The sequence below is a fragment of the Haliotis rubra genome, unplaced genomic scaffold (assembly GCF_003918875.1).
Source record: "Haliotis rubra isolate DU_JTF1 unplaced genomic scaffold, ASM391887v1 Scf648, whole genome shotgun sequence".
Taxonomy (NCBI): domain Eukaryota; kingdom Metazoa; phylum Mollusca; class Gastropoda; order Lepetellida; family Haliotidae; genus Haliotis; species Haliotis rubra.
The window spans coordinates 1-50644 of record NW_025767355.1 but is presented as its reverse complement, the minus strand read 5'-3'; the positions used below and the strand labels follow the sequence as shown (position 1 = coordinate 50644).

At 40.6% G+C, this 50644-nt stretch overlaps 2 protein-coding genes and 1 long non-coding RNA gene across 3 annotated transcripts; 1 reads left to right on the top strand and 2 right to left on the bottom strand.

Moving 5' to 3' along the window:
• Nucleotides 1-3612: 3612 nt before the first annotated feature.
• On the bottom strand, nt 3613-11411 carry LOC124257013 (tartrate-resistant acid phosphatase type 5-like). Its single transcript, XM_046690975.1, has 6 exons — nt 11214-11411; nt 9607-9812; nt 8453-8577; nt 8007-8207; nt 6045-6192; nt 3613-5251 (listed from the first exon to the last, which is right to left on the bottom strand). The coding sequence occupies exons 1-6, from the start codon at nt 11260-11262 to the stop codon at nt 5003-5005; spliced, it is 978 nt and encodes a 325-aa protein (XP_046546931.1). The 5' UTR covers nt 11263-11411; the 3' UTR covers nt 3613-5002.
• A 3918-nt stretch (nt 11412-15329) lies between these two features.
• On the top strand, nt 15330-17411 carry LOC124257008. Its single transcript, XR_006893161.1, has 2 exons — nt 15330-17046; nt 17081-17411. It is a non-coding gene; the product is annotated as an uncharacterized LOC124257008 (long non-coding RNA).
• A 1427-nt stretch (nt 17412-18838) lies between these two features.
• Nucleotides 18839-43962, bottom strand: LOC124257007. Its single transcript, XM_046690969.1, has 19 exons — nt 43941-43962; nt 35507-35557; nt 32684-32859; nt 32288-32470; nt 31100-31737; nt 30759-30909; nt 28706-29518; nt 28350-28528; nt 27487-27655; nt 26428-26528; nt 24858-24891; nt 24521-24624; nt 23607-23762; nt 22634-22846; nt 21911-22005; nt 21206-21371; nt 20547-20692; nt 19385-19938; nt 18839-19306 (listed from the first exon to the last, which is right to left on the bottom strand). The coding sequence occupies exons 2-19, from the start codon at nt 35512-35514 to the stop codon at nt 19194-19196; spliced, it is 3999 nt and encodes a 1332-aa protein (XP_046546925.1). The 5' UTR covers nt 35515-35557; nt 43941-43962; the 3' UTR covers nt 18839-19193.
• Between the last annotated feature and the right edge of the window lie 6682 nt (nt 43963-50644).

Genomic DNA, 50644 nt, shown 5'->3' with positions numbered 1-50644 from the left:
AGCGGACATTTTGGGGGTCAGTCAAATCACCTTTCTTTAGACCTACTGTTCGACCTTTGCAGAACCAAGGAGCACCATCCTCTGTATCCCAGAAAGAACTGAAACTTTAATGGTGTTTGGATACAAAGGAACATTACCTGTTTCGGATACCATTAGGCCCTAGCACCGTATTGGAATTGAACCTCTTCACTGCCTTTTTACGATGAAACACACAAATGGAGACTTTATTTTGTCATGTACATTATTATTATGCTCCTCTACCCATGGTTCCTCGAAGTTACAGTTGCCAGGTATAGACCCAAAACCTTTCAGAGGAATTCATGGCGGGTCTTTTCTCATCAGTGCCATTGTTTGCCTTCATTGTAGTTTATTTGTCATCTTCAAATTATTTTTCTAGTCCCACTTTCATTTTCTTTCACTCCAAATCTTTAACTTTGCCTTCAGGGAATCAAAAATCTTATTTACAGTTTTCTCTTTTGTTGTCACGTTTTGTCTTTTCCAAAATGACTTTTGACGATTAGTCATTGAGATCCTCGAGGAGAGTAACCTTAAACAACGTTCTCTCCAGGAGATATCTCTTCTTGTTTACGTTACCTTTGTTTGGCACTGTCTTCTTTTAATGCTTTTATTTGTTACCAGTTCTGCTTGAGTTTTATTTTGTCTTTTCGTTTGGAAACAGCATAGACTTCCTCCAGTGTGCAAGGGGCAACATTCGTGCAACAGTTTATAGGCATGTATTTGTCCCAATGTCGCCTTAACAATTCGTTGTTCTTTTCATTCAGTAACACAGTGATAACCATTTCAGGGCGATGTTCGTCCTTCGCCTTAACAATTCGACATTCAGGGAATTAATCCTCCCTATTTAGGCCTCGAGTCGTACATCATCTGGCCCTGTCTTTGTTATTATTTCATTTGAAAAAATAGTGTCGTACACTCCGCTGATCCTACTCTGTTGATGTACCAAACTACAGTTGCGTTGTGTGACTGAATCATGGTGCAAGTTGTTCGAAGAGACAATGGCGGACGGACGGAGGAGCCTCTGAAGAGGTCATTGATGCAGTTGTACCTGGGCCTAGATTTTCAAAGCTCTGTTTAGCGCTAAGATAGTCGTAATTAATGTTAAATGTACGGACGGAGGAGCTTGAAGGCATATCTTGTAGCTGCTAAAAGCTTACTCTTAGCGCTTGTTAAAAGCACTTACGACTCTTCGAAAATCTAGCCCTGGATGTAAGAGCCTGGGCCTAGATTTTCTAAGCTCTCTTAGCGCTAAGATAGTCGTAAGTTAATGTTAATGTTGACAGCTGTTGCCGCTGTCGTACTGACCTCGACTGTCTGACTGCCAATGGAACTTGCAGCTGTATCTTCGAATGCAATCGTTGTTGTAGGTTTCCTCTTTTTCGTGAATTTTTAAATGATAAAAGATATATAATAACCCTCAAAGAGTTTTATAATGATGGTAGAAAATCTTCTCTATCGAACAACAGGTTGTCTACATCCGTAGGCGACAAGAACGAGAACGACTTCAGCTTGGTGTCACCTTTACTACTGGGGAAGATGTCTGCTTGTTTGGGTGAGTGGTTACAAGAGGCAGGAAACTTTGTTTAGGTCATTTCCACTCCATTTTCAAAAGGAATAAGAGAAAGAGCACAATGTTAGATAGGATAAGTTTAAATGCATACTATACTAAGCAGCAAAAGAAACGTCAGTTTGGAATTTTCCTTCGCAGAAACGGATAACTGTAAACTCTTTTAATGTTTTGATTATATATTTTTGACAACATCTCCAAATTTACCTGAGCAAAGACATTCCTTCCCAAACTCAGAATGGAACCCAGGAAATGGTCTCAAAACGCAACCCGATCTCGGAGATGGTACAGTGTTCTCCGTGTTTTTTCATGCAACTCATGCTGCACGTGCTGTTCACATGAACCAGCCCTATAAAATGCACCCCCAAACCTGGTTGAAACATTCACAGTACGTCAGCAGGATGCCGCGACTCACGACAGCTCAGAGGAACCAGGCGCTAGGAAGACTTGAAGCTGGCCACACTGCACAAGTCGTTGCCAATCACTTCCAGGTCAACGTTCGGACCATCCACAGGCTGCAGCAACGTTTCCGGGCCACCAACACCAGAACAGATTGCCCCCGTACTGACAGACCAAGGGTCACCACAAGACGACAAGACCGCCATGTTGTGCGACAGCATGTACAGAATCCCTTCATGCAGGCATCCGAACCAGCACGTCAGACAGTTGGAACACTCGGAAGACCAATCAGTACTGACACAGTACGCCGACGTCTTAACAGCGGGAACATCCATTGCCGTAGACCTTACCGTGGACCTATCCTCACCCCTCGTCATCGGCGTGAACGTCTACAGTTTGCCCTACAACACCAAAACTGGCGATACAGGCAATGGAGAGCTGTTCTGTTCACAAATGAGAGTCGGTACTGCGTATCAGCTGCAGATGGCAGAACAAGAATATGGCGACGACGTGGCCAGCGTTACTCAGACCAATGTGTTATGGAAAGAGAGCCATGGGGAGGTACAATCGTCATGGTATGGGGTGGAATAGGCCTGAACCAGAGAGTGGGTCCTGTGGTGTTCCAGAACCATGGTCCAGGGAGAGGAGGTGGCATCACAGCGGTGCGCTACATCGACCAAGCTCTCAGACCCCACGTCATACCACATTGTGCCTATCTAATTTTGAATTCGTACTGACGGGTTTTTTTGCTGCTGAGTATATAATGAGATGCTCAGAGGTTTTTGATGAAAGCATATAGGGCTGCGCAATATAACCGGTTTACCGATATTTACCGGTTCAGACATGAAAACGATACGTATTGCGATACGCTGATCGAAAACCGGTATTTTGAGATGCATTCGGAAACTTCGTAACAGTCGGAAATCTTCGGATATTTCCGTTTTTTTTAATTGTTCTTTTCCCTGTTTCATTAGTGCCAAATGTTACTTACATTTTTATTTTGTCATGATAAAAACTTTTTATAAAAGGTTAATCAATCAGTGTGAATTTGTTGTGTTTTTGCTTTATAATCAAGCATTAACTCGATTATAAGTAGTTTTTGTTAAAGAAATAATCCTTGCAATATATTGCAATACATATCGCAATATATGCTTCCGCATCGCAATATATCACAATATGAAAATTCTCTACAATACCCACCCCTAAAAGCATACAGACAGCGATCGTCGGTGTAGCTACCATTATGAATGATAATGGTCTTACACATGATTGATGTTAAAAAGGTTGGGTAGGCCCTCAACACTATCTAAATAATAAACCTACCGGGCTTCCATGAAGAAACTGGCTTGCTACGCGCCTGGCGATATACTGTCATAAAAACGATAACATAAAGCTTACATTGAGGACTGGAGAATGACCCAAAACTGGCATATGGAAAGGTGACAGTTGTCTAATATATACTACACAGAAGTAAATCCATTCACTTCTGCCTTGTAATCTTCATCATCATCATCCCTTCCTACGATTACCTACCATTTCAGTAAACGTGGTCCTAGTCTGCCGACCCTTTCATATGTCTGGTTCATCTCTACACACACACACCATCTCAAACAACAAACTACACTTCATGTAATCTCATTTCTTTATTTCATTTTTATTAAAAAATATTGAAATAGTAAATCTGCTGAAACAGCACAATTCTTCCTTCAATCAACATGAGCAATTACTTCCTGAGCAGTGAACAAGATAACAAACATATAATCTTTACAAGACAAACATCCAGCCTATCATAACTAAGTCTGATCAAGTGACCACAACTGCACTGCAGACGCTTGTATTTGAGGCCTCACTTGTGAGGTGTTGGTCCATATAATCATTTCTTAACCAAAGTGTTTACCATGATTGTGAAATATTGCTTTTTAAAGGGATTACAGAATTCTATTGTGTTCTAAAATTGTTTGATATTGTTTGTCAGTAGTCTAAATACATTTTGACAAAATAACTAAAAACAATTAATTGAATTTCCTGAATTGTCGTGGAGCACATGAGAGTAGCCATTGTCCTGGGTTAATATTTGGACTGCACAACCAGAAGTGTCATATCAAAGGGCAATAACTCTTAGCCATCTTAATATTGTGACCACCATCCATCCATCCAGTGCACAAGTGATGCTTAACAAACCACGGCTGGGACAGTACACAACAAGGCAGACTCACCATTTCCTGGACAATGTAATTAACAGTTGGAGTCAAACATGAACTAAAGACTAAATACTATATTCAGATACTTTCATTAACTGTTAAATTCATATGTGGCAATATTCTTGCATTTGGACATCAGTGGAATGTATTTTTAAAAGCCCAAATCCAAAATAGAGAAGTTTTTAAGAGCAAGCTCTATCAAATAAATAACAGCATGATAAACATGGTAAACTGAGCACATCCTTGACAACACAGTGTCTCTTATCTCCATTCTGTTACTCTACATATAGCCACGACCCATTCATGGTCACAGCTTAGTTTTGAGCTGTGTCTGAACATACCGAAATACAAATCAAATAGTGTCATACAATGACAACATACTCATGAAATATTCCTGCTGACCCCAAACCAATAAAAGCCAAAACATGATAACACAAGGGAAAGTCACCCTTTCACTGACTAACCAAATGAAACATCGGTCATGAAAATGATTAAAAGGCCATTACGATGATTTGTAGAAATAAAGCTTGCATGATATGTTTTTCAGCGATGGCCAGAAAATTTGTTGGATTAAAAAAGATTAAAAAAGAATTCCCATTCAATCAATCACTGGTTTTATATTTTTAAATAATTTGCCATGTTTAAATAAGATCAATTTGAAAAAGAAGAAACTGAAAATTGTGACCTAAATCCTCTGCAACATTTGCACTGGAGATGGTGACATCAATATTAGGACAAGGTTTTGGTGACAAATAGGTCCTGGGTGTTTATCATAACAGACAGGAGATAAGCTAGACAGGATACTGCAGATGTACTGCTACTGTTTCCTTGGAAGTACCACTGTCTGGTAGAGGACATCACCATTGGCCTGCATGTAGGTGACGGTCATGTTCTGAGGGGTGGCCTCAGCGTACACGAAGCCCCCCTTAGAGAAGGCATCAGCCCAGTGGAACTTGGAGGTCCCGTCAGGTACAGTGTCCTTGTGGGCGGTACTGGGGTCCACAAAGTTGGCTGACCCAGACAGGATGAAGTCCAGGGTCAGACCGTTCTTCGTCTCTTGTAGATGCTGGAGGGAAAATATGGGTAACATCAACCTCCACACAACATGTTTCATTTAACGGCTTTTCAACAGATTTTCAGCAGTTCATGTGCATGTAAAGTCTGTTAATTGATAAATGTCGGTCTCAACATGCAGTATCTCATGGGGCCGAACTCGCTGTCCTATTACACTGGAAAATGTCGATATAACACACACTGTTCTAATCGCTTACAAACTTATATTTCAGAGGTCCTGACTTACAAACTTAATTATCAATGAACCTCTTATTCATCCCTCCTCAATGGGCTGTTAGCCCTGTACATATGTGGGTTACCTGTAGGTTGTGGTCATGTCCACACATGTGTCCTTTAGCCCTGTACATATGTGGGTTACCTGTAGGTTGTGGTCGTGTCCAAACATGTGTCCGTTAGCCCTGTACATATGTAGGTTATCTGTAGGTTGTGGTCAAGTCCACACATGTGTCCGTTAGCCCTGTACATATGTGGGTTACCTGTAGGTTGTGGTCATGTCCACACATGTGTCCGTTAGTCCTGTACATATGTAGGTTACCTGTAGGTTATGGTCAAGTCCACACATGTGTCCGTTAGTCCTGTACATATGTAGGTTACCTGTAGGTTATTACCTGTAGGTTATGGTCAATTCCACACATATGTCCGTTAGCCCTGTACATATGTGGGTTACCTCTAGGTTGTGGTCATGTCCACACATGTGTCCGTTAGCCCTGTACATATGTAGGTTACCTGTAGGTTGTGGTCGTGTCCACACATGTGTCCGTTAGCCCTGTACATATGTAGGTTACCTGTAGGTTGTGGTCGTGTCCACACATGTGTCCATTAGCCCTGTACTTCTGAAGCATGGGCAGGAGCCCATCAACCAGGCAGTCGGTGGGGCCGTGCTCCTCGATGGAGTACACTGGGAAGTGGCCAGTAGTGAACAGATACGTGGCCCTGGAACAGCAGCACAACACATTATGTTTAAGTTACCCAGACCAACATATAAATTGTAAGTTATGTATCTACCAACGCTGTATTTCAATTGTATGTTGTTTATCACCCAGCATTGTATACTAATAGTGTGTCCCCATATACTCCTGTATTTCAATTGTATGTTGTATCTCACCCTTACCTGTATATTAAATGTATGTTGTATATCACCCAGCCCTGTATATTAATTGTATGTTGTATATCACCCAGCCCTGTATATGAATTGCATGTTGTATATCACGCAGCCCTGTATATGAATTGTATGTTGTATATCACCCAGGCCTGTATATTGATTGTATGTTGTATATCACCCAGGCCTGTATATTAATTGCATGTTGTATATCACCCAGCATTGTATATTAATTGCATGTTGTGTATCACCCAGCATTGTATATTAATTGTTGCATATTACACAATCATTGCACATTGCTTTAAATACAATCACATTATATATATATATATATATATACTAAGCAGCAAAAGAAACATCAGTTTGGAATTTTCCTTCGCAGAAACGGATACTAGTAACTGTAAACTCATTTAATGTTTAGATTGTATATTTTTGACAACATCTCCATCTTTACCTGAGCAAAGACATTCCTTCCCAAACTCAGAATGGTACCCTGTAAATGGTCTCTCTAAAACGCAACCTGATCTCGGAGATGGTACGGTGTTCTCCATGTTTTTCATGCAACTCATGGACCAGCGCTATAAAATGCACCCCCAAACCTGGTTCAAACATTCACATTACAACGTCAGCAGGATGCCGCGACTCACGACAGCTCAGAGGAGCCAGGCGCTAGGAATACTTGAAGCTGGCCACACTGCACAAGTCATTGCCAATCACTTCCAGGTCAACTTTCGGACCATCTACAGGCTGCAGCAACGTTTCCAGGCCACCAACACAACAAATGATCGCCCCCGTACTGGCAGACCAAGGGTGACCACAAGACGACTAGACTGCCATGTAATGAGACAGCATGTACAGAATCCCGAAACAGCATGCCAGACAGTGGGAACACATGGAAGACCAATCAGTACCGATACAGTACGCCGACATCAAAAAATGTTTTTGATCCGCTTATTATGTCCATTTCTGTAATGATTTGACTACAGTGCCTATCTAATTTTGAATTTGTACTGATGTTTTTTTGCTGCTGAGTATATTATGTTGTATTGGCAGTTTTCTCACAAATACAATACCCCCCGGGTATATACAATTATAGCTTTATATTGTGATTGCAAGAAAACTGTAAAGAAAATTAATACCAGTTCTCAGGACATTAAAACAAACTGGCAAAGGTTACCATAGAAACACAACTGCATCTACTTTTTAAATACATACAGCTGGTTAACTGGCATGAATAAATAGATAAGATATACCGTAGATATCCACTGGATAACATGAAGCTGAGTTTCATGATTTACAACTGTACTAAGTTTCGTCACCCTGTCTGGAAAGTTACCATGGTGACGACCACAAGTTGCTTCTGATTGGATGAAGGGATAAAGTTACCAGCATTGTACTTATCAAGCAATAATTCATTAAGGGAGGCTGCCTGCCCGCAACATTTTTTCAAAAGCCATTATCTGCAAACCAATTTTTTTTATTTTGTAAGCCTTACACATCACCCATGCTTCTGTATTCTATGTTGTATGTTACTGAATTGTTGATCTATGGAGCCATACATTAGGTATCGCCCATGCTTATGTGTTCTATGTTGCATGTCCCTGTTTTGTTGATCTATGGTGCCATGCTTATATGTTGTATCACCTACTTGCTGGCTGCTAGTGTCCTGTCAATCCACTGCCACTGAGTTGCTGCAAATTCAGCATCTGCTGGCCCATGAGGCTGCAGGCCATGGAAGTCATCGGCAACGTTGCCACACAGCGTCACTGTGTCGGTCATCACGAAGTCTATGGTGGCATCACTGTTGGGGATGTCGAAAGTCAGTGGGTAGAAAAAGTCGGGATAGTTCCTGAAAAGAAAACATCATTTCTAGAATACCCATGAAAATTAAATTGCTACACAAATTATTCATTACTAATGTGTAACTTTCATCAAGGGAATGTGTAACTTTCATCAAGGGAATGTGTAACTTTCATCAAGGGGATGTGTAGAAAGGAAATAACTCCAACTACTATGAAGAACATTAACAGAGTTACAAAACCATGCCATGTCGTACATGCCATGCTGAAGAAATCATGGCAATAATTCACACACCATCGCCTGGAGACTTGAGAGTAGGCAATCTGTGCTGACACGTTGCCATTGTGGTCATGGTTTCCTGCCACTAAGTACCATGGGACTTGCAGAGACGGCGCTGTGTACACTTGCTCAAACGTGAACTATTTCAAACAATAATGTCATGTTAGAATTATTGTTCGGTCTGTCACATATGATTATATCTTCACTGTTCAGCTGGTAAAGAGACTCAAGTGTAGTAATAAATTTGAAAATTACACCCATTCCACTTAACTGGTCCATTCAAGATCATCATATACAACACATATTAAATTATAAATAAACTGATTTGAGCAAAGTCCCTAGGGCACAGACCAGGGAAACATGCACAATATGAAACAAAGTTCCCTTGGCAGGTTATTTGACACAAAATACAAGTCATCTCTACAAAGACATAACTTTACTGTTGAAAGGGTAATTGTAATTGTAACAAATATTTTTCATGTTGAACATGAATTAGGAATTCCAAAATAGGCTGCAGACTTTGAATCAATTGTCAGCATCTCAAAAGGCTTAAATGAATACTCGATGACAATACATTTTACATGTTTGAACTGGAATAGCTGCCTCAGAGCTCCAGATAAGATTTAGTTCATGTGGGTACTGTACCCACTGTATTTTTTGGGAGTGGTTATTATGAATGTTGAGTGGGTATTTCATTTTCCGTTACCCACTGCTTTCAAATATGTGCGTATTTCAGTCACTTTACTCACCTAAGTATTACGTCATTGAGTAAGTTTACTAAGCAGGTATGTTCTGCCTTATGTCATACCTAATCAAAACCAACTTAAATATTATGGAAATTATTTCATAAAAAATCACTCATCCTATACTGACATTACAACAATTTGTACTATACTAACAGTACAACTTGATAGCAATCGATGTCTTTTTCATTACGCAAGCGATTTCTATAAATATATTCCGTACGCATTTGTTTTAAACTTTTTGCGTATCTAACATTTTAAATGCGTAATTGGTACGCAACAATTATTTTTCAATGCGTAATTCTATGCGTATTTTACCCGGATACGCAGCTTATCTGGGCCTCTGTGCCTTGTACAAAAGTTGTATTTGTTCAACTTGCAAGTGGCAAGGTAGCACCATCTGCACTAACAATTATATCGCCTGACCTTGAAGCGAGGGTCATCAACATCCTTCACACCATCATAGTAGAAATTATCGCCGAGCTCCATGATGAATGAGACTCCGTACTTGTCAGCAATAGCGGCCATCTCCTGTGATGTTCCAAGTTCCACAGGAGTTATATATGGGTAGGTAGGCAGTCCTCCCATGTCCCCAATCACCAGGAAGCGCAGGCTCTCAACAGCCAAGCTCCCTGTACATAACATTCATACGAATAATAGCACATTAAGACAAACTTGTCATAGCATGAAGTACTTCACAATACATGAACAGATTAAGCTCTATTTGTTTGACTATAACCTAACACAAGTCTAACCGTGTCACCATACTGTACCTCCTTAGCCTTAAACTGTCCCATAGTCACAATTCAACAACTATGTTGAAACAGATGTTTTTACCAAATGAACATAAAGAAACATTTCTTGTCCCTCAATTACAATTTGTACATTCATGTCTGCTGTAATAATGATATTCAAATCTAAACATTTTCAAGATTAAAACAAACTAGTTACAACAAGAATTATAAACAATATACATATCAATCTAGCATCCTGTTTTCACCCATGCTCCCCAGAGTGGTGATCTACCTTCAGTTGTTGGCGATCCTCAGCCCTTTTTATATTGTATTGTCCTAATCTGAAATCCTATTTTAGAGATACAATGTATATGCTAGTTTTATTTCTTGATATTGTGATATTCTAGTCGGTTTTACTGTCCTTCGATGACAGGTTTTTATAATTTACCATAAATTACTATGTATAACAATTAAATGTTCTTGTCACGATATGGTTGAAATATTGCCGATGTGACGATAAATTATAACTCACTCACTCCTGTTTTCACCCGGGGGGAGATTCATTCATCTTTAATTGTGATTATCATAGGATTATATTGGCTTGAAACCTGTGAGCAATCCATGAACAAGCATCACTTTGACCAGATAATTGACACTAAGGTAAAGGCTTCACAAGGGCTTCAGGGCTACAGGATGTGCAGATGTAAGTACTGTGCAACACTGCTAGAAACTTCTGTTCAAGCAATCAGTATAGTTCATATAAAGAGAACATATTTAATGCATAGACAAGGTAGAGGCTGGTTTTTCATGTTTTCAGGATGTGTCTGTCAAATATAGGATGTGATCACAATTATAATTCCATAATCTGTTAAAACAAAAGTACATGTGTTGTATGTGTTTGGTGTTGGAATGTGAGAATCTGTGTTCTTAATGGTTGCAATTCCAAGATACACACAGAGATGACATGACTGACTTATGACCTGAGCTGCACATGCGGTGTTAACGTGGTTAACCACCCATCATAAAAATATGTTAAATAGTGCATGACAAACGGAAGTTGATGAAAACTGTTGTGACAACAGTGCTACAAGTTTAGTGTTAAAACACACGCAATAATGCGAACTATTTATTATCTATCTTTTTGTTTGTTTTGTTTTTGTCCATGACACGGCACGCACCCCTGGGCACTCGCTCCCTCGGCTCGTTACACCGACCCGCCTACTGACAACTACATGACGTGTGTCGAGGCCAGTTTAAATGACTATTCTGGTGTACATGTCAATATCAACAAAAGTTTACCTGTAACACAGAGACAAAGAACAGACACGATGCTAGTTATTCTTGCCATGGCGTCTCTTCAAGTGCTTGTGTAAATGTGGCAAAACTCACACACTAGATGATAATAGGCTGTCAATCATACACTTGACAAAGTTCAAAATCCAAACTTGTTTACGGACAGTCACGTTACGTGCGCCATTTTGGACATCACATGGTGCGGTCACGTGGTACAACATTTGTCCTGTATTCATGTCCTTCCGGAAGGTTACGGAAAGATGCGAGCGATGACGTGGCACAAAGCGCGCCCTTTTCAAACAACTGTCATGAACAGTAGCTGATACAGAGATTTTGTGGCAGCGCTCTCTAGATAAATGCTGTCTGTATCGACGTTCTATAAGCCGAGATGAGTTATAACTAACAGAAACAGTGCAGCAGTAAAGCAAGTCTGTTGTTGTATCCAATAGGCTATCGGGCGGATGGATCAAATACAAGAAACAAGGGTCAAATGTTACAAGCTGTTTAATATTGAAAATGCACTAAAATAGACCAGAAGTGCATGTATGAAACTGGCTCACTTTGTTTTAACTGGAAACGGATTATATTCATCATTCATCGTCATCTGACGGACAGTTCTGACAAGTGGAGAATACTTGTCAGACGTTCCCCCAAAGTGAGATTTATCAGTCACCATGCAATTGCAAATCACCATCTGGTTCTGACAGAAAAACGTTTCGCCAGAGACAGGAAAAGATGATTTGTTTCCAGTGTTCGTGAATCTAGTCTAGTTTGCAATGCAATTTTACTGCCACTCTGATGGCCTAAACTATGTTGAGGACGAGCTCTATGTCTTACTTATCTGTGGTAAATATTCTGAAATAAGAAAGAAGTGTTTCACAACCCACCCATTCTCTTCCCACAGAGGTTACTTGTCATATCGTCCTACGAACCTCTGTTCTAATACGGCCATATTTCCCGGTTCTCGTAAAATCCCCTAGCGGCAAAATATCGCAACACGAATTTTCTCCCTTCTTTTTATCCAATCAGAAAACGTGATACATCGACTTAGATCCAACTTGACTAATTCAAGTAAAAATGGGACCACAAATATCCAACTTCTCTGCCGGGGATTTGTGTTGATGTGACACACAAGACATTTAATGGCAAGCTTGTCCGTTGTCCTCGAGATCCGGCATTACATGACTGAGTTCTGTCTAGAAGAAACGTTTGCGCATCGCGCAGGGGAAGAGGTTCTAGTTTTCCCGAAGCATACGGATATTACCGAGGCCTTGCGAAGGATCACTTTTGAAACAACGTCGCTGATTGCACAACCAAATCTGATTGCAACCAATCACGAATCCTGAACACTCGCACCATGAAAGGGCCGTATTAGAACAGAGGTTCGTAGGAAGATATGACAAGTAACCTATGTGAGAAAAGAATGACCACCAATACAGATGATTAATCTTGCATTTCAATCTTTACCCTATATCCAGCATGTATGCACAGGGGCGGATACAGCTTTTTGAGAAAGGAGGGGTGCACACTATTGAAAAAAAGGAGGGGTGCACACTTCATTTTCACCCGAGTTTCAATGCTCATTTAACAAACTTCCAACACAAAAGGGGGGTTGTTTGTAAACAAAGCGTGAGATCAACGAGCTTTGTTGGGGATCTGTGGGAATGTCACCACAAGTGCTTTCCTAAATCTCTAATCTTAAACCCGATTTCCTGCATGTGATATTGATAAAAAATGGATAAAATTGTAGTAGGCAAAAACATTGTCTATTTTGTGTTGATTTTGGTAATAGTTTACTTTAAAGTATATGTTTCATGTATTACCTCCTGAATATTCTAATGCATGTAACAGGTTTTTTTTATACCGATGTAAACTGAAAGGGAATAATATTAGATTACAAGCAACAAACAGAATGACTTGAAAATCTGGATCTTGATCCACGAAGCGTTCGTAACTGCATAGTTGCCAGAGGCTTATGATAGTTGCCAGAGCTACGAACGCTTTGAGGATCGGGCCCTGATTACTACATCGCACTATAATATGCAAGAAGTTGTCTTCTATAATTTATAGGCGTACACTTTAATGTTAACAGCAACATCATCATCATCTAAAGTGATAACGTATTTTTAAAATATATTTACATACATAGGAATTACCAGAGGATTACTACCAGTCACACTTGCAAAGAGAAAAATTAAACTTCTTTCAAAAGAATCCTTCACAAATGTAATCAAAACACTCCAGATACCACTTTATAACCATGGCACAGATTAAATCTCGTTCATATGGATCCCATCGAAAAGATGAGATATGATGACAGAACACATGGGTCCAAATGCAGAACTAATCACATGGACCAAATCACATGGGCACGAACATATAGAACCAATCATACAGAACCCGATCTCATCAATACATCCTATGGATCCTACCAATCAGATTACGATTTTGGGCCTGGTAATGTTGACACACTTTTCCTGCAATGCTTGTGCCAACTGTTGGACGTTCTGCCGCTGAGGAAGACGTCACTACAGACGTTGATCAAGATTATCCTATAAATGTTCCATGCATTTTAGTTCTGGAGACCTCGAGGACCATAACTTGGATAATGTGGTTCCCCAGAAGGCCGTTGTCGGTCTTCCGTGTGAGGCAGGGCGTTATTGTGTTGAATTATAACGTAATGAAAAGGTGTTGCAGTCGACTAATTTCACTCGTGTAACGTGGTGACGTTAAATAGTTTTGGGCGTGTACCAAGACTGTACTTCCGGTATAGAAGATGGCAGCTCACACATTACACCTTCGCCACCAACCCGTCCACTGCCTGATTGCAGTTTGGACCATGTTGTTCCCTACGAGCAGAAAGGTCTTCAGTCTTCAGTTGGTCTCCGTCGCTGTTGTAGGAATTAGTTTAGAACAATTCCCAGTTTAAAGGCAACCCACAGTTTAAAAGCAACCCACAGTTTAAAGGCTGCCACTTCAACAGTTTATATATTCATTGTAGGATAGCCAAGGGTTTTCGTTCTTGTTTAAGTTGCGGTTAGTGATGAACCGGAAACTATTCATATTTTGGACCGTCTGTCTGTCGTGGAGGGAGTTTTAATGAAAAAGAGCTACAGTAAACACCAATACCAACAAGAAGCTGCCCGATATATAGGAAATAACGTTTACACCGAATTCATTTACTCAGTCACATGGGTAATGAAGAAATCGTTGTCGACAATGGTTGTCATGGAGACCAGCAAAAATACCCATGTCGTTTTGCTGATGTTCCACCCCAGATAATGGCGGAGCTGGAACATGGCAAACAATAAATTCAGGAATGGTAGTTCACTTTGTTTTAATCACATGAAAAGCATAACGGTGTTAGGGAACACACAAAGAAACAGATTAACAGATAATTAACAGATTAACTCTTACTTGTTGTTTAACGCCGCACTCGGCCACTCAGCAAACATACAAACACAACTTATACAGTATACCTGTATACTCAATACTTGAAACGTCTTCGGAAACAAAGCTAAATATTCCATCTTTGTCAACGACCTCTGACTTGGCATCATTAGATATTTCTTTAACGCCCTCTGTACAAACTTTCAATTCAGAAAATATCCATTTCTACACTTGTGATAAGTTAATAATGAAAATAAGCACCGCCAGTTATGGCCACCTTAAACTAGTCTGGGAAACACTGACAACCTTCAGGTACCAAAGACATCCCGAATGTTTGGTCGATGAAAGTGAGGCGCAGAAGTGACATATCGCTGCTCCTGTTTCGGTACCATTTTCACGAGTATGCAACGGACCGTTGCCAAAATATCACAGGTGATGAAAAGATATGCCACGTTTACCTGCACAACAGGGAGGGGATGTCGTACGTATGCGGCCATTGGTTCCAGAGACACGCACGCAGTTCATCTGTACACTGTTAGACTGTTCGATACTCTCTAAGTGTCTCTTTATCATTATACCTGCATTTTATTGCCCTAATGGTCCCTGGTATAGTTTGAGCAATTGTAATACTGTGTTTGTTCATACATAAATGGAGGTTACACCATTCCTCCTCACCCGTCAGTAGTACCGTCAGTGGTTCGCATTTTCCAAAATACCATTTTAAGTGTATATTTTAGTTGTTAGCCCCCAAAGCGAAACTATTATTTCTTAGTCCCTTTTCGTATGAATACAAATTACGAAAAGCTACGTTACATGGATTAGATAAAAGTTGTACCACACTCAATGAGTGACTGAACAGGGTATATAAAGTGTTATAAAGATGAACTCTTGCCGGGAGTAATAAAGTTATTGTACCGAACTACATTGATTTAGTCCGGTGATGTTCGTGTTCTTTGGCATCAATGAACTTTAAATAAGTGCTTATCATTTTAATATTTTGTATTTTAGATCACGTTAAATATTTTAAAGAGAAATCAGCACAAAAGTTCCATATCACAGAGGATTTCAGAGAAAAATACATTTAAAGGATTCTAGTTTAGGAAAATCACCAAAGTCACAAAGATTGGTACTGGAATTCGTTAGAAACCTATACATGTATAGCTTATTTTAAAGCAAGTTTTGTACCTTGAGACATTGTTTGGTATGTAGATTTACATCAATCAAAAATATCTGAGACACTGTCTTGTTCTAAATGTGTCTTTACACATATTAGTCTCCATATTCCTTTTAATATTCTCCTGTCAATGTTTTACCTGTTTCTTGTGTCTGTTTTACAATAAATATAGAGTCATGGATTGTTGACTGTGTGGACAATTTGAGCTGAGCTCAGACTGAAAGTGATATCGTAATAATAAGCTGAACTTCTCCATTTACATACACATGTATGGACAGCTCAACACAAACCAAATTCAACACTTTCAAGTGGTTACAATAAAGGTTTTACTGTCTGTGTAATCCACTCCGTTTTGGTGAATCTGTTTGGTTTACTAGAGCAAATCACTTTGCGACATACGGAACAAGCCGACAGTTCAGCACAAACCAATTTCAACAATTGCAATTTGCACTGTTTGGATCGTGTTGCAAAAAATGCCCGACGCATCACTCTACCTGTCAATATCATTGCGAAGAAAGTATGCCATCCCGTTGGTGTATTTATTAAAGCTCAAAACACATTTCAGTAATGTGACACAGCACTGTAGCATTTTGGCCATATTTAACATAAAAATTACCTCCCTTGGAATAACAACTATGTACATCTCATTTATACAACATTCTTTAAGTCTTGTATATTTCATTTATGCAAAATTGATTAGGTCTTGTATATTTCATTTATACGAAATTGATAAGGTCTTGTATATCTCATTTATAAAAGATTGATTAGGTCCTTTATATCTCATTTATACAAAATTGTTTAGGTCCTTTATATCTCATTTATACAAAATTGATTAGGTCTTGTATATCTCATTTATACAAAAATGATTAGGTCTTGTATATTTCATTTATACGAAATTGATTAGGTTTTGTATATCTATTTATACAAAATAGATTAGGTCTTGTATATTTCATTATACGAAATTGATTAGGTATTGTATATCTATTTATACAAAATTGATTAGGTCTTGTATATTTCATTTATGCAAAATTGATTAGGTGTTGTACATCTCATTTATACAAAATTGATTAGGTCTTGTATATCTCATTTATACAAAATTGTTTAGGTCCTTTATATCTCATTTATACAAAATTGATTAGGTCTTGTATATCTCATTTATGCAAAATTGATTAGGTCTTGTATATCTCATTTATACAATATTGATTAGGTCTTGTATATTTCATTGATGCAAAATTGACTAGCTGTTGTACATCTCATTTATACAAAAATGATTAGGTCCTTTATATCTCATTTATATAACATTGTTTAGGTCTTGTATATCTCATTTATACAATATTGATTAGGTCTTGTATATCTCATTTATACAATATTGATTAGTTCTTGTATATTTCATTGATGCAAAATTGATTAGCTGTTGTACATCTCATTTATACAAAAATGATTATGTCTTGTATATCTCATTTATACAACATTGTTTAGGTCTTGTATATCTCATTCATACAAAATTGATTAGGTCTTGTATATCTCATTTATACAATATTGTTTAGGTCTTGTATATCTCATTTATACAATATTGATTAGGTCTTGTATATCTCATTATACAAAATTGATTAGGTCTTGTATATCTCATTATACAAAATTGATTAGGTCTTGTATATCTCATTATACAATTTTTTTTATTTTTTTTATTTTTATTGTTCCCAATGTGATAAGTACAAAAACATGATGAGTTCAAGCATATAGAGGAATATGTGCACATACAAGCTAGTGGACTCAATAGCGATATAGTACACTAAGTGCATTGAATATCAATGTTAGTGATATGTTCTTTGTTTAATAGTCATTCAGGGTTAAATTCAGGGATGAGAGGAAACCATTTGACTAAAAAGCTTTCAACATTATTATTTCTTCTGGCGATGAATGATTCAGTGGTAAATATGTCTTTCAATATCCTTAAGTAATTATCAACTTTTGGAATTGTTTTTGTTAAAGAGCAAGTGTAAATATATCTCTTAGCAGATAAGATTATGTGGTACAATAATGGGTTCTTACCTAAAAAGCCAAACCAAATCAAAGATTTTGTCAAATTAAGTGTTTGGATACGTTTCGTAATCCACTGTTCAAGTTTCTTCCAGAAAGTTCTGGTTTCATCACATTCCCAATATACATGGCATAAAGTTTCAACAGAATCATTACTCAAAGAACATATTGTATTGTCCATCAGATTCATTCTAAAAAGTTCTTTTTTGGTATAAACAATTCCGTGCAGAAATTTATATTGAAAATCTAACAGTTTCACATCTCTTAAATTTTTTCTACAAGTATGAAAAATCAAATGCCAATCAAAATCAATACAGTCAAATAATGTTTCCCATTTTTGGCACATGTGAGGTTTAACATTTTCAGATAACAATTTATCATAAAATATTCTTGAACCTTTTCTTGGGGATATGAAATCCTTTTGGAGTGAATTTATTGTGAGGTCATTAATGTTTATATATCTATATTCCTTTAAAGTCTTTTTTCCAAGGTTCAGGTAAAATATATATAACATATCCAAGATCTAAGTGAGTACCTTTTATATCAAATTTAAGCTTCAATTGATCAAAGGATATAAACCCATGTTCATCACAAAGATCTTTGATCGTTAAGATTCCACTTTTAGCCCAGTGACTAATGATGTGATTTGAGTTTTTAAAATTGTTATTCAACCATAAAGGTTGGGCTAAAATTTCGTTAATGTTCTCTGCATCTATGGTATTTTTTATACAATATAATTTCCATGCTTTTAATACGTCTTTCCAAAAAGGATTATCAACTGCAACTATATTCTGAAAATTTGCTCCATATTTAAGCATGTCCTTAAAAGGAAAATTGCATGGGTTATCCGGATTTGTTTTTTTTAAGTATAGTTTGAGTGTAGATAATTTCATGGCGTTAACAAAGGTTTTAATATCAATCATCCGTAGCAACCCCCCTTTGTAATCTTTTTTTAAAGTGCTCCGTTTGATTTTGTCATTTTGTCAAAATGAATTTAAAAAATACTCTCTAAAATGCGGTGAGAAAATCATCTGGAGGGTTAGGTAAAGTGTTAAAAATATGAACTAATTTTGAAAGAGCCAATGTCTTAATAACAGTAATTTTCCCTATCAGCGTCAAATGTCTTTTTCTCCAAGTTGCTAGTAATCTATTAATTTACAAATAATTTATTCATTATACAAAATTGTTTAGGTGTTGTACATCTCATTTATACAAAAATGTTTAGGTCTTGTATATCTATTTATACAAAATTGATTGGGTCTTGTATATCTTATCTTTAAAAGACATATACAAGTGGATATATCTAGTTTGCAGTTGTCATAACATCTCCGATAACTTCTACAAGATCAGTCATTGGTGAGGGCATCTTCGTTAAGCGTGGCTTAATCATCTTCATGTTGGACATCAGCTATAGCCCTCAGATAAACCCCTTCATCGTCTCTCTCATTTCTGTGTCCCTCACCGTCTGTGTCATCTGTACAATTGTATGCCGGGTTAATTGCCCCCTCTGGTTCAGCTGGAAATAATCTCTTCACATGTGTAGTTGTGTCATCTGTACAATTGTATGCCGGGATATCTGTCCCCTCGCGTTCAGTTCTCTTCACATGTGTAGATGAACTGCGTCTTGTGGGCCTCCGTCTGAAAGATGGCGATGTTCTCGAGACCGCAGAGGATGAAGAACGTGGGAAATGCCTACATGTCATCCACTCCTGAATTCGACTTCTTGCGCTTTTACGCCCTCGACGAGGCCTTAGCTGTACTCTGTCATCACGCGACTGATCACCTGGGTCTGTCCTTGAGAAGAGATATTCCAGCCTGACATCCTCTGCTCTAGCGCCCTGCATGTTGCGTTCAGATGTGATTGTTTGCCGTATCTTTAGTGACTCATACAGGTTCGCCTGGCTGTATGGGGCGTGTTCATAGTCATGATAAACATGGTCTTCCGGGGGTTCATTTTGATTTCTTTTGAAGATGACTTTTAGAGTTTTTCTAATTTTTTCAAGCCTCTTCCTGGGTCTGGGTCGAGACCTTTGACACGGGACAGGTGGACCTTCTGAAGGTGGGTATTGGTACACCACTTGACTCAGCTCAATCCTTCTCTGGTGGGAAGCAATGGCATCACGGAGGCTAAAAAGGATGTAAATATGGAACTTGAAAACACAGTGGCAATAGAAATAACTAAGCATGATCTAATCAACCCTTCAATATATCAAGGCGAAGTAAAGACATTCGGGGGACTTCTCCTTTTATGTCTATATCTTTGAGGTACAGCAACCATGATCTTCCCAAGAAGTTTTTAAAGAGTTTCATACGGCTATTGTATCAACGCTGTATGGTCATGGTTACAACTTCCAAGGACAACAAACTATACAAACACAACAGATTCATGGCTGACATCACATGAACGTATCAAGGCTTAATCCTCCAAGGCTGGGGTATATGTGCTGTACGCTGTCAGAGTGCACGTGAACAAATTAAGACATTGAATGTTCTTTCTTGGGACTGAAAAAATGTTAACGGGCACATTAAGAAAAATGACTTTGTTGATTCAAAAGTGAACCGTGACAAGAAAAAGTTAGAATGAAGCTTTCTTTCCTATTGTTAAGGTAAGGGCTTTAAATTGCTTGTTACAGAATATTGTTTCAGTCAGCGTTTCAAGCCAAACAAAGCTGTTTATCTTTGTTTTGTCTCTTCCTTGTCGATGTTCCTAATACAACCCAACAACACAGACTTACTTGTTCCGCAGGACCTGAACAACCATGTCGATAGTGGGCCTCTGAGATCTGTCTGGATGCCAGCACCTCTGCAATAAGGTATACAACCATTCGGGACATTGGTCTGGCCTGGTGGGAAAGTCTCCGTTCTGTTTAGCCATGATAAGCTGTGGAGGTCAAAACATCATCATATCATTATCATAATGGCATCAACAAACGTGGTAGAAAGGCCGGATGTTGTCTCCTAGCAGGAACAATTTTCTGTAGATTTGTGCAGAGATGAGGTGCTACCTGCTCCAAAACCTTTGCATCTGTTTCCCGATATGGAAGTTCTTATAAACGAAGACTCGTGCATTGCATTGCCAAACTGTTTCCAAAATTTCCTGAAGCTACACTTAATGTGAAGTATTCTTTTCTGTTTCTTGATCGTGAATATCATATGTTATCAGGGAAGGTATTCGTTGGACATGGTTTGTACGATACGAAAACATACTGCCTATAATCTCTAGCATAATTATTACTACAGATGTCAAAGGCAGGGTCACCATCCACATGATTTAGACAGACACTAAAGCATAAGTGATGGAGGTGTTATAAAGTGAGGCCTATACTTCCTCCTTTAGATATGGCATTGATTCACGCTATCGATACAATTGATGTACAACTGAATTCATGCAGACCTCCTTATTCTTCAACATGCAGTAAGGGACACGGAGGATCTTCGACCTGGATGGATTTATGCTGTGCAGGTCATACGACTGAAGCACCTCAAACGTCATCATGGCCCACATGTACACGTCTCCAGGAGCCGAGAAGGTGTTTTCAATCAGCGTCTCTGGGGCATGCCTATTGCACAATGCGATATTGTTGACTTTATTAATGAAAGAAGGCAACTTTGTACTTGTACACTTGTACTTGCAGTTAACCAGTTATTTCTACTACTACTTTAATAATGAATGCAGGTTTGTGTTTCAGTATATTGACTGTTATTATGGGCCCAGAAATATAGACTGTTATTCACTGTAGTAAACACAGGATCAAAAGAACCTGTCCGTTTAATTTCAGTGCATAGCTGAAAAGTTCCCCGACCAAAGTATTATAGAATTCTTCTACATGCTTAGTTTATAATTAATTTAATGGAATTAAAAAACTTTTTAAAAATATAAAATCGCAACATAATACACAACTGGTCATTCGCACCCTACACATCCTATTTTTGAAAATAGACGAAAATGGCGTATTGTTGGGCACCAAATTACTACATGTTAGATATAGTAGTGTATTACGTTTGCAAATCCACTTGTTACCCCAGTTTACATTAATCTGTTGTAGGAATGAGGGATAATTTTTATCTCCCCAACAAACTAACTTAATGAATGACTTACCATCGTTTATTCTCTCTTGGCGGCTCTTCCCTGCTGACGACAATGTCCGATCTGTGTGAGAGTTGCTTCATTCGGCAAATACGACTGACGTAAACCTGGAATATATTTCATTTGGAATCAAACTCAAGCGAGAAACAAATCAGACACGACCATGCTAAAAAGCAATATTATTATTATATAGTTAACTGTGCGAACATGGATTTAAAATTTAAAACTTAATGGATAGATAAATCAAAGAAGCATTAAAGTTTACAAGGAAATGGCCGTAAGGCCACATATAACATATTCCTGTTTCTCATCACTTTTCCCAAAAAATATTGGTCGGGCGGGTGGATTTTATTTTTACATTATATTTTCTTGATTTCTGCGGAAATTTACACCTTTCCTTCGATAGAAAATCAAAACTTAGAAGTGTGAAAAGCTTCAATTTCTCGAGTGTAAAAAAATTAATAATCTTAGGGTCGGGTCGAATTTTTGGGTCGGGCGGTAATGAGAAACAAGATATTTTTATATAAGGCCTTACATACGCATATTCTGATTTCGGTTTAATTCATAAATTGCTGAGTGGTATCATATACACGCTCTCTTGAACAGGTGGTTACATGACTGTACACGCACGCCTATCACAGAGCCATTATTGATCTCTCTGAGACTGACATGCCACCAATAGCCAATATGTTGTTACCTGAAAAGCATAAATGATTTTACAAAATAGATTCTCACTTCACCAGTTGACCGGTTGACCAAGAAGTTTTTAGCTCTAAGATCATTGTGGAGCCAGTTCTTCTCATGGAAGTCCCGAAGTGCCTCAGCTACTTGGTAACATAGGTGGATGTATCGCTCTATGAGTCCATTGCACCCGAATAGAAAATTGGTGTCAAGGGCATGGGTCCCAGCAACATCATCAAGGGTGTCACAGCCTGGGTACAGTCGGTGCTGATGGCGACGACAGAAAACAGAACATTCCTGTTATTACACTGCATAAAATACTTCTCTTATATAAACCTAAACTGCCTACAGTCCGTTTGGCTCAAAAGCGGACCGATGAATTGCAATCTAACTCGAAAACTAATAAACATAACATACTCAATGAAACGCTGATCATAATCAAAACATCATACCCACTCTGTGAGGTTTTTGCAGAATATTTGTCCTAAAAATAAAAAAGTTGTTTAACAAACTATCATTAGGCTGTCCCTTTCTCTGCACTCCTCCCTCGTAACAAATAGTTAACTGTGTCAATATTTTAATGATAGATTGTTAAACAACTTTTTTATTTTTAGGACAAATATTCTGCAAAAACCTCACAGAGTGGGTGTGATGTTTTAATTATGATCAGCGTTTCATTGAGTATGTTATGTTTATTAGTTTTCGAGTTAGATTGCAATTCATCGGTCCGCTTTTGAGCCAAACGGACTATACTCGCTACAGTGGATAGACTGGCCTACCAAAGGTTGAAAGGTTACCCCCTGATGGCCGTATCCTATCAGAAACCATTGGAAGACAGTTCATGTAGTTACATAGCCTGCCATCTGGCATTAACAGAAATGTGGATTTTAATGTGTCTGTTTTTCCGATGTTACTGACTATTTGATTACCATGAACAGTTGGTGATAAGAAGTATCATGTATTTATATTTCAACCGAACAAAGTAGCCAGAGGCCCTTTGATCTTTCGTCGCCGCACACCGCCACACCTGTAAATAGAATCCAGGTCCATAAGGCTCTGTCTTCGTGTCATTGCAGTCTCCGATCTGGGGAAAACCACCAGCAGTCAACTTGGGAAGGCTATCCTTCACAAACTGCTCTGTCATAACCTCCTTGACTGTGATTCCTCCAGTAGGGTTTTGTTCCTGCAAACAAGTCAAAACATTGATTACACAACAGTCTCGTTTCCTGTTGACTGGGTTCCGTCCTATTGCGCAACCTAGTACAATAACCAGTCCAGCATTTTGAGACCAATTCATTTTAGTGGATACCTAAATATTAATCAATATTATTTGATACATCTAAGCAAATGTTTATTGCAACACTACGCTCCTTATAACCCTTGCAAACATGTCGTGCAGCGAGCACTGACAAACAGAAACCTGGAAATCGTGGAAATCTCAAAACGAGGCTCTGCCGCTAGAAAGGTTTGGCGGTGTGGTACGAACCTGACATTATATCAACCACATCGTGCGTTACAGAACTACACCGAATAAGCGCAAGAAACATATAGCAGGTGTAACCAGTGAGCCAGATGCATTGTGAATCATTTTACGACCTCATCAAACTGGGGCAGTCTGTGAGGTCTTAGTTAAGGCCATGCTACACCTCGCCATAAAATATAGAAATACAATGTTATTAAAGTTTAAAATTAAAATACATTTGTAAATACCATTTTCTTATGAAACAAGGAATTGGAATTCAGCGTAACCATAGTAGTTCGTAATGTCACTTTCACACGAGAAAATTCGTATCGACTGAAAAGTAGGCCATTGTCTAAATAGGTTAATGAGACTCATGTTTCGGTTTGCAAGCAAGGAGAAATTATACCATATATAGTTTCCAAAAGGCATACTCGTAACATAAAACAAGGGAAATGTGTAAATATTTGAGATAGACCTACCAGTATGATGTCATCCGACGCCTTCAGTTCAGCCTGCGTCACGACAGGTATCGTTGAGGCTCTCCACTCATTCCTCCTCATGTTCACATATCCCCGTTCCTTCACTACAATGTATTGTGGCCAGTATTTATGTGCTTTCATGCAAATAATTACAAAACAGACGATCGTTGCGGAAACAACATGTAATTGTGATTTCAGATAATGCTTAAGCAGAAAATATCAATATTACACGTGAACCAATCGTAGCATGAAATAACTGAGACTTGAAGCAAGGCGTGAGGAAAACTGAAGTGTACACAGTTAGACAAAAATACGTATAACGGAGAATAGTTTTTACCTTTTCTAAATTCATGAATGTATCTTGGAACTCCCTAAAAAACAGAACAAATAATTATCCCTGTACAATGTCAGCATGTGTTATGAATATATGCATAATGAATGCAATACTCTCCAAAATACATAGGGTGATGATGTCGAGCAATATTCTAGTCATCACCTTCAGCTGTATGTCGAGTAAGATTCCAGTCATCACCTTCAGCTGTATGTCGAGTAAGATTCCAGTCATTACCTTCAGCTGTATATCAAAGAATATTCTAGTCGTTACCATTAGCTTATGTCGAGCAATATTCCAATTATCACCTTTAGCTGTGTCGAGCAATATTCCAATCATCATCTTTAGCTGTGTCGAGCAATATTCCAATCATCACCTTTAGCTGTGTCGAGCAATATTCCAATCATCACCTTCAGCTGTATGTCAAGCAATATATCAATCATCACCTTCAGCTGTATGTCAAGCAAAATTCCAGTCATCACCTTCAGCTGTATATCAAAGAATATTCTAGTCGTCACCTTTAGCTTATGTCGAGCAATATTCCAATCATCATCTTTAGCTGTGTCGAGCAATATTCCAATCATCATCTTTAGCTGTGTCGAGCAATATTCCAATCATCATCTTTAGCTGTGTCGAGCAATATTCCAATCATCATCGTTAGCTGTGTCGAGCAATATTCCAATCATCATCTTTAGCTGTGTCGAGCAATATTCCAATCATCACCTTCAGCTGTATGTCGAATAATATTCCAATCATCACCTTCAGCTGTATGTCGAGCAATATTCCAATCATCATCTTTAGCTGTGTCGTGCAATATTCCAATCATCACCTTCAGCTGTATGTCGACCAATATTCCAATCATCATCGTTAGCTGTGTCGAGCAATATTCCAATCATCATCTTTAGCTGTGTCGAGCAATATTCCAATCATCATCTTTAGTTGTGTCGAGCAATATTCCAATCATCACCTTCAGCTGTATGTCGAATAATATTCCAATCATCACCTTCAGCTGTATGTCGAGCAATATTCCAATCATCATCTTTAGCTGTGTCGTGCAATATTCCAATCATCACCTTCAGCTGTATGTCGAGCAATATTCCAATCATCATCTTTAGCTGTGTCGAGCAATATTCCAATCATCATCTTCAGCTGTATGTCAAGCAATATGCCAACAGTTCGAGTCCAGTCTACATATCCTAACGTTTCTGGTACAATGGAGGTAGCTCTAGCTGAGGAACATCTCAAGAATGCTCACACAACATGGTTGAGCAGAATTACAAAGGTCAAGGCTTCATATAAGTTTTGAAAACGTTACTTAGCAGATAAGTGGGCAACTTGAGTTTGGTGCAGCAGTGACGAAATTTCCAGTAACCTTACTTCTGTAGATGTTCAGCTATTTTGATACCGATTGATATATTTTGGGTCATGCAGATATCTCTTATGATTACGAAGAGGGATTTCTTGCTTTCATTATGTAACTGAGAAGAATGAAACTTGTGTAACACCTGTTTATTAAATACTTCACTCCTGAAACCTAAAGTTGCCCACGCTAGCTGTTGACATTCTTGTGTATTACCTTCTCGGGCACATGCTTCCGGTCTATTTGTTGTCTAGAGAGTATGGGGTAGTACAAGTCTTTCTTTACTATTGCATCAAATGGCGGGTCCGCTGTCTCACCTGCAAGTGTTGGAGAAGACGTCGTACATGTCCCTGATTTTTACCATAGATTGTTAACATTTTAAAGCCAAATATAGTTGCAGGCAACGATGAGGGCACCTTGGCTTTAGTTCTATCTATTGTATCTGAGGGCTGGAAATCATCGTCCAAAACGGAGCCAGAACACGTTTTTGACAGGCGACCGGGTCTTCCAAATACAGCCGGGGTCGCGGGGGTGATTTACCTTTTAAGAAGTTCCGGAGAAGAAATAGTTCCCTCTTTAAAAGGCTGTATCTCAGTTGTTCTTGGGTCTACGGTCAAAACAGTTAGTGTTCGGGAATCACCAAGCCTTCATCTACCATACTGGCACATTTTGGGAGCAATCTACTCAGAAAACTGTTTTAGTGAATTGAGCCGTCCAGGCACAATTGTTGGGAATTCGATTGTGCATCTGTACAAGAGATTTGGAAGTGTTGGAACAATTAGTTCTTGAGATATTTGCTGTCACACTTAGAAATTTTGTAATTAATTTTATCTCCCCTTTGCTTTTTGGGCCTAAAGCCTAGAGATTTTAAGGGGAATATTTACACCTCGGTGCGCATCTGTGTGGTTTTTTGTAAGCGATTCGGAGCATTGGTTTAGGAGTTATGTTTGGTACAAAAATAGGCGGAATACTAAATAATAATGATAATAATCCGAACGATTACAATAGGTCTCCTGCCTAGAGGCAAGGAGCCCTAATTACATGTGACATAAATGTTACAAGGAAAGACGAAACCAGACGAAACAGTAACTGTAACGCGAGCAAGGATCTTCATTCGATGATACACAATCAGTCATGTCTATCTAATTTACATGAAAGTGTCCAGTAAGTCTACAAGTTCTACATGCACAAATATTAACTGCGTGTGTGTATTCCACTGCTACGTGTCTTCATTTCTATTTTATTGCAAGAATGGATAAGAATATCAAATATCACCATATATGGGATCCGGCTTCACTTGCTCAATATATTTCAGCAGTTCGTCTCTGAACACACCGAGCTCAATCCGTTCTTCAGTAACCTTTCTCATGCAGCGGCACAACAAAGTGTACATCTCGTCTGGGATGCAATACCATTGGAAGGGGAGAATATTTTCGAACATCACCTACAGATCAAATACATCACAAAGAGTGAGGCCAGGCGATGTGCAACGTCAAGGGTTCTACAGATCCAGAGGATATGATAGTTAAGTTAGTGCAACGTCAAAGTTTCTACAGATCCAGAGGAAATGACAGTTAAGTTAATGCAACATCAAGGGTTCTACAGATCCAGAGGATATGACAGTTAAGTTAGTGCAACATCCAGGGTGCTACAGATCCATATGGAATGATTGTTAGTGTCATTGCAGCCACTGGATGTGCTCATGCGAACTACCTTTTTTAACATTTGGTTTTGGACTCTTTACATGAAAATGTAGGGAAGACAGCTAAAAGGAGTGATTAAAAACAAAAGAATAAAGAATAATTCCTAAGACGAAATTTACTTTGAGTAAGTACTTGCCCCATGATAGATTTGGACCATATATTTATGTGTCTGTAACTCAATCTCGTCTTACAGCTGCAATCTAAAACTGTTATTGAACTGCTAAACAGACTATGGTACAATTCTCACTTATATGAACACATCGAATGACGTTTTTCAATAGTTTGTACTTGTTTCATGAATTATGCAGTTTTTGTTGGTGCCAAAAGGGACCTTATCACACATTGAATTGCACCGCGATCACATGACTGAAATATGCACATGAAACACGTTTCATTACACCATCAGTTTAATGTAGTCATAAACATGGTCGTTACCATCCTCATGACTTCCTCCGTGCTGTCGTTGTAGTATTCTGTGAAGGGGTCACAGCCATGGGTCCACAGACAGTAGATGACGAGGCCTAGCGCCCAGATGTCTGACTGGGGAGAAAACGCTCCATCCAGCAACGCCTCATGGCATGTCCACCGGGTTGGGATCTCTCCAGGGTAGAAATCTACATGATGCAAATAATGTTAACGTTGATTTTTAAAAGGATGAAAAGGGTGGACACGGAACCGGAACATACGCATTTGATAGCCCAAGCATAATCTCATCATGAAGAAAGATTAACTCAATCAACTCTATATTGTGTAAAGAAGAGCATTATTCGAAAGAAATAAAATCCACACACCTCTAACAACAGAACTATCTGACTGGATGCTACAAGCCACACTAAGATCTCCTATTTTCACTGAGTTTCCAACAAGGAACATGTTATTCAGCGTGAGATCCCGTAATAGAACCTTCTGCTGGTGCAGCGCCTTCAGTCCAGATGTGATTTCCATGAGAAAGTCACACAGTTCAAGGTCTGTCAGCCAGTCAATGCTCATCCTCCGTTGTAGAACGTGATGCTGAAGTGTCCTCTGTTGGCAGTCCTCCACCACGTAGTACATGGGAACTGACGTCACGTTGTAGGCGAACAGCTCAACCAGGTTTGGATGGCTCTTCAGTTTGCGCAACATGTCAAAATTGTGCATTCTATCCCGCATGCTTTGATCAATGTATTTGTAAAAGTCAGGACAATAAAACTGGTTAAAGTGGGGTTTGTGTGCATGAATGAGGACCTTCTGTGTACCCATGCGTCCTTTACAGGTTCGGAATGGAGGACTGCTTTCAATGGCTTCGTCATCAACATGCAGTCCAGCATAAGCCTGGCCTCTCTCAATCTCCTGCACAACTATTTCTTGTAACATAAGCTCGTCAGAACTTTCGTGTATGACACGTATTGGCTTCCTGACGGACATTCCTGCATGCCACAGTAGAGGTAATGTCTCCTGGATGAGACAGTGAAGTCGGTTTTCCTGACACGCTCTGCTGTGAGGGCCACGGATACAGGTCAACAGCCCTGGGCGAGACGATGTTCTCAGGTCCTCTATTGTTCTCGTGATCAGCTCAGTCAGGTCGGTCTTCCAAGTTTCTTTCAAATCACCAATTTGAACGTCACCTAAAACACGGGGAGAGATTTGTTTATTCCGAACAGATCAACAGACACAGATCACTGTGTTTTATCAAGCATGACCCAACGGTATATGTTAGACGTATATGTTAGGTCTTATACACGTAACTCTGCCTTTCATGTGTCCGTTCCACTGCATCCTTTACTGTTTTGAACCTGGATATGCATAATTTTATATTTTCACCAAATATATATCTTTTGCTGTAACCAGGATGTAACGCCCGAAATCCTGTTCCACTGTCTTTGGTTAAATCTAGCATGTCTGCGTAAAAGTTGAAAATGATGAAATTGCGCCAGGATAGATCCTGTGTATGGTTGTCTAGCTTGGATACCTTCGGCGTGCATTCGATTCCTGATAGTCTATACCACTAAACTATTTTGTGCGTGGATGACGTAACCTGATTTCTAGGTGTGACGACACTCATTTCGGTGTGACGTTACAGTCGGAGACCGAGCAGTTTGGCGATCTGCAACGGTGCCCGCCCCTAACACACGTGTCCTGAGACTCGTGCAACTGCTGTTTATGTCGATAAGCTGCAATGTAACAGCGTGTGTTTTCAGACGTAATTGCAATAAGACTGGCGGCACACATACAACGCCTGTTGTACATAGAGATAAAACTGATATATATGTGTGGTTTAGTCACCGTCAGGCTTGCTATATATGTTGATATATGTTATCGTATCCTGCCTAAGTAGATGGTCATCATAACAATGACGGGATGCTGTGATAGAGACCGCCAGCATAATGCTGAGTGTATCTGAACAACACACAGACAAACGCTACCTGTATTGAAAGCTGTGATAGAGACCGCCAGCATAATGCTGAGTGTATCTGAACAACACACAGACAAACGCTACCTGTATTGAAAGCTGTGATAGAGACCGCCAGCATAATGCTGAGTGTATCTGAACAACACACAGACAAACGCTACCTGTATTGAAAGCTGTGATAGAGACCGCCAGCATAATGCTGAGTGTATCTGAACAACACACAGACAAACGCTACCTGTATTGAAAGCTGATAGAGACCGCCAGCATAATGCTGAGTGTATCTGAACAACACACAGACAAACGCTACCTGTATTGAAAGCTGTGATAGAGACCGCCAGCATAATGCTGAGTGTATCTGAACAACACACAGACAAACGCTACCTGTATTGAAAGCTGTGATAGAGACCGCCAGCATAATGCTGAGTGTATCTGAACAACACACAGACAAGCACTACCTGTATTGAAAGCGGTGGACAAGGAATGAACGCATCCCGTCACCAGCAACATTCTCAGAGCCTGGTTCTCACGAGGACATCGTCTCTCAAGCAGTGTACAATGTATGAACTTCATGTATGACAGAGTGTTTTCGCAGCCAGGCACCATCGTCTTGAAGAAGAAACGTCCATTATGAATGGCATAATGAAAGTATAAACTCATGGTCAATAATATTTATATTTATAATATTTCATTGGAAAATTTACAATGCTGAATAAAATAACTAATTATCTGCGTATTCCAACTTCATTCAGTATTTCTGTTTTAGTCTTCTCTATCGTTGTAAAGTAAAACTGTATACCTGTTTCAACAAGGAGAAGAGATGTGTGAATTTGTCACAGAAGTGTGCTTTTTTCACCAGGGTTAAGGATTCCTGTTTATTCATATGAAATGCATTCTTGACTTCACTGCCGAAGGCCAGGCCACTCTTCCGACGTAAACGTTTAGGAAACACTTCGTGGTAATGGAGCATTGCTTTGAGGAGATCATGGGTTGCTGTGCACCTCTTTTCCTTGATTAAGTCTTCAATGCTGTCCTTTCTGGTTGTTGATATCTCACTCAATTTCGCCACAGTTTGTTCCGACCTATCAGGCTGACATAACAGGCAACTGAACAGCATGAGGTTGAGGATTCCAAGGTCAAACACGTGATCCTGGTGCTGGCTCAGACTCTTCCAGACGTTCTCTTCGACTGAGGTAATTTCTTCAACATTGACATTGTCTTCACAGGCATACACAAACTGTCGAAGACAGGTCAACACAACTTTCCTGATGTGTTCGTCGTCCAGCACAAGAAACTTAGACATTTCAGCCATTTTAGTTTGTGTTTTGAGTTTGTGGATTTTCTGTGACAGAATGCACTTTTTTATTTCGTCTTGCAAGTTGGGCGTCTGCCATAGTGAGATAAGTTTCTGGGAACTCCACTCGCCCATGTCTGGGTCTAAAAGATTGATCAGAACATCTTCAAAGCAAGGTGTATTGGAAGGATGAACAGGAAAAAGGGTTACAGGTCATTCACGACTAAATAAAATGTAGTTGAAACTACGTTAAACGTTAATTTCCTCATTTATTCTAATCCCCAAGACCTCACTGGACTGGTAATATCAACTCTACAAAACAACTTTTTGTTTTTAGGCAATTTGCTACAAGAGATGCATACATAATATCAGTACGAATACTGTGGATTCCGGGAGAGACTCAACCCATTAAAAGTACTACAATCTGTACTTTTACTGAGAAAGTGTAATCCGATATATAACATGTGTTACATTTGACCACTTTCTAAATGGCATTGTGCATTCATAGTATGAATTAATAATTATGCAAATGAAATATATATTGATCAAATACCTAAACATTTCTTTGAATATTTAAAACGTCAAACTTCAAGTATGAGTCGCGGAATCTGTCTGTATCAGCTAATGTTTCCCTAACATTAAAATATATTCCTTACTGTACTTTTATCTTTAAAACCGGAAGTCTGTACTTACTGCTCGGGTGAATGTGTCGTGCCCTCACTTGGTGGCCTCTCTGATCTTGGGCATTGTGCTTCATTGTTTTTGCATTTACAAAATGTCCCCTAGGTTGTTCGACAAGGCCAGGCTCCTCTTCAGTGTCAGACAGCAGGTCCGTCTCTGTTAGGAAGCTGTGTGTACTAGGAGGGTACAGTGAATCTGGAAGTAATTGAGATGGCTTTTCTACGACATCGAGCAAGGTGGGGATATGCACTCAACTGACTGAGGTCAAAAGATGTGATCAGGTTATGAGAGTGTATGAAACTCCCATTGTATATCTTATCTAATGTTTAAGTGCATTTATACAATTCCAGGCACATTTGGTATCTAAACAAGTAGTGAAGTTTACACGAGAACATGTCTTATAACTACCTTCTTCTTCTTCCTCCTCTTCTTCTTGTCGTCCATCTTGGGCGACCCCTTTACGTGATGTTTGTTCTGATCGGTCACTTGCATCAGCAATGGTAAGAGGTATGTCGTGATCATTGCGGAGAGTGTTGTATTGCCCCAGGCGTGATGCAAATCGTACCTTAGGCTTTGATGAATTGCTGAAAATCCACAAATGAATGTTGTTAAATCATCTTTGACATCTTACGTCCTTTAAATAACGGTATGGTGGCATCCACACTGCACGTCCATGTTAGAAACCAAGCATTCACATAACCTCTTTGAGTGGCATTTGGACGCTAGTATGATGAATGGGAACAATTTTGTATAGATAGACAACTTCTATTGCAATAGATGTGACGTTTCGGTGTAGATACTAACACCGTTAGCAACCATATCCACTACTGTCATGATATCCACATCTACTTCTACATCCACGTGCACCTCCACTATCTCTTCACCCTCATCCCTATCCACATTCACGTGTATCTCCACGCCGTCATCCACATCCACACTTATCTCTTTACCTTCAACCCTGTCCACATGCACGTGTATTTCCACGTCCACCTCCACGTCCACGCCGTCATCCACATCCACACAACATCTGTTCACCTTCAACCACTCTGTTCCACAACCCTGTCCACGTGTATATCCACGTCCACATGTACCTCCTCGTCCACGCCGTCATCCACATCCACACATATCTCTTCACCTTCAACCCTGTCCACTTGCACGTGTATCTCCACGTCCACGCCGTCATCCACATCCACACCTATATCTTCACCTTCATCACTATCCACATCCAGGTGTATCTCCACGCCATCATCCACATCCATACCTATCTGTTCACCTTCAACCCTGTCCATATGCACGTGACTCTCCACGTCCACCTCCACGTCCACGCCTTCATCCACATCCACACCTAAATCTTCAACTTCATCCCTATCCAAATCCAGGAGTACCTCCACGCCGTCATCCACATCCATACCTATCTCTTCACCTTCAACCCTGTCCACATGCACGTGACTCTCCATCTCCACGTCCACGCCGTCATCCACATCCATACCTATCTTCAACTTCATCCCTATCCAAATTACTCCACGCCATCATCCGCATCTATACCTATCACCCAACCCTGTCCACATGCACGTGTATCTCCACGCCGTCATCCACATCCATACCTATCTCTTCACCTTCAACCCTATCCACACCCAGGTGTATCTCCACGCCGTCATCCACATCCATATCTATCTCTTCACCTTCAACCCCTGTCCACATGCACGTGTATCTCCACGCCGTCATCCACATCCATACCTATCTCTTCACCAACTTCAACCCTGTCCACATGCACGTGTATCTCCACGCCGTCATCCACATCCATACCTATCTCTTCACCTTCAACCCTGTCCACATGCACGTGTATCTCCACGCCGTCATCCACATCCATATCTATCTCTTCACCTTCAACCCTGTCCACATGCACGTGTATCTCCACGTCCACGCCGTCATCCACATCCAAACCTATATCTTCACCTTCAACCCTGTCCACATGCACGTGTATCTCCACGCCGTCATCCACATCCATACCTATCTCTTCACCTTCAACCCTGTCCACATGCACGTGTATCTCCACGCCGTCATCCACATCCATATCTATCTCTTCACCTTCAACCCTGTCCACATGCACGTGTATCTCCACGTCCACGCCATCCACATCCATACCTATCTCTTCACCTTCAACCCTGTCCACATGCACGTGTATCTCCACGCCGTCATCCACATCCAGATCTATCTCTTCACCTTCAACCCTGTCCACATGCACGTGTATCCCACGCCGTCATCCACATCCATATCTATCTCTTCACCTTCAACCCTGTCCACATGCACGTGTATCTCTCTCCACGCCGTCATCCACATCCATATCTATCTCTTCACCTTCAACCCTGTCCACATGCACGTGTATCTCCACGTCCACGCCGTCATCCACATCCATACCTATATCTTCACCTTCAACCCTGTCCACATGCACGTGTATCTCCACGTCCACGCCGTCATCCACATCCATACCTATCTCTTCACCTTCAACCCTGTCCACATGCACGTGTATCTTCACGTCCATGCCGTCATCCACATCCACACCTATATCTTCACCTTCAACCCTGTCCACATGCACGTGTATCTCCACGTCCACGCCGTCATCCACATCCATACCTATCTCTTCACCTTCAACCCTGTCCACATGCACGTGTATCTCCACGTCCATACCTATCTCTTCACCTTCAACCCTGTCCACATACACGTGTATCTCCACGTCCACGCCGTCATCCACATCCATACATATCTCTTCACCTTCAACCCTGTCCACATGCACGTGTATCTCCACGTCCACGCCGTCATCCACATCCATACCTATCTCTTCACCTTCAACCCTGTCCACATGCACGTGTATCTCCACGTCCATGCCGTCATCCATATCCACATCCACAACTATGTCGTCACCCCCATCCCTTTCCACATCCACTGCTACAACCACGTTGACATCCACGTCTACGTTGAAATCTACACCCACACCTACATCCACATCCACGTCTATATCCACATCTTGTATTGCATGCACTTCAACATCCAAACCGAAACCCATGTATTGTGAACTGTAAAATATAGCTCATGAATTGTTACACATTGAACGAAAAATATTCATGATCCCTAAATAGTTTCTTCAGTGTATATTATTTTGTTGCTTCTTGAAGATCCGAATTACATTAACATCATAATTCAGAAAGTAGTACATCGCAGTGAAATACATACGCGCCCATCTTGGATAGTGTTACAAGTCCTGTCACCCTGGTACTCGGGAATCTGCAAAATATTGATAAGAAAACATCTTAATCTTTGGTAGTGATCGATGATAATAACCTCAAATTTAAGTAACAAGTAAACTCCTATGGTCTCGTCACTGCATGTTTGCAATATTCGTTTTCACAACTCAGTAGATAAGAGCATGAATAGCGTTAATGTTACACAATGCTATCATCTTAGGGTTTGTGGGTCAGAATACACGGCAGCAGTGTTCCCACATTACACAAACATGATCACAATCTGCCCATTGGACAAGGATCGCGGTACATACTGAGACTTTACAAAACAGAACGAACAGAAATAGGCCCCAGCGGAAGAAACACGCTCGAGTTGTATACCCCTGACCGACCATAATTTTAGAAGTTCCTGATGTCGTTGTTTTAGCTTCAAAGATGAACATACGCTTCGGTCCCACCGATCAGATGGATTTTATTTTACATTAAGGGGGCATACAGAGAAAATACAGTGTCTTAATCTGTACAGGTGTTGTGGTAAAGCGGACCTAGAGTGGCTTCTTGTTTCAAATATGGCGCATCGGTTACAAAAATGAAGTACGAGGTAATTCCCTATTTTGACATGTACCATATATTCTCGTGCTCATTCCGGGGCACCGCTGACTCGATTCAAGGCAAGATTCTGTGCATGGACATTACGGATAGAAATGGGCCTATTTCAAACAATTTCATAATTATCATTTTTCATGACGCTTTCTTCATATACAGTGTCTGATCATGGGTGGAACTCCGAAGACTGTAACAGAAATATCAAGCCACTTTTTCTTTTTCAGTTCAGTCCTACATCCTTGGCTTGATTATCAAAATTGTGGAATTGTATTTTCATCATGAGCCTTGACATTCTTCTCAAAAGATAATCCACGGTAATCAAACCACGCCTTCCCAACTGATGGATATAAGTTTCTGACATGACTCTCATTGTTTCGTCTAATCATTTTATATCAGCCTGACCCGTGAAGATCCGGGCTAGAATTGATCTTCAGTAACCCGTGCTTGTCATAAGAGGCGACTGACGGGATCGGGTGGTCAGGCTCGCTTGACACATGTCATCGGTTCCCAATTGCGTAGACCGATGCTCATGCTGTTGATCACTGGATTGTCTGGTCCAGACTCGAATATTTACAGACCGCCGCCATATAGCTGGAACATTGCTGAGTGCGCACAACCAACCAGCCAATCAATCACGTAAAAGAGGTGCGTCAACAATGTTATGGATCTGTCCTGGCAGGTCTAGAATAATAAGGTTTGTTAAGCGAAAAAACAAGTATGAATACCAATAGTCAGAAACTGATTATATTTGGTGTAGTGAGTGGGTGAGTTTAATTTTACGCCGCTTTTAACAGTATTCCAGTAATACCACGGCGGGGACACCAGAAATTGGCTTCACACATTGTACCCATGTGGGGAATTGAACCCGGGTCCTCGGCGAACGCTTTAACCACTAGGCTACCCCACCGCCCATATTTCGTGTAAAGGACATTTAAGGATAACCAGGAAGAGCACCCGTCCACGCGACGGCGACCTGTAAACATTCCAGAAAATCAAGTAAAAATCCAACTGTAAATTTTGCATTACGACTACTGTGTAGAATTGCAGAAATTCTGCTGCTCACAAGTAAATACAACGTTTGGAAATGGGCTTGTTTCCCAACACAGTAGGGTATGAAACATGGTAAAGGGATAGAGAATAAAAACAGTTGTTATTCATAAAACGTGTCATGTATTCATGTTCGTCCAACTTCTAAATGCCTTTCAAAAACTTCACAGTAGGATCTGTTTGGGATAAAACATTTCTTTTCTACTAGACTTTAGTGGAAGCTAGTGAGCTGTTTTATGAAATTCGAGGACTTCAGTCCGCCAGCAAAACCATGGACCCAGTAAATATGACACGTCAGTGCAAAGAATACCCAGTCTTGTCTTTCCTCGGAAACACTTCCATTCCATTCCATTCCATTCCATTCCATTCCTAAAATCATCGCCTTGAAAGTTGCCTCTTCTAAAAGGAGTTGTTCCGGAGTTCCAAGTGCCTCTATGACTACATCTCAATAAATCATTATGTCTTTGGAGCATTATCCCTTTTGACACTAATGTGATCAGTAATATGTTGACGAATATACTGAACTCGTTCACGAAATGTCAAGCTTGCATATACAAGCACAGAACTCGGAGATTAGTAACAAAGTGCTTCTGACTCTCTTGGTAATGCTGAAGGCTGCAGTGTTGGGGAGTATTCTCCAAAAAGTTGCTTGTCAGTTTGACTAGGAAGCGCTTCCTGGGAGAAGTCCCTCTCGCCGTATTATCTGTACGGGGAGGTGTGAAAGTAGACCAAACTTAGAGGCTTGTGCTCAGACTTTCAGAGAAGACAATATTTATAGACAGGTGCTGTGAAAAATACGAAGATGCATGACCCAAACCTTCAAACCAATATGGCCCCCAAACGCCACACGAGACAAGACAAAACAAGATTTTTATAAGGTCAAAGACTAATACAATTAGGCTCGATTGAATATTTGCCTGTGCACATGACGTGGTACACATATAGACAACAATCATATTATCATTATTATCATTCTTATTGCCCAAGAAGATACGTGTAAACGATTCACAAAAATCCAATTTTGTTTCTTTCACTAAAGATATGATAAATACACTTGGACGAAAGCTGGAAATCCCTTTCTCTATTAGTAATTGCTGCGATATCTAATAATATTGTGTCTATAGTCTTGGAATTCTTGAGTTATCTGGTCCTCAGCAGTCTATATATGCGTGAATGTTTCACCTGAATCAGCCACCAGGGTAATGTGTTTGTTACGGGCAATAGTAGCTGCAAAATATCTAATTTATCAGAGCTTCCGTCTATGGTCTTTGGAAGTCTGGGGTATGGGGTGTGTGTATCTGGTCTCAGGGGCTTCCGACACCACCACCACACCATCACTACCCTACCCCCACCCCTTTGAACATTTCTGGATCCGCCTATGAACCTCGTGATAATATCAACATATATTTTCCCGAAGTATGCTGGAACTGCGACATTACGTTTTACTCCTCTTACTGATGCGTCAAAGAAATATCTGCTATATATGACCTTGTTGGAAGCCTAATCAAACAGCTTTTGAACACAATGTCCAATCTCCATAACTGCAGGTTGATACGACAAACAATCATGAACACTGGCTAGGTACGTACCGTGACTATATACACCACGTCGGAATGGTTTCTCCTGACTACAGACAGTCTCTGTGTTGTAACGTATTTACGTAAACAAACTACATGTGACGTTGACAATTTCCAAAAAGCTATAAATAGCATAGATCCCCCAGGGATCAACTACGAGTAGGACCTTAATGTTAACCCTTACATGATACGGTGAACTTTGGAGCTAGCAGTTATTTTGTTTTCATTTTCAATAAGTTTGTTTCATAGTTTCTTAACGTAATTTTTGCTCAGCTCACATGTTCTTAAAGAAAAGGAATATAGATACAATGTTTCTATTAGTTCACACACACTCTGTTAGCAGTTAACGGGTGTATTGCGTTGCGTATACAGGTTGCGAAACAGAGCGAGACGTGCTGTACGTTGGCTTGTGTACGTAAACCTCTGACTTTAAACATTCATCTGTTGTGTTGGATGACATCTGCATGATAGGGTGATAATATGATGTTTATCCCAAGCCTCGGCACACAAGCACGGATATATGCACGTCGGTAGTACAAAACCGGGCAAACACTGACCACTTGACATAGATGGAAACTGTAGGGCATAGACGCTGGTAACACCCCGAACATAGGTATGGTGCTCAATGAACCTAGAGACAGAGTCCTTAGATGTCCGAATTAGGGACGACAGATTTATGGTGCAGGGATTTCGACGACTTTCCGTCTTGGCAGTCCCTCCCATTCTCCCCACCCATTCCACACACCACACCCCCAACCCACACCCCATTTCCCCTCCCACCGGCGTATAGGTGCACCCTGATGAGGTAGACTGATTGTTTCTTTAAGAACTAACGTACGCTATTGGTTGCAAGGGGTCAGACGACCGACTGTTCTTTATACATTTATTAAAATTACAACGGGACAGAAGTGACGTATAACATTGGTTACAGGTGTCAGGCAACTGCTCTAACAGGTGCAATGGTGTAATGGTTTTCCCCCGGTGACACGTAAATAGATACACGTGGAAACACCCCGTGCGTCTGTCTGCTTTCATAAATACCTCGGATACCTCTTTCATATATCCAGACCTCCTGTAGAGCTTTTTGGATATACTTATACATGTATGTGACTCATAGGGCACTCATCAAGTAAATATATAACGTCATATCTAGGATATATGTATGACTGACATATATGACACATTGTCATGTTTAGTAGATATATAACGTCATTTTCGGATCTGTTATACATGACATTTAGGACACATTTGAAGTAAATATAGAGCGTCATTATTTGACGGATGTCGCTGTTTGCTCGCTTCTCAAAATTCTTCAACAAATGTTAATGATATAATCTGAATTAATGTTGAATTCTCATTCTCCATATATCCAGAATTGTATGCTCAGCTAGGTAGAAAGTGAACAACACTCGTGTTTACACTGTAGCTTGTTATTTTCATCACAATGGTAATTAAGCTTCGCGTTCAATTTGAAATCTGTTCACTTCAGTGATGTGCTGAATACGTTTGGATGAGGGGTTCAGTTATTGAGTGGAATTTAGTGATATACTAAATACGTTTGGGTAAGGGGTTCAATTATCTGTGGATGTGTCGCTATTTTGGTATTAGGAATCTCAAACCTGAGTCACTGCTTTTCCATTTATCAAAGCATGTGCATTAAAAAAACACACGGCCATAACGTGTCAGATAGTAACGCCACAGCGTTCCATCTGTATGTCCTAGTTGAGGGAGAGACAGTGTTACATCTGCTTTCATACTCACAAGTAGCTCTAACCTTCTTATTTTTAATAAGTTTGAGTAGAAGGCAGCAACTTTGTAAATATATACTCTTCATAAAAAGCAACAAGTACATGTACTATTTTCAGTATAATGTCTTTATCAATCTTGATTGCGATTTTTTGCGACATGTTACTGAAGGGTAAATTTTCAATGAATGCATAATCTTTAGTGACTGTCAAATAAATTTATCTGATAACATTGATAACATCACTCGAACACAACCACGCTCAGAAACAACATGCAAAATGTGTGGCATGCACGTGCTCCACACTTCACGCATGCGCTCTGATCGGTTAAAACCTGCCAGTAAGGAGAATCTTTTGCCCATAATATCTGAAACATGGTTAGGCGTCACTTGACGGCAACTGAGGTGGTTCAAACAGTGCAAGAGCGATGACTCGATACCACCCAACTGGACTTATGACAGAGAGGCCAGGCACAGGTCGTCCAAGGGTCTCAACACTTCGACAAGATCATTATTTGGGCACACTCGCCCGGAGGAAGAGGTTCACCGCGACCAGAATGACCTTCAGAGTGTTTCGGGAAACACGGTTTTAACACAGACAGTAAGGAACCGGCTTCATATTGAAGGTCAAAGGTCCAGAAGACCCGTACAACCCATTCCCTAGCCTGCACGACATCGACAGTTGAAGCCTACTCCGGCAAATCAATACCGTCATTGGAGGGTCAATCGTTGGCGGAATGTTCTCTTTACAGATGAATCAAGATTGTGCCAGGACTTCAACGATGGTAGGGTACGTGTCTGGAGAAACAGCAATGAACGATATGCCAACTGTACAATTGCTGAACACGATCATTACTGCCGTGGAAGTTTGATGGTATGCGGGTGGCATCAGAGTTGGGCAGAGACCTGATCTTGTGGTCATTAGACGGGGTATAATGACTGGTGAACGGTACAGGGATGAAATCGTCACACCTATAATCATTCCTCTGGCACAACAGACGGGTCCTAACTTCATCCTTATGGATGATAATGCCTGTCCATACCGAGCAAGAGTTGTTAATGATGTTCTTCAGATCAGCAACATCACACATATGGACTGGCCCGCAAGGTTACTTGATCTTAATCCCATTGAACATGCTTGGGACATTCTTGGAAGTCGTGTTTACGGTCTCCATGTTCGCCCCCAGACTCTGGATCACCTTCAGCAGGCGTTACAGAGAGAATGACAGAACATTCAACAACAGCAACTTGACAGGCTCATTTGGTCAACGCCTAGATCTGAGAAGCTTATGGTGGTCATATGCATTACTGAACACAGCATCGCTGTCGAAAACTGACTTTTGCAACATCAATGCAGCACATTTTGCACGACTGTTTCACGGGTACATGTTTTTGATGATTTGTAAGTCTATTATTGCTCAATACCTTTTCATATCATTTTGTTAATCGTGTGTATAATTTGTATTATGCGAGCCTTGGCGAAACACACGAGGTCAATCTCTTTATCATATAATGTCATTCTTAAAATTACTCTAAAAAAAGAAGCAAATTGTATGTGAATTTGTATATGATGAGAATCGATCATTCGCGTAAGAATACTTAGCGGTACACCAAGGTGGGGGTCGTTCATGACGGCGGCATATTGTTGTGACTAGTCGCTAATACAGTGCAAACATATCTCATGCCTAAAATAAGATCTTTCTGTCTAAAAAGAACAACAAAATCAGGCAGGGTTTTCTTGGTAGTGTTTCTATATTTTTATTGTGGGTTATCACCTCATCAGTATCAGTTTCTGATACCTGACGAAATCGATTCGTCGTCTTCATTGTGATCGATAGATCGAAATCCTTGATTGGTACCTATCTTAGAAGATAGCCTGTCACTTGTGCCTCATAATCCGTACTTTCAATTTGAACGAAGTTCTCCGTTTCTTGTTTTCCCCAAGTCAATTACTTTGAACGACTCCAGAACCGCTGTCATCAATTCTACAGACTCACCAATTTTGATATAATGGGCAGCTATGTGAGTTGGGAGATTCAGGAACCCTAACTCCGACGGAAATCTATGACTTGTTTCATTTTGGGGGGCTTTTGCATTGGATGGAGGTGTTTGAGAAGTAGGGTAAATAATGTGGTTCAAGGACTGTAAGACAGGGTACATTGCAGGAAGCTTTAGGTAGATACACATTTCATGATAATGCATTTCAGGACTGTGCGTTTTACTATTCACTACAGACGTGGGGTGTAACGGTAGTAGGGACAATAATGTGGTTCAGGGACCGTGAGGCTTCGACTACATTGCAGGGACATGCTAGGCAGTATTGGGACAATATTTTCCCTAAAATTCAAATTTGTTCAGGTCACTTTTTGAGACAGACTATCATTTTGCAGGAGGGCTACATCCAGTAGGGAAAATGAATGTCGTTCAGGAGACTTTGGGAATAGACTTGCTTCATTTGGGGCTTTTGCATTGCAGGGAGGGCTAGGCAGTAGGGACAATGATGTTGTTCAGGGACTTTGAGACAGACTACATTGCAGGAAAGGCAAGGCAGTAGGGAAAATAATGTGGTTCAGGGACTGTGAGACAGGCTACATTGCAGGGAGGGCTAGACAGTAGGGACAATAATGTGGTTCAGGGACTGTGAGACAGACTACATTGCAGGGGGAGGGCTAGACAGTAGGAACAATAATGTTGTTCAGGGACTGTGAGACAGACTACATTGCAGGGAGAGGGCTAGGCAGTAGGGACAATAATGTGGTTCAGGGACTGTGAGACAGACTACATTGCAGGGAGGGGCTAGGCAGTAGGAAAAATAATGTGGTTCAGGGACTGTGAGACAGACTATATTGCAGGGATGGCTAGGCATTAGGGGAAAATAATGTGGTTCAGGGACTGTGAGACAGACTACATTGCAGGAGGGCTAGACAGTAGGGAAAATAATGTGGTTCAGGACTTTGAGACAGACTACATTGCAGGGAGGGCTAGGCAGTAGGGACAATAATGTTGTTCAGGGACTGTGAGAGAGACTACATTGCAGGGGGCGGGCTAGGCAGTAGGGACAATAATGTGGTTAAGGACTTTGAGACAGACTACATTGCAGGTAGGGCTAGGCAGTAGGGACAATAATGTTGTTCAGGGACTGTGAGATAGACTACATTGCACGGAGGGCTGGCAGTAGGAAAATAATGTGGTTCGGGGACTGTGAGACAGACTACATTGCAGGAGGGCTAGGCATTAGGGTCAATAAAGTGGTTCAGGGACTCTTCAGATGCAATAACTCGCTCCACGTATATACCCTCGAGAAAATTCTAGAATAGCATTTCCAGAACTATTGTTGGACGACACCACGACACATGACACTGCCTCAGTTCCACCGTATAGTATCAGAAGGACGATATAGTATCAGTCAACACGTGTTGTTTCAATAGACATGTATCCTGCAGACGCCCTACCTTAAACAGCATGTCAGGTGACCATTCAGTACGCGTGTCCTCAGTACTCACAGACGCTCTAGGGACCGAGACATAACTAGTTAACAACATGCAGTCTAGAATCCGGGCATAACTAGTTAACCACATACACTCTAGGGGACCAGATATAGCCAGTTAACTACATACACATCTAGGGACCTGGTCACAAACCAGTTAACCACATACACTCTAGGGACCGGGTCATAACTAGTTAACCACATACACTCTAGGGACCGGGTCATAACCAGTTAACCACATACACTCTAAGGACCGGGTCATAACTAGTTAACCACATACACTCTAGGGGGCGCGTCATAACTAGTTAACCACATACACTCTAAGGACCGCGTCATAACCAGTTAACCACATACACTCTTGGGACCGGGTCATAACCAGTTAACTACATACACTCTAAGGACCGGGTCATAACTAGTTAACCACATACACTCTAGGGACCGGGTCATAACTAGTTAACAACATATACTCTACCGGGTCATAACTAGTTATACACTGAGAAATCTATACATGCATTTAGAGTCTTGATATTGAAAACCAATTGTTGTGTAGTGTATGTAGATATGAGTAAGTGAGTGAGTTGGGCTTACCTTTACATTTGGTACTATGACCCAATTAGGGCATGGGGAAATACCTTTCACACATTATAAGCCATGTGGAGAATCGAGCCCTGGTCGCAAGCATGACAAGAAAACGTTTTAATTACTAGGCTGTCCGCCACCAATATGGGTTATGAGGGAAACAAGTAAGTTATAATATAACGAACAGACGAATTTGTGCCAATAAAAATATAAATTTGCATGCGCCTACACAATGTTTGAACATCTTTGTAATCAAACATTCCCTTTCCCAGAGTCTGACTGGCCATTCAACCGTGTCGCTGTACTCAAAGCTGTGTGAAAGTGATCAAGAGCTAGGGGAATCCCCAAACCGACCAGGAAGAAGGTTCGGATTGGTGAGCCTATGTGTCCTCGAGTACAAGAGTGTAGCATCACGGGACGCGTTAGATCTTGTCGATAACCCCTCTCACTTCCGTTCAGAAATCAGGGTTATCTAGGTGCTAATAATATTATTCAGGTCACGTCAGAGTACAAGGTACTTGTAGTCATATCTAAGAACGAATCACACGATCACGCAGGAAATATGTTGCTGACTTTAGCTGCCAAAATGAAGCAGAACATTCCATTTATCTTTAGATTAACACACTAAACTACGATAGTAACAAACTCAAAGAATCACTAAATGCAGTTCGTTACAAGCATTTCATCCATTGAAATTGTAAAACAACAATTCGAAAAAGACGATATTTCTGTTATATAGTGAAAGCGAAGTCCACTGCACGATCTGATATACACATGTTTATGAATCACAAATAATAGTTGTGATACCAGGGTGCTGTGGCACCATAGCCACTTAGCGTTGCGACCTCGTAGTCGCGCCGGCACTGTTAACGACCCAGTAAGATCTCCTTACGATCCTTCCCCAAATACCGGTCGACTCAAAAGTCAGAATAAAGTGTATCAGTGGGGTATCCATACTGCTGTATGATATTTCAGTGTCTTTTCGTAATCCTGAAAAGTTTTATGAGCTTGTTTCTATATCGCTTATGATTGTATTGAATTACGCGATCACTAGCACAACCACTCGTCCTGTGCCAACAGTATAACAGAAGCATTGAAGCCTCAATCAAACCAACTCTTTGTCTCCGTTTAGTTCGAGAATATAACCAGTTATCATGCAGTGACATTCTATGAGTAAATACGTCACTCTTTGAAATAACTTACCCCCAGGTAGAACAGTCTTCAGAATGCAATGTATGCTTCCGTAATGTCATATTGAATAACTGTTACATACACAGGCTATAAATAGCTGTGTGGGTATGCCAAGAACCCCTCCGTTGTACTGCAGGTCAGTATATGTGCGGGTGGCTTAGTCACCCAATGAAATATAGAGAGTCATTCATACCCAAGCTTTACACTTAGTGTGAGATACACCCGTCGCTATATGACTCTACTGTAAGGGGTAACCGAATGGTCAAAGCAAGTGTGAGGCCTGAAGTTGCTGAAGACTCACTCGGAGACATATTGCGGGTTCGGTCCTCCATATGTTTGAAAACAAATTGCTTCTTGTTACAGACTGCAGGCAATGTGTTTCTCCGCGTTCGTATTCCTGAAAGAAAACCATTAACACTGTGAAATATGTATTTGGTTCATGTACCAAGAAATGTATACAGTTCTGGCACCACGAGAAATGGAGTAAATAGTACATTCTGCTCTCGGCTTACAATCTGTTGAACATCCTGGCGACTAGTGAAGGGTGGTCGGTACCCGGACAAGAGTCGCCATGTTTCCTGAATCCATCTGTTTGACATTCTGACGACTAGTAAAGGGTGATCGGTACCCGGACAAGAGTCGCCATGTTTCCTGAATCCATCTGTTTGACATTCTGGCGACTAGTAAAGGGTGATCGGTACCCGGACAAAAGACGCCATGTTTCCTGAATCCATCTGTTTGACATTCTGGCGACTAGTAAAGGGTGATCGGTACCCGGACAAAAGACGCCATGTTTCCTGAATCCATCTGTTTGACATTCTGACGACTAGTGAAGGGTGGTTGGTACCCGGACAAGAGTCGCCATGTTTCCTGAATCCATCTGTTTGGCATTCTGACGACTAGTAAAGGGTGATCGGTACCCGGACAAGAGTCGCCATGTTTCCTGAATCCATCTGTTTGACATTCTGGCAACTAGTGAAGGGTGGTTGGTACCCGGACAAGAGTTGCCATGTTTCCTGAATCCATCTGTTTGACATTCTGGCGACTACTGAAGGGTGGTTGGTACCCGGACAAAAGACGCCATGTTTCCTGAATCCATCTGTTTGACATTCTGGCGACTAGTAAAGGGTGATCGGTACCCGGACAAAAGACGCCATGTTTCCTGAATCCATCTGTTTGACATTCTGGCGACTAGTTAAGGGTGATCGGTACCCGGACAAAAGTCGCCATGTTTCCTGAATCCATCTGTTTGACATTCTGGCGACTAGTAAAGGGTGATCGGTACCCGGACAAGAGTCGCCATGTTTCCTGAATCCATCTGTTTGACATTCTGGCGACTACTGAAGGGTGGTTGGTACCCGGACAAGAGTCGCCATGTTTCCTGAATCCATCTGTTTGACATTCTGGCAACTAGTGAAGGTGGTTGGTACCCGGACAAGAGTCGCCATGTTTCCTGAATCCATCTGTTTGACATTCTGGCGACTACTGAAGGGTGGTTGGTACCCGGACAAGAGTCGCCATGTTTCCTGAATCCATCTGTTTGACATTCTGGCAACTAGTGAAGGGTGGTCGGTACCCGGACAAGAGTCGCCATGTTTCCTGAATCCATTTCTTGATGTACATTTATAGAAAATAGAGAGAAACGAAGAGAATGGTCTGTACTCTGACAAGAAATAAAACGTAATGCTCTATTTCAGAACAAATAATTATATAGATCGACAAAGTTCTTACAGGCAGCGATACAAGGTGTCATTCAAGGATATGAAACAAACGGTCAATGTTCAGCCAAGAATTTTATAGAGGACAAAATGGTTAATGTTCAGACAAGAAGGGACACGAATGATCTAATGCTGACCACGAAACAAATGGTCAGTGTTCTTATAAATAAAGGCCACAAAACCCTTTCCATATTATTAAGGCATGGCCTCAGTCTGCCCCAAATATCGCAATAGCAAATCAATTATTCATTCGAAAAGAACACGCGATCATATGCTACAAGTACAAAGAAGGAACTGAATCTGACGTAATCTTTGTCACTGATGATTGGAAATTCGATAGATTATCCACTTGCGTACCATAAAACATGCTGGAACCTTTACTGAGGCTTGGACTCAAGATTGTTCCAACAACTTCAAGAATAGACGTATGAAGCTCTGCGGAAAGAGCATTCTCTTGAATGTAAATCCGTTCCTCTTTCGTGGGAGGCTAAATTTTAATCAGACCAGGCCCGTTTTACAAGTCTCATAAACATCTAGTTCAAGTAAGAAAATCCTTGGAAGGGAGTTGGCTGTTTGAAAGTTCTTGAGCTATATCAGATCACCCATATACCCCATCGTAAAAACATCTTTGTCATATTACCTTGTTATGAACTTTAAAGAGGAAAGGATTCGTCTTCAGGTTTTAAAGTCAAGTCAAAAGCTGATAGTTCTGAAGCGTGGTTTACGGCATATTTTGTCCTCTTTTAACGACTGCCAAACGTAATCACCTGCTGTCAAAACCAGATATAGCTTCCTGTCTCAGGTAGAACTCTCCGACCCCTACACAAAAATGCAACGAAACAACATAAAGAAGCTAGTACAGGGACCTACCAGCTCAGTCGGTTTTCTGCTGTCCTTCTCAACCTGGCGCCTGGTCATGTAACTTCATTCATATGTTCATTGGACAAACGTTTGTTCAGCAGCTTTATATGCCAGATAACGGTATTTCTCTACATTCGGGTCGGTATAAATCCTCTAGCCTAATTTCCCATGTTTCCGGTTATTTTACCGCTACTGTATTTGGAATTCTTTTGTTTGTTTGACTGACATCTCGTTTGTTTGGCTGCCGAATATCCGATAATAAGAAAGAGAAATTAAACACACCAATAAAACACAAATTATATGACCAGACACAACAATAATTTGGTTTCCGTTCAAGATATGATAACGCTATGTAAGAAAATCCGACTGACTGGCACGGTTAACGACCGTAGTAGATCAGATGGTAACAGTTAACGACCGTAGTAGATCAGATGGTAACAGATTAACGACCGTTGTAGATCAGATGGTAACAGTTAACGACCGTAGTAGATCAGATGGTAACAGTTAACGACCGTAGTAGATCAGATGGTAACAGTTTAACGACCGTTGTAGATCGGATGGTAACAGTTAACGACCGTAGTAGATCAGATGGTAACAGTTAACGACCGTAGTAGATCGATGGTAACGATTAACGACCGTAGTAGATCAGATGGTAACAGTTAACGACCGTAGTAGATCGGATGGTAACAGTTAACGACCGTAGTAGATCGGATGGTAACAGTTAACGACCGGGGTTAGATCAGATGGTAACAGTAGGATCGCGTAAAGTCTCATAATATGGAAAGTACTGGACAGAACAGACAAAATGAAGCTTCTCTTCCTGGGGCGACTCTGTAGAGTCGATCTTCAGTCTGAGACTGTGCCAGGATGCCACCACTACCATACGTAGTACCAGCTCCATAACACGTGATCTACTAGATGTAACCAGGAAGTATTGATTATCAGGCGTACTAGACAAATAGTTCAACTACGGTGAATTAACATGTGAATGTGTGTATGGGAAAGCACGGTGCAATGAGCTTTGTGTAGATCTGAAAATATGAAGTGGAGAAACACTTTGCAACACCGTCGAGACATGCGTAGCGTTAGTGACATTCACGCAACTTGCTCCACATCGTCTCTGGAATCTGTGTTGTATGGTACAAGAGAGCATCTCTTCCTGTATAAGCCCTGGTAAAACGGGCCATATTACCTGTAATATCTGCATCAACTGCTTTGTTGTGAAGCCACACCGAACACAGAAATGTGATTAGTTGTTTATTGATTTCCTTCTTACATCAGAACACTCAAAAGCGATACGTTAATATTGAATTATGTCTTTAGTGTACAAGTCCAAAGATTCTGCTGTCTGTTAGTACAGGAAGAAAACAACAAGCTTTACATATTTCCCCGCGCATGGTAGTATCACTGGTGTCCTGTCGTTGATTACATAAGGCAAAGCAACTTAGTAATGAATGACAAAACATTCCACGAAAAGTGAAAGATAATGTGCTAGCCTATTGTGGTCTGTGAATATTGAATGGTCGCTATTTATGGACGTTGTTATTAAAGGTTTTGTCTCGGGTGGAACATTTGGCGAACATCTGTTGTCATGACTATGTGCGAGTGAATCATCAACACATGTTTGTCATATAATCTGATCCGTAAAATACAGTTTGAAGCAGAGCTTTGTCATTACGTTTGTCAACGGTTTTAGTTCACGTATCTCATGATCCATGTATCTGCATTCAGAAGTGTAGGCTGGAACAGAACACTTGTGTACACTACAGTCTATTGTGTCGGCATAACAACAATCACTGTGACCAGTGCTAGTTTACCAGGCCCCTGAAAGTGAGGAGGCAGTTGACAGTCACACTCCTTTTCTTATGTCGGCACTGCGCACAATGATGAGCAAAACAACGCTGGGCTAAGGGATTAGGTTACTAAGTGGACGTGTCGCTATTTTGGTGTCATGTCGGAAATGCCAATATGTGAGTCACTGTACATGTCATGTGTACGCTATTTATATATCAAAGCATGTACAAATAATATCGCCACATCAGTCCTCCTGTATGCATGCCATGAATCAGCGTTATATCTGCATTGTATTTCAAAGAAGCGCATACATTCTGAAAATGTGGAATGAATCTGTGCATGAATACCCATCTAGACTATATCCTAGGGAACAGGTTCCCTTTGCTGTCAGGGTAAAGGTCCACACGTCGGAATCCATTAATTTGTATTAATCACTGACAAATGGTAATGCTACGAGAGAAGGGTTTACGTTCCACCGATGGCACATACCACAAACATCTACAAAGGCCAGTTGGTTATTCACCTG

Excerpts from the sequence above, each read along its gene's own strand:
- LOC124257013 (XM_046690975.1), bottom strand. The coding sequence starts at position 11,262 with ATGGCAAGAATAACTAGCATCGTGTCTGTTCTTTGTCTCTGTGTTACA. Across the intron at positions 9,813-11,213 it reads TCTTTGTCTCTGTGTTACAG|GGAGCTTGGCTGTTGAGAGC; the intron begins GTAAACTTTTGT and ends TGTTATGTACAG. Across the intron at positions 5,252-6,044 it reads GACACGACCACAACCTACAG|CATCTACAAGAGACGAAGAA; the intron begins GTAACCTACATA and ends TTTTCCCTCCAG.
- LOC124257007 (XM_046690969.1), bottom strand. Across the intron at positions 28,529-28,705 it reads AGATAGTTCTGTTGTTAGAG|ATTTCTACCCTGGAGAGATC; the intron begins GTGTGTGGATTT and ends TGCATCATGTAG. Across the intron at positions 27,656-28,349 it reads CGGAGGAAGTCATGAGGATG|GTGATGTTCGAAAATATTCT; the intron begins GTAACGACCATG and ends TTTGATCTGTAG.